This window comes from Homo sapiens, chromosome 13 (assembly GCF_000001405.40).
Source record: "Homo sapiens chromosome 13, GRCh38.p14 Primary Assembly".
Taxonomy (NCBI): Eukaryota; Metazoa; Chordata; class Mammalia; order Primates; family Hominidae; genus Homo; species Homo sapiens.
Window position 1 is genome coordinate 61,170,771 of NC_000013.11, and position 72,089 is coordinate 61,242,859.

General features: G+C 36.7%; 1 long non-coding RNA gene and 1 other non-coding gene across 3 annotated transcripts, besides 1 other annotated feature; one reads left to right on the plus strand and one right to left on the minus strand.

Moving 5' to 3' along the window:
• Positions 1-7,485: 7,485 nt before the first annotated feature.
• On the plus strand, positions 7,486-15,974 carry LOC102723910 (uncharacterized). Of its 2 annotated transcripts, none has more exons than XR_001749891.3 (3): positions 7,486-12,370; positions 15,009-15,115; positions 15,548-15,974. It is a non-coding gene; the product is annotated as an uncharacterized LOC102723910 (long non-coding RNA). The 2 variants fall into 2 exon arrangements; XR_942007.4 differs by having other exon boundaries at positions 8,044-9,245; positions 12,291-15,115.
• Positions 15,975-29,027: 13,053 nt separating this feature from the next.
• Positions 29,028-29,110, minus strand: MIR3169 (microRNA 3169). Its single transcript, NR_036128.1, has one exon. It is a non-coding gene; the product is annotated as a microRNA 3169 (primary transcript).
• Positions 31,228-31,764: an enhancer, noted in NCBI's record as "OCT4-NANOG hESC enhancer chr13:61776132-61776668 (GRCh37/hg19 assembly coordinates)". NCBI's record gives its function as "activates a minimal SCP1, AML or CMV promoter by ChIP-STARR-seq in naive H9 embryonic stem cells {active_cell/tissue: H9 hESC(naive)}" and the evidence as "EXISTENCE:reporter gene assay evidence [ECO:0000049][PMID:30033119]".

Below are 72,089 nucleotides of genomic sequence, written 5' to 3' on the forward strand. Positions count from 1 at the left end.
ACATGGATAATTTAATCACAGTGACTACTAAGCAAGCTAGTTAGCAATCAAGGCAACGCAAAAGCCTATATGGGGAAAAATAATTGCTTTTTGTATTCAACTTTTGTTGTTTGAAGTGTGAATGAGTCCTGGTGGGTGGATAAATGGCTGAATATTAATCATCCTTGCCTGCCTGGCAAGCTTCCTGGCTTTCTTGGCTGCCACTGGGACACTGGTTAGCTTGTTTTCTAGACTGGCAGCTGCCCATCCTGGAGAAGCACCCATGCATCTCTTTCCCTGCCTAGGGGAAAGTTCTACTTTTCCAAGTTCATCTCATACACTACAGCAGTGAAAGCAAAGCCCACTGACTGATGCCTTGTTTCCATCTCATTCATCAGGCTTCAGCCTGACATCCTGGGCTGCCTCAGTGTAGTTTATTATTTCCAGTCTTGGCCTGAGTTGCCTCAAGCTAAATCTAGCCAAAAGCTTAATAACACTTCCAGCTAGCTTCTTGTGATTCTATTGTTTATTTTATATATGGATTATGCCTATTGCTACAGCATAATGCCTTCTACATAGTAGGCACTCCTAATTTTGTTAAATTTTTAGTGAGTGGTAAGAGATTAGTATAGATATTTTAAGTTTTTTTATATAAAATAATATAAAGAATGAAAACAATTTTTCTTTCATGGCGTCCTGAGGAACAAAGTAAATTTGAGAGTGAGAAAGGATCTTTATTTAAACTTAACATTAATAAGAAAATTATGTTGGGAGTAGTGGCTCACACCTGTAATCCCATCACTTTGGGAGGCCAAGACAGGAGGATCGCTTGAGGCCAGGAGTTTAAAACCAGCCTGGGCGATATAGTGAGAACCTATCTCTAAAAAAATGAAAATAAAAGTAAATAGCCAGGCGTGCTGGTATGCTCCTGTACTCCTAGCTACTTGGGAGGCTGAGGTGGGACGATCACTTTAGCCCAGGAGTGTGAGGCTGCAGGGAGCTATGATTGCACCACTGCACTCCAGCTTGGGTGATAGAGCCAGACCCCATCTCTTAAAGAAAAGAAGAGAAATACTCCTTAAGAAAAATAAAAGTATACCTTGATTTGATAATATTTCTAAAGGTGGTAGGACTTATGAGTCTTTTTAATCATCACTTTTATTATCTGGTCTCACTTCAGCTTATGTTTTGCACTGTGGATTTTTCTAATGAAATAAACTGAAATAAATCAAGTCAATGTGAAGAAACTACATTTAGTTCAATAGCCACGGACACCATTTAGAAGTTTCTAAATTTAAACAGTAATACTGAAATCAAATTTATTTTACCAAAATGAGATAACTACTTGGGAGTATTTTCAAAATCCAAACAACTATGACAAAATAATTTAAGGTTTTTTTTTATTTAAAAGAGTAATGATTATTTATCAGAAGCAGTCAATAAAAAAAAACTTTGATTTTATTCCCCAATCAAACAGAGGAACAAAGGCGATATTAGGAGGAAAGGCATCCAGTCAAAGTGAAAACAATGCTCCTGCAACTCCAAGAGCAGAATATGGCTTTTTCAAGCACCAACCAAGAAAAAGTGCAAAAGAGTATGAATGATTAAGGATAATGTGAATATATTTCTTAACAATAGCAGCATTGGTTTCCTCATCACCAACAGAAAGTACTTATAGAGTACTTGTAGTTCCTATTAATTGAAAACATTGATTCTATATTTAATATACTATAAAAAAGAATATATGCATGCATAGAAACACACATGCATGCAAACATACATATTTGGTTGAAGAAGAAAACACAAATGTACATAAAAGATTATATTCAGTTAATCACCAAGGCAAAGTACTTAGTTAGATAACCTTTTATGAACTTCTAAAATTTCTTGGTTGCTTAGAGCTCTGGGTGTTGCTTGATAGACTCTCCATTTCGCTCATACAACAAACCTAAAGGGAAGGTCTTTCCTGATTTTTATCACCTTAAAGAGATATTATATGGCTCTGTTGATCCTGGAATACACTAGACCTAGAATTAAAAACCAATGTAATGCTGATATTTTCAGATTAAAATATTCTATTTCCAACCTACCATAGCCTAGGAAATTCAACTTCCTTGTTTTACAGAGTGTTAAGTCAAATTAACTTCTGGAGGACATAAACATTTATTAATGCAAATACTTTTTTTCCCAGAAATATCTGACAAATTATATATTTTTATTTTAGCTGGGAATATGGGTAATATATTAATTTTCTATTGCTGCTGTAACAAGTTACTACAAGCTTAGAGGCTTAACCCAAATTAAATTTCTTTTGGTTCTGAGCGTCAATTCTTACATGGGTTAATTGGGCTAAAACTACATGGCAGTCAGTTGGTGTTTCTTCTGGAGGATCTAGTAACTTGATAGTGAACAAATCTAGAAGATTCCCTATTGATTAAGTGATCAAATTATCATTAGTAATGAGGCATTTATTTATTATTTTCTAATATAATACTTTGAGAAAGGCACAACATCATTTTTGTGGTATTTTGATCAAAAAAGAATAACTTCAACATAATCGTGAGAAAACAGCAGACAAACTAATATTAAGAGGTATTCTATAAAACAGCTAACAAATGCTCTTCAAATGTGTTAAGTTCACAAAAAACAAAGTCTAAGGAATTGTTACAAGGTGGAGGATATTGAGTGACAGCTGAATGCAATGTAGGATCCTGATTGCATCCTGGACCAGAAAAAGCACAGTAGGGAAAAATCTAATGAAATAAAATAACATCTTCAGTTTAATTGATAGTATTGTATCAACACTAATTATTGATTCCATTATTTCTAATTATATGAAATGAAAACATTAAGGCAGCCTAGGTGAAGCTGGAAACTCTCTTGCACTATTTTTGCAACTTTTCTATAAGTTAAAAATTATTTCAAAATAAACTTTGTTATTTACAATTTAAATACCTACTTTAACACTCTCAAGACACCAAAGCTGCTTCTGTTAACAAGCTTCTCCAGATATATCTCATTTTCTATGGTTATTACATGGATGTGGTCAATGTCTTTTTGATGAATCTCACACCACAGTCTTTGCAAGCATACCTTGTTTCATCATATTTCATTTTACTGTGCTTGGCAAATATTGTGTTTTTCATAAATTGAAGGTCTGTGGCAACTCTGCATAGATCAAACTTATTGGCACCATCTTTCCAACAGCATATGCTTACTTTGCATTTCTATGTCATAGTTTGGTAATTCTCACACTATTTTATCTTTTTCACTATTATATTTGTTATGATAACCTGTGATCAGTGGTCTTTGATGTTACTATTGTGATTGTTTTGGGATGCCACAACCTGTGCCCACATAAGATGGTAAACTTAACCAATAAATGTGTTTGTTCTGACTGCTCCACCTACTGGCTTTTTCCCATCTCTCTTTCTCTTCTGGCCTTCCTATTCCCTGAGACACAACCTAAAATTAAGCCATTTAATAATCCTACAATGGACTCTAAGTGTTTAAGTGAAAGGAAGAGCCAGACATCTCTCATTTTAAGTCAAAAGCTAGAAATGACTAAGCTTAATGGGGAAGGCATGTTGAAAGGTGAGACGGGGGCAATGCTAGACCTCTTGAAACAAACAGCCAAGTTGTGTATGAAAGGGGAAAGTTCTTGAAGGACATTAAAATGCTACCCCAGTTTACACACAAATAATACGAAGTGAAACAGCCTTATTGCTGATAAGAAGAAAGCTTAGGTGGTCTGGATAAAAAATCAAACCAGCTGCAACATTCCCTTAAGCGAAAACCTAATCAAGAGAAAGACCCCAACTCTCTTTAGTTCCTTGAGGGCTAAGAGAAGTGAGGAAGGTGCAGAAGAAAAGTTTGAAGCAAGTAGAGGTCATTCATAGGGTTTAAGGAAAGAATCTGTCTCCATAACATAAAAGTGCAAGATGAAGCAGCAAGTGCTGATAGAGAAGCTCCAGCAAGTTATGCAGAAAGATATGCAGAATATTTAACTAAGATAATTGATGAAGGTGACTGCACTTAACAACAGATTTCAATGTAGATAAAACAGCCTTCTATTGAAAGATGAGGCCATCTAAAATGTTTATTGCTAAAGGGGAGAAGTCAATGACTGACTTCAAAGCTTCAAAGGACAGGTGGACTATCTTGTTAAAGGGTGACTTTAACTTGAAGTCAATGCTTATTAACCCTTCTGAAAATCTTAGGATCCTTAAGAATTATGCTAAATCTCCTCTGCCTGTTCTCTGCAAATGTAACAACAAAGCCTGGATGACAGCATATCTGTTTGCAGCCTGGTTACTGAATATTTTAAGCCCGTTGTTGAGGCCTACTGCACAGAAAAATTAAAAAGATTCCTTTTGAAATATTACTGCTCATTGACAACACACCTGGTCACCCAAGAACTCATGCCTGCTCACACCATATTCATTTTGCAGCTCATGGCTCAAGGAGTAATTTCCGCTTTCAAGTTGTATTACTTAAAAAGTATATTTTGTGAACCTATAGCTGTCACATACCGTGATTCTTATGATGGATATGGTAACCAAATTGGGAATTTTCTGGAAAGAATTCACCATTCTAGATGCCATTAAGAACATTCGTGATTCATGGGAGTAGGTTAAAATGCCAAAATTAACAGGAATTTGGAAGAAGTTTATTCCAACCTTCATGGATGATTCTGAGTTGTTCAAAAATTCAGTAGAGGAAGTAATTGCAGATGTGGTGGAAATGGTAAGACAGCTAGTATTAGAAATAGAGCTTAAAGATGTGACTGAATTGCTGCAACCTCATGATAAAACTTGAACTGATGAGGATTTGCGCCTTATGGATGAGCAAAGAAAGTGATCTCTTGAGCTGGATCTGCACTGGCAAAGATGCTGTGGACATTGTTGAAATGCCAACAAAGGATTTAGAATATTACATAAATTTAGTTGACAAAGCAGCTTCAGGGTTTGAGAGGATTGTCTCCAATACTGAAAGAAGTTCTGTGGGGGAAATGCCATCAAATAGTATGACATGTTACAGAGGAATCTTTTGTGAAAGGAAAGGTCAATTTATGCAGCAAACTTTATTGTTGCTTATTTTGAGAAATTGCCATATCCACCCCAATCTTCAGCAACTTGTCAGCAGCCATCAACACTGAGGAAAGATGCAAAATGTTTATGACTCACTGCAGGCTCAGATGATCATTAGCATTTTTTAGTAACAAAGTATTTTTAAATTAAGGTATGTATGTTCCTTTGTTTTAGAAAAATGCTGTCACACAGTTAGACTATAGTATAGTGTTCAAAGAACTTTGACATGCACTGGGAAACCAAAAAAATTGTGTAATTCACATTCATATGATATTCACTTTATTGCAGTCATCTAGAACAGACCCTTCAATTCCTCTGAGGTATGCCTATACTTACTGCCACTTTGTGACCTGATGAAAGGTCAACATGTTGGGAGCTATTTCATTTCTCCTTCATACTTGCTCAACTATTAAATTAACTTGCAAAATGACAACATGATTACTGCCTTGTAGTCTAAACCAACAGGTTACCCAAAAATGTGTTTCATGCTGAGAATAAAACATCACTAAAAATTAATGATTTTTTATATTACAACTTATAATAATTATATTAATAAACTGGTAACTATTAATACCAGCATTAATTTAAACACCCCACCAGATCAAGAGGTCTATTTAAACATCAGCTATCCTTTGGTTATTCAACGTTTTTACTTTTTATTTAATTCATTTATTTTTTATATTTTGTAGGGATGGAGTCTCACTATGCTGCTCAAGGTGGTCTCAAACTCCTCGGCTTAAGTGATCCCTCTGCCTCAGCTTCCTAAGTGCTGTCATTACAGTTGTAAGCCACCACACCTAGTCCTCAACTTTGTTTAGTCATAGCATTGCCTATATCTATTTTGAATATTACTCTTCTAGAATCTACCATATCTGTGACTCTTGGATATGGTAAAATAAACTATTGTGAATTAATCTCCTATACTGGAAATTTATGTGGCATAGTCATAAACTATTTTGTTTTCTTTGTTTTCCTGTCTATTTTGCTTAGCCTATTAAAGAAATAACTTGGTTTTCCTTATTTGGTATTCCTATCAGCTAATAGATATCTTGTATTTTTCCTCCTAACTTATTTGTTCTTCCTATTAGAAAAATGAAAAAATAATTAGGCTTCTTTTCTAATCATCAAGTTTTTGATATATAGTTCTTTTTGAAACTACAGCTTTGGTCACTAGGAATATTTATAGGCAATGTTTAGGTATGAAACTTTTTCCTGTTGCTTCTCTTAATAATAAGGTTAGCTGGCTTTTAGCTTATAGTCAAACCATATTCTGATTCAAGCTACTGTCAGTTGTAATTTAAACTCATTTAGGACATAGCTTTTAAACCACATTTAAGCTGAGAATAGCTAGTTTTAAAATAAAGTTCTAAAGTGATTTTCTTCAGCAGTCCCGAAAAATCATTGAAATTTCCTGGGCTTTTAACTCTATCCTTTAAAAGGTAGCTAGTAATACTTTCAGTTAATTACCTTAGTTCTGAGAAGAGCAAATAAATAGTCATTTGCAGGAAATGTGTGCAAGAATATTAGCACTGAATAGTGAGGAATAACCAGGCACCTCAGATTAGGTGCCTTGAAATTTAAGTCGCTTAAGATAAATTCATGGTTCTTCTACTATATCTCCTAACATGCCTAAAAATAAGGAAATTTTGGGGGATGAATTTAAATTCAGTGGCTTTTAAACATGTCCTCAAGAAGCAGAACAGGTCCAGCGTACAGTACTCTGCAAAGAGTCTTGAGATTATTCAACCAGTATGTCTAGGTGTCATATTTATTTTAATTTCCACATCATTTTACCTCTCGTAGGGTGCTAACTTGCTCTGTAATGTATTTTAGTGATTTGGATTCCTCTTTGTAGATTGCAAACTTTTTTTTGGAGGGAAATTGTCTTCATTTTTAAAACTAATTTAATGAATAGTACACTGCTCTAAATATAAGTGCTTAGTAAATATTGGTTAAAATAAATGAATATAACTTTTAACAATTTATGTTTTAGAAAAAATCATTTGCAAAAATCTAAAAGGAAAGTGTATATTGTTGGTGTACATCTGAAGAAGACAAGCCAGGAAGAGAAAACAATTTGTGTGAAGACTCTGTGAGGAGACTGTGCCAAGTGATATACTAGGCAGCGCTGTTTAGGGCAGTGGTTCTCAACTGGGAGCAATTTAGCTCCCCCAAGGGGGCATTTAGCAATGCCTGGGGTCATTTTTCCTTGTCATTACCTGGGAGACAGAGACACTGCTACTGGCATATAGAGTTGGCTCCTTGTATCTGTCAGTTCCACCTATGCAGATTCCACTGACTGTAAAAAAATACCATATATATATATATATATATATATATATATATAACAATAAAAAATAATACAGCAGCTAAAACTAATACAAATAAAATACAGTGTAAAACTATTACATAGAATTCACATTGTATTAGGTATTATAAGTAATCTAGAGATGATTTAAGGCTTACAGAAAGAAGTGCAGAGGTTGTATGTAAACACCATGCCATTTTATATAAGAAAATTGAGCATCTGTCAATTTTGGTATCCGTGAGGGTCCTGGAAGCAATCCCCTACGGATACAGAGGGACCAGTGTAATGGGTAGAGACCAGGCTGGCTGCTAAATATTCTAGAATGCACAAGACAAAGAATTATCTGGCTCAAAATATCAACAGTGACAAGGCTGAGAAACCCTCGTATAGATTAAACCAAGCTGGAGTCTGCATGCTAGCAAGGAGTGTCATGGTGTCTTCTCCCTTCTCCAAATAATGTAAAATAACTTTTATTATGTACCATGTTCTTTTCTTAAACTTTTTTTTTTTACTTATTCCCCTATTCCATACAATTATATTATAATAGAAATAAAAGATCTTTGCCTTTAAAGTTAGAGTAGAAGCAGGACCTGGCATAGGCTTCTACCAAAGGCTTTCTTTTTTTTGCAATCTGAATTTTTCCCTTTCTCTATGCATGATCTTCTGAGATAGTCTACACAGATGTCTTATGTGGCCTTATACCTTAGACAAATGAAAAATTCTTCCTTTTGGGAAGGCAAATTTGCTTCTATAACTTTTTCTCCTCTGCTTTTGTGAGTATGAGAGAGTTTCTCTACTACAAGACTGTAGGATAAAAGTTGGTATAACAAAAATAAAGATTGAAAAGATAAAATGACAACCAAAAAACAATGACAAAATTGGAATTCAGGAATAATCTTCACTTTGGCAATATGGCTAAATATAACTTGGGTTAGGGATCTCTTGGGTTAGGAATCTTTTTGTGTGATATATTATTTTGAATTTATAGAGCATTGGTTTTTAACAAGTTTTTATCATTTTTAACAGGTTTTTATCATTTAAAAGGTGACTAGGGCAATGGGATTACCTCTGATATCAGAGAGTTGGCAATCATGTAACCCTGAAAGTCATGGCACAATATGGCAGAACAAGCACGTCTGGGGCCTGGGAGTCCTGAGGTACTCTAGTAATTGTGGTTTTCCTCATACTCTCTGGATCTGGGGTGACCCAGAACACAGTCATAATTCTTGAACTGTTTGCAAGTGCAAACCTTGAGATCTTCCCAAGCCAGTCACCCAGTCGATAATCAGCTCAAGATCATCCCTATACCCCGAGTAGAATTAGTTGTCAATATTTAGGGCACAAAATTCATTTTGGTGAGATGCCCTAGGCCATTGACACTAGTCATATAATAATCTAATGTGTTTGCTGCAATGACACATTGCAGCCCTATGTCCTCTGAGTTCTGGCTCTAATGTGGTATTTCTTTACACTAGCTTTCTCAATAATATGAACAGCCTGCCTATGAACTGAAATGTGAAGTATGATACCCACTATTATATATCTTTCCTTACTGCAAGTCCAACTAATGGTTATTAATATGAACAACTTACCTCCTGCTTGCTTTCAGCTCCCGAATTTTTATTGTCTGTACTTTTCCTGTAGTGAAGTAGTTTCATAGCTCAGCAAAGCCTCAGAATTTTTTATGAACAGTCTCTAAAAGGCAGCTAGATCTAGCTCTAAGACATCAAGCAAATGACCCAGGACTTGTTATTTTTCTTGTTGGTTTCTGCGTAGCTAAGGCAAAGGCTTTTTCTTGGCCTCCACTCAGCAATATGCAAAAAGCTGAAGCTTTTAAAGTGGGAGAAGAAACAGAAGGAACAGAGGAGGTAAGCTTTTGTTTCACAAAGAAATTCCAGCAAGTTACCTAGGGATACATTATTAATCAACTTCACCTGTTGATAGTACAGGTTGGTTTATTGATATTCATTATGCTTGTTGGTAAAAATAAAGGGGGAGGGGGAAGGGGATTGAATAACGTCAGTTGTCTTACAGTCGTTCTCTGTTTCTACTTTTTGTTTGGAAACTTTAGTACAGTACATGGCTGTTTCAGTAATTGTGGTATGAAAAACATCTGTGGAGGACAGTTTAACGTGTTTGTCTCTGCAAAGCCCCATAGCAAATAACATGTACATCATCAACTCTCTAATAACTCTTACAGGAGGCCTCTAACTACTGAGCACACATCAGGGGAATGATGTATGATTTAATACCTTGAAATAGAAAAACAAAAAAAAGGAAGAAATTCGACCTGCTGGGAGTTTCTCATTAAATATCCAGAGCGCCAGTGACTGCTGTTTCCTAGTTTAGTCAGGAACGTCTTTGTTAAGCATGTGCTTTGAGTGTTTAACATTCTGTTCTGCCAGTGATACCTAAAAAACCCACACTGCAATCTAATTTCCCATATCTTGTCACTTATTTCCAAAATGTGGACAGAGACTCTTGGTGATCAGATCTACTCTTTATTACCAAAAGTCTCAATTATATTAAATTGCCTCTCTAAAGATTTTAGGATCTGGGACAGAACTAGGTACATAATTTGCCAGGCACAGTGACAAATGACAATAAGGAATCCTTATGCAAAGCTTTCAGACGTTTTGAGATGGCAACAGTAGAGCATTAAACCAAGTATGGAGTCCTCCATGACTGCACAGGTTGCAAACCTGCAAAGCATGTCTAGGAAGCTGGCATACCCACAACAGACAACACATATCCAGGAAGGCCACTTGGAAATCAGAAAAGTTATTCCACACAAGGAAAACCCCATAAATATAATATTATAGTATTCTTTATAGTTATCAAACTTCTGATGGTATTTCTCTTTGTGTATTCAAAAAATGCTTGAAAAGACCAATTTCTACCATTTTTTGTAATTCTATGAAGGCATACTTAAACTAAATTGTACATATTTAAAGCATAAAACTTAGCAGTTTTCAATATATGAACATGCCCCCCACCCCCACCGCCCACAAATAAGACATCACCATAACACATATTTCTGTTATCCCAAAAGGTTTCTTCATGTCCTTTTGTAGTCCATTCTCTAACCTCTCTCCACCTTGTCTCCAGGTAACAACTAATAGGCTTTCCTCGGTTTGAATTTTCTAAAAGCATAGAATATTTACATTTGCCTGGCTCTTCTCACTCAGCATGGCTTTGAAGTTCATTCATATTGCCACATTTATCAAAAGTTCATCTCTTTTTGTTGCTAATCAGCATTCCCTTGGATAAACTGTTTATCCATCACATGTTCATGGACAGTCAGGTTGTTTCCAGTGTTTGGTTGTTACATGTAAAGCTATTAGAAATACCCATTCTTGGCTGGGCACGGTGGCCTGTAATCCCAGCACTTTGGGAGGCCGAGGTGGGTGGATCACGAGGTCAGGAGATCGAAACCATCCTGGCTAACACGGTGAAACCCCGTCTCTACCAAATATACAAAAAATTAGCCAGGCGCGGTGGTGGACACCTGTAATCCCAGCTACTCGAGAGGCTGAGGCAGGAGAATGGCATGAACCTGGGAGGCGGAGCTTGCAGTGAGCCGAGATCGTGCCACTGCACTCCAGCCTAGGTGACGGAGACTCCGTCTCAAAAAAAAAAAAAAAAAAAAAAGAAATACCCATTCTTGTGTGAAGTACGTTTCTTTTTTATTTTCTTGGGTAAATACCTAGGAGTGGAATGGCTGGGTTATCTAGCAATTATATGTTTAAATTTTGAAAAAAGTCCCTAATTGTGTGTCAAATTGATTATTGCATTTTACATTCTTACCAGCACTGTCTGAGGGTGCTAGATAGTTCCATATACTCAGAAACACTTGTCTGGTCAGAAAAGACGAACTCATGCAATATTTAATTATCTTCTAGTATTATCTTGAATTTATTTGGAGAAAATTTTCACTTTTACTTCCAAAATATTATTATGAACATTTTCAGACACAAAAGTTGAAAAATTGTACCACGAACCCCCATATATATATATATGGGTCTAGTCATCACTAAATTTTAAAGGATAAAGGTTATACACACACACACACACACACACACACACACAAACACAGACATACAACAAAGAATAACATAGATCGCAGGTACAAATTGTCACTCCATAACAATTATTTTCTTCTAGGAATTTTCACTTACATCTGATTTTTTATTAGATTAATCAAATTAAATCTAGAAAGGAATTTATATATCATATAGTTCTCAACATCCTCATTTTCTTTATTATACACATAAGGAAACTGTGGCCAAATTAAAATGATTCGCTCAAGGCATCAGAAAAAAATTAAGAAGTGAACTAGATTTTGTGATTTCTAGATCAAATTTCTGTGCACAAATCTATATTTCCTCATATAATTAACAATGATTTATATTTTAAATGAACATTACACATTCTTACTACTGAATTGTAAAATTACTTTGAAGTTTTTTTACGTGCCTACAATTCTGTATTATATACAAAATCATGCACTTTTAATATTGGAAAGAACCTTACTATCATATAAATTCTAGTTCAACCCTCAGGTCCATTTAAAATCTGTCTCTAAAGTGAGTAAATCAGTGCTTTGAAATAACGTTTAATGTAATTCAGTTATTTGGATTTTATGTATTTGGAGGGAAACTTCGAGTTTGTAATTCTGTTTTTTGCTCTCCTTTTGTCTCCTTGTGCCCATTTTGGGGACACATCTTCATGTCACAAACTCCATCAGGGAAATTTTCAAGTGAAGAAACAGGAAGTGGAACTCAGAGAAGTCCAATTTTATTTGTTAATAAGTAGGAGGTTGAAAGCAATGGTTAAAATTGGATTTTTAAACTATCAGTAGATGTAATTTATTCCATCATGCTGGTTCCCTATTTGCCTTCTCTTTATTGCAGGTAATTGAGAATTAGTCACATTTGTTATTTTTAGCACTGCCTGATTTTGTCTGGAAATGGAAGTGAAACTATAAAAACAGGTAAAGAAAAACAATTTAAAGTCTTTAAAAATATTTTAAAAATCAGAATTCTTGGTTCAGTTAACTACAAAATACTCGGAGACTTGGAAAAAGATTGTTTTAAGATACAAATTAAGTGACATTTTTGGAGTTGATTATTCTGGTTCATTTAGATAACTAAAATTGGGCTGACTCACTGAAAAGAGCTACTTGCCACACATCCTCAATTAAGTGCATTGTTATTAAGAAGAGAGTTGGGGACACTCATTTCATTCATTTTACTACCAATGCTTGATTTTGAGGATGATACTTTTGAAGCTTTGGGATACTTATTTTTCCCCTTTAACCCTGAAATTTTACCCATTAACACAAACTGTGTTTTTCAGGATAAGCGCATTTAAAAATGTATTCAGTAGGCTTTTAAAGTTTAGGGTTTTTTTTTTTTTTTTTTTAAAGAGGGAGCTTTATATTCACAGATATCCTCAAAATGAAAAGTAGAGCTTCTAAAGCTATTTCTTTGTAAGGATTTAAATTCATTCACAGGCTGTTAATTTGAAGGGTATTTGAAGTTTAAATTATAATGCATCAGTCATCCTTGAAAACCCAGGCAATCAATATACACAAATACAGAATTCTGTAAACATTATTTTTGTCCACAGTTCATTTATACATGCTTATAGAAATTACTCATGCTAAACTGCAATTTATCAAATCGCTGACAACAAAACAAATCACCCTGTCATATTATACTTAAAATGTCAATGTTTAATACTAACTTCTTTCTACATAAAGATATGACATTTGATTGCAAGTACTTAGTGATACCAGGCATAGTGAGAAGGAAAAGTGTTTCATCTTAAGAATCACTATGCCAGTTAACAAATATACACATAATAAATTACTATTTCCTACATTAAAATGATCTTCCAACATGCTGAGAAATTTAACACATCTACCAAGTGGAAGTTGTTCATATATCACCATAGAGATCAGAATCATCGCCTTTAGGTACACATACTTAAAATAATCGCAAAGCCGTATGCTCCCATTATAGATCTCTTTCGCTTTTTACACAAATGCATTAACCATGGGGCAATCCTCTATCATTGAAAATAGGTAGGAAGCACTTCTGAATAAATTACTTAAGAATAATGTGTATTACACATAGGCATTCATAGGAATTTACAAATGATTTGGCAATGTATTTCAGGGAACTAAATGCTAAAATTTTGTCCATTCTGTTAAATTTTTATTTTAAGATTAGTTTTGTTTCTATTTTCCATTATCTTTTTATCATAAAGTTATTCAGATCCTTCAGAGCACAGAGAAAATTTTCATAATTGAAATGGAAAAGTTATTCCTTTGGATGCAAAACATGGAAAATAATCTGATTACATTAATAACTTAAAATGTTTAATAACTGATAATTGTAAAAAGGTAATGTTTATAATTAATGCGATATTCTTGGGGGTTATAAATGTCTTAGGAATAAAATTTGGAGCAGGTAGAGGTGTATTTTGCAAATGAATCACAATGGAGCAGAGAATCGATTTTAAATTTAAAGAGCCTTCATTTGCCTTTTAAAATATCAACAGAGAGTCAACTGCTTTACCTTATTCTTTCATTTGTATTCCTACCTAGTTCCACAGCCTCAGCTTTTTCTAGCACTTCAATGTGAGACTCCCTCATATTCCCAAATGAGTATAGAAGGATAGGGCATATTTAGAGAGGCATGGAGTTTTCATGAAGTAGGAGCTGTTTATAACTTTCTTCCTAAAAATAAAAAGTGGGTTCTCACTCATGAATATTAGACTCCCTTTTATAGAAAAAGTTTTGCAAACTTATTCAGGACAGATGTTCGGACAGATACCAGTTTGCCTCTGAAGAAAATAGGGCAGTTTAAAGTGGGTATGTTCTTCAAAATTGCAAGACAATCACGATCCTCTTATTTGCAATTCTTCCTAACCCCAATTCCCATAACTCCTGAACCTACAAATGTTTTCATTATTTCTTTGACCTCAATCATTTCTTTCTCTTTGATTTTTACATCCCCTCTGAACTGTCATTGGATAGTTGATTACCGTTTATTTTTACTTTGAAATTTTAAATTTTCCTCAGTGCTTCAACCATTTGAGTGCAAACATCCACTTTTCATTTGAAAAATCACAGGACTTATTGCTCTTTGAAGAATCACTAAGTCATAAAAAAAGCTTCATTTCTAGGATATATGTAAAATTATGACAATAGCTGACATGGTAATAAAAAGACCCTGTGGCATCTTCTGGTTTCTTCTTACTTTTCTCTTTCTTATGATTGATTCTAGGAAGAAACATTGTGCATTGAACTTCAAAGCTGAGATATGAGACTCTAGCTTACTTCTAAGAAATGCTTGATTTCATACAAAACAGTAGTTATTTCTTTTCCTGGAATCTTCGAGATTCTCTCCTCATTCAGGCTTGGTATACAATCACTTGTTCAGTGAGCCTTCTTCAACCCCAATCCAATCAACTCCCAGGCCCTGTCTTTCATTTTGTCCTTATCGCTATCATTACCTTTTATTACTCACTATTTGTTAATTTGTTTCTTTACCTTTTTTGTCCATTGGAACACAAGATTTATAACCAGAGGCATCATTTCTTTCTTGTTCGTTACTGCAAAGAACAAAACCCGCACAAAGAAGACTCTCAGGAAATGCTGGCTGAATGACAGAATGAACATTGATAAATGAAGACTTCTTCAAATAACTGATGCTAGACATCTCTAAATGTAAAACAATATTAATTAAAATATTATCTTAATTTCATTTAATTGAAAACATGGAATTACATATATGTTAAGTCATTTTAGAAAGAAATGTTAGAATGTTAAGTGTTAAAAATGTCAATTCTGACAAGAGTCTAGATATAGCTAATTTGTTCTAGAATATTCTTAGTAATTACGTAGTTGATTTTGAATTTTTATTTCTGAATGTCTTCGGTATACCTACATGCTGGTGAAAATGAAGACATTCCTTTTTGCTTTTATAGTATTTGTAATTTAAACATACATTAATTCTTTAATGACCTTGGAGATAACTTTTGCAATCATTGTGGCTAGTCATTGTGCCTGAAGGTTTTATTTTTCTCTTTCTGCTGCTGAAACTAGAATGCGCCCTTGATTTCACACTCTTGCTGAACTGATACTTTTGTTCCTTTCCAGATATCAGAAATAACATGTGACCATGACATCATTCATCATTTTTCCATCAAAACATTTGAAAATAACTTGGATTCATTTATTAGAGCTTTATTTTCCCACATCTTGCAGTACCCTAGAGTTCTACAGTAATTAACCTTATGCTGAATGGCAGAGGACATGCACTAAGCTCCTATTTAAAATCTATTCATGATGCATTTTAAATATTCAGTAGAGACTTCTTAAACATGCAGCCATAGTCTATTGAAAATGGATTTCCTAAAGCCAGGAGATTGGATATTAATATCTGGCATTCGTATAAAGACAGGTTTTTGTTAACCTATTATAAAAAGGACTGATGATGTGATTATATACTGTTTACTAGCTCACTTATATTTCTGTGCTAATAATTACTGTAACCCATTTGTTTAGTTTTTTTATTTTATTTTCATTAAGCATTGTTTTTAAAATTTTTTTATCTTAGCTTATGTTTGATTTATGTTTTTGATTGAATAAAGGTTGTTTGTTAATATAGAATCTGCTGTCATTTCGGTTTTATCTTTCCAAAGTAAAATTTATATAAAATGTATTAAAGAAATTCTGAAACTCCTGAAATGAGATATTTAAAGGCATTAGTACCTTTGCGCCTGTGGTATCATAGCCATTCTTATTTTAACATTTTGTGAAAATGTTGGCACCCAGGAGATATTTGGCAATGTCTGGAGACATTTTGGTTATCACGACTGTAGAGTGTGAACACATCTAGTGAGTAGAAGCCAGAGATGTATTAAATATCTTATAACACAGAACACCGCTCTACAACAAAGAATTATTCTGCCTAAAATGCAAATAGTGCTGAGATTAAGAAACACAAGTTTAGACAAATTAAATTTTAAAAACTTAGTGTACTCTTAAAAGCATAGATAAAAGAATGCTTACTTAATGTATTGAAAGTTTTTCAAAGAGTAAAGTATTTAAAAATGTCTTCTTGGCCAGGCACAGTGGCTCACGACTGTAATCCCAGCACTTTGGGAGGCTGAAGCAGGAGGATCATTTGAGGTCAGGAGTTTGAGACCAGCCTGGCCAACATGGTGAAACCCCATTTCTACTAAAAATACAAAAATTATTTGAGTGTGGTGGTGCATGCCTGTAATCTCGGCTATTTGGGAGGCCAAGGCAGGAGAATTGCTTGAGCCTGGGAGACAGAGGTTGCCATGAGCCAAAACTGAGCCACTTCACTCCAGCCTGGGTGACAGAGTGAGACTCTGTCCCACACTCTCCCCGCCACCGAAAAAAAAAAAGTCTGCTGCTCAGAGGAAACCATGAGCAGTAGGGTTAATAAGAAATGACGTCATGAGTAATTGGAGAAGAGATTGCATAGGCCTTTGTAAAACATTCTTAAAAAATGGCTCTTACATTGAATGAAGTGAGATATCATTATATACTATAGAGCAGAGGAAAAGCATAGTCTAGTTTATATTGTAACAGGATCCTTTGGCTACTGTGGTTGGCAGAATTCCAAAGATGTTTTCCGAGATTCTCTTCCCTTGGTTAGTCAATAAAACATGAATCTAGGTACTGCTGTGAAGGGACTTTGGAAAAGTAACAGGCCTTGAGATAATGAGATCATGGATTATCTAGATAGATCTACCTTAATCACTTCAGCCCTTAACAGTAGAGACATTTCTCCTCCTGGGGTCAGAGAGATGTGGCAGAAGAAGGAGGCAGAGGAAGGATAAAAAGGGTGAGAAAAATACTACCCTCCCTTGCTGGCTTTGATTATCAAAGAAGGAGGGATAAGCCAAGTAAGGTGGGAAACTTTTAGACATATCCAACTGAAAGCCAGCAAGAAGACTGGGAACCTCAGACTTCTACTGCATAGAACTGAATTCTGCCATCAACCTGGATGACCTCGGAAGCATATTTTCCCCTAGAGTCTCCAAAAGCAATACAATTCTGCTGACACCTTGATTTTGACCTAAACAGAGAACCAGCTGAGCCATATTGTCCTGGACTTTTGACTTATGAAAACTGTGAAATCATAAGTAGTTACTGTCTTAAGCCACAGATTTTATGATCGTGATTTCAGCTGCAATAGGAAACTGATACAGTTGCTGTGTTGAGAATTATAGACTCTGGAAAAGTAGGGATAGAAATAGGAAAAGTAGCCGGGAAGTTCATTAATAAACTGGACACAAGATGATGGCGGCCTTGAACAATGTGTTGGTGATGGAAATAATAAGCATTGAGTGATTTCTGGATATATTTTGAAGGTAGAGTCAATAGGATGTGCTAAGGGATTGGAGGGGTGATGGAAAGGAAACAGAGAATACCAAGGAAGTGCTGAAGGCTCTGTCTGAGCACTTGGAAGGACAGAGGTGCCATGATTAAACTGGGTAAGACTGAGCATATTTTGAGGGAAAGATGAAGATATTGGTTATGGACATGTTCAGTTCTTGTTAGTCATTCAGTTGGAGATATTGAGTAGGCAGTTGAAAAAACTGGGGTTCAGGAGGAAGTTCTTGACTGAAGACATGTTCTTGGCAGTATATAATTGGTATGTCAAGCCAACATATAACCTAGGAAGTAGCTATAAATAAATATAAAGAAATCTAAGGAATGAACTCCAAAATTTAGAGGTCAAGGGGGTGACAAGGAACCAGACGATACCACTGTGCTGAGACAAATAAGAGTATATAGCTCGTGAAGATAGTTTTGTGATAATTAGAGAAACATTTGTAACTAGTTTAAATTTTTGCTATAAAAATTTTTATATAGGTTTGAAACAAATATAAACACATTCAATAATATCTAGTGAGAGTCATCTATTTTCAGGTAGAAAAATAATGCAAAAATATGTCTTTTTAGGCCAGGCGCGGTGGCTCACGCCTGTAATCCCAGCACTTAGGGAGGCCGAAGCGGGCAGATCACGAGGTCAGGAGATGGAGACCATCCTGGCTAACACGGTGAAACCCCGTCTCTACTAAAAATACAAAAAATTAGCCAGGCGTGGTGGCGGGCGCCTGTAGTCCCAGCTACTTGGGAGACTGAGGCAGGAGAATGGCGTGAACCTGGGAGGCGGAGCTGGCAGTGAGCCGAGATTGTGCCACTGCACTCCAGCCTGGGCGACAGAGCGAGACTCTGTCTCAAAAAAAAAAAAAAAAAAAAAAAAAAAAAATATATATATATATATATATATATATATATATGCATACATATATATATATATGCATACATATATATGTATATATATATCTTTTTATAGCTTGAATTTCTGTATTTTCTTATTTCTTGTCATTTGAACTTGTAATCATTTGAAGTATTACTTAGATCACCAAAAATTTAAAAACAAACAGGTTCAAAAATCTAATGACTTTCAAACAATCATCTAATTAATTTCTTTTTTCTTCCAATTATCCAGTATGTTAAGTCCTGCTTTGTCTCCATTAATATGATATCCTGACATCCTGCCAAGTCAGAACAAAGCTACCAGATATTAGCAAAATAAGCCATTAGGTCTTGGGACAAATGCTAAACTTTTCTAAAAAAAAAAAAAAAAAAAAAAAAGAGTTATTCATTCTTTGCCTATTTCTGTTAACTTTTTTTTTTACCATGTTAAAAGTGATTATTGTTTTTCTTGGTGAAATGGGAATCAATTATTTAACACATGTTTCACCTTAACCCTTTCCACTGTCATGATCATGAGTTGTTTTATACTTTTCAGCTGATTTGGGGCATAATATTGAAATCTTTCTTAGCACAGTATTCTGGGCAGCTACCAAAGACAGCTATCATGATTCAGAATGAAACCACTTGCCATTTCTGTTGTTTTTGTCTCTCTTGAATCACCATCAAGGATGTGAAACATAAATACTTCTTCCCTATATATTGCCTAATAATTTGACAATACTGTCATGCCACTGCATTTATCATAGAAATTTGTATCTCTAAATGGTAGCAATCTTCAGTGATTATCAATACTTTTTTATCAATTATCAATAACTTTTTATACTACATACTTCATCCCCTTTCATGTTTCTCTAGTCAAAAATATGTATTTCTTTTTACCTTGTTTTTTTTTTGATACTTTAAGGAGAGTTATATGCCAAGTTTCACAGAGCATTATTAAATCACCCTTTTCATAGTTATGCAGGCATATATGTTCATTTTTGTTTATATTGCTGTGAAGGTGCAGAGCACTGGCTTTGAGGCTTCATGAAGATGAACACTCATGTGTTTTTATTCCTAAAATAAACATGCAAGTTAGAGTTAGTGAGATGAGCTCAAGACATATTTTTGGCGAATCATCAGGCTAAGAATGTTCAGGGAGGGTGGGTTCTCCAGTCTTATCAATCAAATCATAGAGGAAGTAATTGGTTTGGTAGCAATTATGCTTTGGTTGGGGTAAATTGTGAATAAGTGAGTCGTAGCCATGTTATTCTGAAACTATCACTTTTTGTGGTTGAAAAACTGCACTTACCAAGCCACATCTTCTGGATCTAATATTATCTACCTACCTGGTAGTTTCCTTACCTATGTCACTTAGCACCACTGTGCACATGTTCTATATTTAATGAGCAATGCTCAGTCACATTGCAACCGGGCAGTGATAACCACCGGTAGGCATGCACTTTTGGTTGTTTCCAAGACAAAGAAGGCACAGAGTCTGGAAGACCTGGCCAGGACCACCACAGTATTCTATTGGTAGTACAACAGTAACTCTCTCATTGTCCAGTGGTGACTAGCACACCTGTACACACACAGGCACACACACACGTACCTCTACTTATGTCCACACATGCCATTTGGTTTTCTCCCTGGCATCCCTTTGCCCTGGATTCTCTTGAAATATCCTGCCTTATTTCTCATATTGTATCATTCAAATAAAAAAAAAGCCACCAAAAAATCTCCACTCTATAGGAATAAGGGGCTATCAGGACTTTTTTTCCTTTGTGAATTTGAGTTAGACTAGTTATTCTCTAGAAGAACTGGTTGTCATACTCATCTTCTCAGCAAAGCCTTTTGTTCTCTCCCAGCCCATGACAGTCAGAGCATCTTCTGAGCTTTCACCACAGTCTGTTCATGCCTTTATGAAATTTTCAGTGATCTGTGTTGTTTTGGCTGTTTTGGCATGTAGAGATTAAGGTCTTGAATGAAGAGAAACATGAAATAATATCTAGCTAATGGTGCTTAATAAAAATTTCTGGAATGAATCAGGTGATTAATTAACATCTTTTTATTAGGATAATGGCAAAGAGTTAAAGACCCACTAATTTTATCTCAACTGAAACCCCAAATTCTTTGGAACATTGGTTGATTTCTGTTGGATCTGAGTCCAATGAACATATAAGGAACCTTTAAAGCTAATATAACCAATAACTTCCAGAAAACTAGCAGACTTGGGAAATAAAAGAAATTCTGTCTTTCATAGGAATTTTATGAAGGATATTTTGCAATAAAAATTATCCTTTTGGCTATTATAAAGACCAAGTAATCATTTATAAATCAAGGTAGGCAAAAGCTTATTTAATTTGGTATGCTTGGAAGTTAGCCAAATTAATTTATAAGTGTCACTCATCCTTTTGTTAATCCATTTTACTGACAAGTTTTGAAAAGAATGTAAAGACATATCATCACTGGGTCACCTGTGGGCCATACTTCGCACTAATTGGAAAGATGGCTCACCATGAGTGAGATATTAAAACATGAAAAAGAACCTCTTATTTCAAGATATTCTTACTTATTTATTCTTAGTCATGCCATGCTAACAGGTCATTATATATCCTTTAATACCACCATTTTTCTACTCAGTGTAGAAGGTAATAGCAATCAAAACATACACTGCAAAGTAAACAGCAATCCCAGTTTCATATGGGTTTCCTTTTATCATTTCAGAGGAAAGGAATGTAGATAACTACAGTGATAAGACCCAAAATGGGAGAGAGATTACTATACATAGAAAAGCCCATTGATTAGAAGTTGTGGACAGCTTTATGATGACTATTTTTTAGTTTGAGGATAATGAAAGTTTTCCTTGACCAACGACTGAATAATTTTAGAGTCTAGGCACAAGGCTTTAATAAACTTCATTAGTGGCTGTGGGATATATTTGACCATTGACTCTTCTAGTCATGATTCAGTTTACTGGTTTACTTGGCTGAAATTGAAGTGTGTCTGGAGAGAATCTCCCTGGTAGCAATGTTTTTGCAAAATATTCATTGCTTTAAACAAAACAACTATATGTTTCTGGGGTCCATTTGCAAAAAGAACTGTATAAGTACTCACAGTTGTCAAGACAGTTGCCTTGATTCATTCACTCATTCAAATATATTTATTGCATGCCCACTATGTGCTAGTTTTCTAAGCAGGGGGTCCACAGAATACACAGAAAACCGTATCCTCTTAGATTGTGCATACATTTAGACTGTAAATTATGGCAAAATTAATTAAAAGGGAAAGGTAAATTTGTGGAATGTCAAATGGCAATAAATACTACAGAGAAAAATAAAGCAGAGAATGAGACAAGGAGTATTAGAAAACATGCTTTTAAAATAAAATAGTCTGGAAATGTTTCACCGAAAAAGTTACATTTTAGTAAACAGTTTGCAATGGAGTGTGGCATGTTGACACTAGTTGAGCATGACAGAGTGCAAAGCCTTCATCTGGAGTATATGTGGTGGGTTGGGTGTGAATAAGGAGGGAGGGGAGGGGCTGGAGCAAAGTGAGCAGTGGTAGGATAGAAGGAAGTGAAGTCAAAGGGGAAATGAGGTCTCAGTCTTATCAAGCCTTGTAAATCAGGGTAATGACTGGACTTTACTCAGGGTAAGCTGGGAGGCTATATGGGAGTTTTGAGCCAGAGGAATGACATAACCTGTCTTTATTTTAACAGGATTGCAGGATGATGTTTTGAGACATAGACATAGATGGGGCTTCAATAGAAGCAGAAAGCCCTGTCTTGCATCCATCTGATCATTCACTCATTTGTACAACAAATACATATTCACATATACAGTGATTCTACCTAGAAAAAGGAGAGGACTTTTCTATAGCTTTTACAAAAATGACTTGAATTTCACAAGTGAACCAAGTCCTAGAAAAGATACTTTTTTCCCTATTACATGGAGAATTTCCTTTCCAAATGAAGGGTGACACATTAAGTTCTGGTGAATCTGATTGACTGATCTGAAGAAAACAAAACAAAATTCACAAACAACTAGTGCTTCAATTGGTGGTTTTATAAGAAGTGATTCTTTCTGAAGAAGAGGAGCACTGGAATTACTCACCATGTTTCATTTTTATAGATACACTTACAATAAGATTGACATGTAATTTTTATATATTTTCTTAGAATTTTGAACATATGGATAGCAATTGCTGCAATACCTGTCCAAAAGAACAGGTAATGAGTGGGTTCGGGAGGCAACAAATGGGTTAATTGGGCAGGTTAGCTGAAAATACTCCAAAGATGCTCCTATGACTTTCAAAGTTTGTCATCAATGAAAAATCTATTTATGCGCTTTATGGGGTACATATTTTCTGTTGCACAGACCCATTTCTGTGCCCTAATTAGTCTGCCTTTTAAAGACATTGGAATTGATTATGTGTTTTTACATGTCCCCACTGTTTTCACTGAGCATTAATCTTTTGCTTCGTCAAATAAAATATGTAAAAATCTTTGTACATAATTTTCACTTTTGTTAAAATTTTAAGGTTTCAAATGCCACATGTCACTTTGAAGATTCTGTTTTATGAGCTGCTCCATATTTTTGACAATTTCTCAACTCAATTTTACTAGTAACTACTACCTTCTCTCTAACATCCTGCTTTGTGAAGACATAAAGGCATTACTAAAAGCACTATTGGGAGCAATCTGCCAAAACCCTTACAGGAAAATCCCCTACAGAGTTTTGCTAATAGATATTTTTCATAGCTATATTTTATAATTACTAGATCCAAATAAGTTGTATTCTTTTTCCCAGAAATGGGCATTTATATATGAAGTACAGCGATTACATTAAAACTAGTTTGGCAAATATTAATGAAATAACTTACTGCCATAATCATGGGGACCTGGAACTTGTGGGGAAATTTACCTCATGATATCTATTGAGGTGAATTTCTGCAGTAGCAATATTTCTGATAATTTACACTGCTCTCAAAAAGCACTATTGAAAGGTGATGCAGTTTATGATTTTTTCCTCTAATGCTTATTGAAATATTCATTATTCACAGTGGGTGAACTCACTCTCAGTTTTTGCAATCTCTTCTCTTCTCCAATTCCTAATTTTCACCTCAGTCTTTTACATCTTAGGAAATGACACTGCCTTCTCCCTACTGCTGAAACAATAAATGTGCAAGTCATCTGTGTTTTCTTTATCTGTACTTCCTTCAAATCAATTCATCAGTAAAGTTTTCAAATTTTGTAATATAAATCTTTTTTCCTCCATTTTCAATACTATCACCATTTCTTGAATTCTATCCTCTCTTATTTGGACTAAATCATGAAAGTGTTAGCTCTGTCTAATTGGTATTACCAATCCTCTATCCACTCCTCAACCAAGATGAAACAAAAAATTTTTTTAACTCACAATTTTTTTTTTCGTACATATTGATTTGAGGGTAGGGAGATAACCTAAATAAGATAACTTTATGTCCTTCTTAAAACTATTTGGCATGTTCCCATTTGGGGCTTTTAAACTTTTTATTTAGGGCTTCTTTTCAGTGCTCTTAATATAAGACTTCCTGCGGTCATAAACCTCATGCACAGTAAGTACTAATTATAATTCATAATATTAACTTCAGACTCAAGGTTAAAAGGGCTCTAGTCAGCATGAGGCATAAAATGAGATGGTGCCCGGTGATCACACAGGTCTCTGGAAAGAAAGAAGTTCCATTTTGACATTCAGAAGTAGATTCACTTGTTTCCATAGCTTGATTTTTAGATGATGTTCTTCAGGCCCCTTCTTGCTACATTATTCAAGCACACAGGGTCGTTTAGTTAGTTAATTTCCTCAGTGGTGTGGAGGTGTTGATGGAAGAAAGCCGATTGGAGAAAGAATGCATTGTGAGTAAAAGTAAAGCCTACATAGGTACACAAGTCGGAGAGAACCTGTGCACTTGGGGCCCATAATCATCGTGTATGGCTGAGACAGTGGCTCTGTTCAGGGTGGGAGGAACTGAGTGTTACTGAGTCATAAAGGGAGGGCTTTCTCACCATAGGAAGGAGTTGGGATTTTGTCTTGAAGCCTGTCGGGAGGCACTGAAGAATTTTATTAGGTCTACTGTTGATTTTCAAAGTCTGGTGGGTTCAATTTTTCTTCAGCGTTTGAAAACAAAACTCTCCAAAGCCCTTCTTGAAAATACAAATCAAATCCAATAGCTTTAAATCAGTGGAGATGAAACATGCCTTCAAACTTGAGGAAACTTAATGAGAATGAAGTTTGGTCAGAACACCACTTCCCGAAATTGCCTCTCCCACAACTTCAAGGTAATCATGGAATTTCAGGCTGTGGTAAATATGAAGTAAAAATATTTAGTGATTTTTCATCTAATGTTTAGAAAGGAGAAGGATATGCTCAGAAACAGATAACTGTACTACCAATTAAAATTCTTCACCAACAATGCATTAATTTATAAATCTAATATGATGTGGAAAATAATGTATGGAAAAGGATATATTTTTAACAAACTTACAACATAGATTTCTCCTTATCTCTATGTAAGCATCTTCTAAATAGTAAAGACATTAGTGAAATTAGATATATTTAAAACTAGGCATTATTTTTAAAATGTAAGTGAAAGATTTATAATTAGAGCCATCTGTTGCATTTACTATATTTTGCACATATTTCAGGAGCACCAAAATAAAATAACAATCTCAAAACATTGTGAATGGCAGAAGCACATTAAATGAAGAATTAGAAAATGCACACCAAATATCAGACTCCTCTCTGAAATGATATATTCCTCAACTTTTAATATACAACCCAGAGCTTTTCTTTAAACTGTAGGAAGAAAATTTAAAAAGTAACTAATAGTCATCTTTAAAAGCTCTTTGAATTTTTCCTCACGTTTTAAAAGACATTTTGAAAATATATATTATGAATAATATAAAAATAGCTTTGAATATTTGAAATTATTACATTAAAACTTTTGATTAGAGAAAACCAAGAAGAATTAGGATACTGAGGAACCAGATGTGTTTGACCCCAAGGGGATACAAAGCAATTAAGCCCTACCTTTCTTTCCCTGAGAGCAAACACATCATCCTGGGTCTCTTCTGATCTGCATTTGTGAGTATCACATGTGAAATAGGATAAGTAGCTAACAATCATAGCCAGGATTATAAAAAACAACATAATTACAACTTTGCATTGACCAAGTAGCTGGAGTCAAGAAGAAATAAACAGAGGGAGAGAAATGGTATCTCAGCTGCGGGAGATCTTAAAGATTTACACACATGGGAAATACTGGGAAGCTACATATGGAAATGAGAGCAACCCATATTCATTCATTACAAAAAATATGCAAATTATTAGGCATAAGGTGAATGGAGTTTGTAGCCTGAGCTGGTATAGTTTACTGAAAAAAAAGACAGGCTCGGATTTTAATCCTAACTCAACTTTTAGTTATTTTCCATAGTGTAATTACGTAATTTTTAGGTTGCTCCCTATGTTTATCTGTAAGACTGGAATATTAGTACCTCCCTTGGTGGGAATGGTTGTAAAGCTTAAATGAGATAACATATCTATTAGTATAGTACTAGAAACATACTTGGTGCCAAACAATAAAGGGTAGTCATTTTATTTTTTATTGACTTTGTATAGTGTATCCATTTAAAACTCAATATTTGTGTGTGTGTGTGTGTATATCTATATATATCTATATCTATCTATCTATCTATATATATATCTCCTGAATTTCCATTGTTTCTAGGAGATCTTGAAAAGTGGAGTAGCAGGTCTGACGAGTGGTAACTTGCCATTCAGAATTATTTTATAAAACTTATCAGCAAAAGTACTAAATGTTATATTATTGTATTGCATTGTTCTAGAAACATACAAGTATCTGTTCAAAATTGAATTGGTTAGAAAACAAAACCAGTGTGTGTTAAAAGATCATTTAAAAATGCATGACTAAATTATCAATCCTCCATCAACCGACTTTATAAAAGAAAAAGCACATAAGTTATTTGAGCCATGGATTTTATCTGCACTATGTGAATGGTTTATATGAGGAATTTCCAACTCTTTTCTCTGGCCACATATAATTTTTTCCTTGCTTTATTTGATTCTTTTTATTTTTTATTATCCAAACTCTGGATTTATAAGTCTTTTTCCTTTAATATAAAACTCTCTTGTTCAAAAAAGTACTTTTAATTTTAAAATAAATATTTGCTAAATTTCCAGACTCTTTTTGATACTAAATGAAGTAAATATCTTAAAATATATAAAACTAAGGTCAATATATGACTAAGGTCAATGAAGGAAACACATTAGTAAAGTAGATACAAGTATATTAGTATTAAGACTGATGTAATCTATACTCACACAGCATATATTATGCATTATGAGGTTAATTTTATGCATTAAAAGGTTAATTTTTTAAAATGTTGTCTTTACTAGTCATGAGCACATGTATCACTGATGCCAATTTATGTCAACCTAAGGAAGGTCAATGGAAGAAGCACTGGATCCAAAGGCTAAACTGAATTATACTTTTGCTAGTAACTTTGGACGAATTATTTCTCACCCCATCTTCCAAATTAATGATCAAACAGTGTTAATAATACATATCCTTGTTATCGCTGCAATTTAATGGGACTCAAGTTAACAAATCTATGTGAATGAGTGTTGAAGAGTTGAAAGTGTAACTATTATTCACCTTGTTAAAAAAAAAACATGGGTTATAGAGCCAAATAAAACTAGCTTGGAATTTTCCTCATCTTCTTCATAGATCCAAATCCCTTGACAAGTTACTTAGCATCTCTGAACCTCAGTGCAATCAGCAAAGTTGAGGTAGTAATGCATAGCCTGGAGGTTGAATATAAAGTTACATTGAAACAAGACATCCCAAAATAACTAGTATACTGTCTGGCCCTTAAAAATTTACTGAATATATGATGATTTTCCTTTCTACTGTATCTTACATCATGAATTTATTTAACATAATTAGTGCTGGCAACCTTATGAAAGGAAAAGACAAATCACAGATTATATTTTCAATAGGTTTTTAAAAAATCAAAATATATAATAAACTCTACCAAAGCAATAAGCAAATTAAGAATAAACAATCCTGTAGAAAACAAGCAATTTAAGGAATCAGAAACTGAAATGGCCAATAAACACAGGGAATTATTTTCACAGTTTTCTCATCTGAACAGCTAATAAATAACACTGATATACCATTTCATATCCATAGTGGCAAACTTTTCCATTTGCATAATTACTTTTATTATAACTGAGGATAAACAGAAATTCTTATACATAATTTTTTATTGCCTAATAAAGTTGTATGTGTGTATCCCTGAATTCAGCAATTTCACCAGAAAGCATATATGTGAGAAACTCTAATAAATGGACCAAAAGAATTCCAAAACTGTACCAACCTATCTCAGTAGAAGAATGAATAAGCCTTGTTTTTATTATAAATTGAATATTAAAAAGCAATGAAAATTAATCAGATCTACATTTATCTTCATTTAAAACCTCAAAAACATAATGCTAAGTCTAAAAATTAAATCATAAAATTATATATACAGTAGTTTAAATTTACAAAGCAATTTCATATATATTAAATTATAATTTATTTTTAAAATGCAAAAGCATGATAGGAAAGATTTACACCAACCTGAGAATCATAGATCTTTCTGGGAAGACAGTCCAGGAAATAGCATGGGGTACATCTAAATTCTATCAATTATATTTTTATATATATACCAGGAAGAATGATTTCTTCTGCATCCTAGTGTGGGTATTGTCAATGTACATACCAATTCTTCTTAAGGCTGTTAAACCCACCATTCTCACTACCAAAATATTATTATTCATTTTGTTTTGAATAAGCTCAATAATCTATGTTGTGCTATTATTGTTATTATTGTTGTTGTTGTTTAATGAGCAAGCCAAGTTTATGAATATGTGAACAGTGAATAGATTCCATTTTGAGAGACATTGATTTATCACAATGAAATACAGACCAATTATAAGCTACAGTTTCTTCACGTGTGTTTTTAAAATATCTTATTTTACTCGAATAAAAATTCTTTTAGAAATTTAGTCGAATTTTTCTTGTGCCCTCTGATAAATTACCTCCTACTTAATGTTGTCTGTATTTTCAGTAAAAAGTTTACCAATATTTACGTGTATTTGCTAGGACATATCTGAGTTGAATTCCTCATTATGACTCTTACAGTTTATATGACCTAAAACAATTTCTGTTTCATCAGTTGTAAAATTGGTATGAAATATTACAAGGTTTTGTGAGGATTCATGTGGGATGACATATGTAAAAACACAGGACTATGCTTGGCACACAGTACCATAAGACTTTGTGCTATGTGCCAAGCACAGTCCTATGTTTTCACATATGTTAGTAGCATAAGTCACAGTACAAAGTATTATTAGCAACCTTATCAACACTGTCACTATTACCATCAGGCCATTCAAAGATTTAGAAATAATTAGGATTTTATCGTTGTTTGCTCTTTAAGTCAATACTTTGCATGGTTTTGAAAGTCCTCCTTAATTTCACCACACTTTCCCACATGTTAAGCTGATCTCTTTACGACATTGTATCTTAAATCAGCATGCTCTTACCAGACCTATGGCTTTTGATCTTTCATCAGCCTCACCTACAATGTCCTTTTCTTTCCATTTGTCTATTCTAATCCTTTCTATCTTCCAAAGCTTGCCTCAAATCTCATCTTGTCTACAGTTTCATTGAATTGATTTAAATCTTCTCAACCAATATTTATATTGTCTGTATCAGGTAATTTAGTGGTTAATTATGTTCTACCTTATATTCTTCACTGATGTTTTATATTCACATTGTCACCACAAAGTAAACTGTTTGAACCTATGGGCTGCATCTGTGATTTCTTTCATCACTCTGATAGAGCATTACAGAATCATGAGTGAGTAGCAGATATTTGATACATTTTGACTGTAATAAAAAATAACCCATTATATTTTTCCTAGCATCCAATTGTGTCTATCACTCATCAGTTCAAGGAAAGTCTCTCTGCCATAAATGGTGGTTTCCAATAAAATTTATTTCACTTAATTTAATTCATGTTGCACTCAGTTTATCTCTTGTCTAAGGTAAACTATCCAAGAAGAAAACCTTTAACAACTTTTCAATGTCATGATAAATACCTTTTGGATTTTTACAAAAAATTTTTACTAACATAATTAAGTGTGATCAAGTAGGATAACAGAATAAGAATGGTTATTCCTAAAGGTATGAAAAAGTGGGAGCATCAGCAAAATAGGGCTGCTATTTCTTATGGTTTTTTTTTTGGTTTAATTAGGCCCATTAATCTGAGAAATAACCTGAGACTATAAAAGAAATAAATAAAGAATCAAATACTTCTCCTAACAGGAGACCAAGTTAAAATAAGGTGCCTCAGTCACAGTAGAGCCCCAATTCTTAAAGGACAGTATCACTTCACACTGTAGAACTGAAATTATAATAAGCCACTGTGGGAATTAAACATCCTATAAGGCAATTTCATAAATATTATAACCAGATTATTCTGGTTAAAGCCTCCATCACTCATAGGATGATCATTTAGTTTAGAGCAAAACAAATGCATATCAGATTATAATTTATAACACTGCTTAAAATATGAAGTCTTATAGCTATTTTAAGTTTAAAACATGTTTTAATAATTACCCTTCTGAACTTCTAGGAGCTATCATATATTACTAAAACTTTTGCTCTGTTTGAGGTTTTAGAAAATTATAGCTAACTTATGAAAAATTAAAATATTCTTTTTATCAATGCTCAGTGATGGAATTTTAGGGATTGTTCTAAAAATATATTTAATTTGTAATAGATATATTTTTATACATTTCTCAATCTTCTTTATACATGCAAATATTTTTAGTCTTTTATAAGGTTCATCAGCAATTCCTCTAAAGCTTTGTCAGGAAGGTGATTCAGAATATCCCAGGCACTTTATTTCATTACAGTGTTGGAAACCAAATGATGAACTAACACAGACCCTGTATTCAAAAGAATAACTTTCCTGAAATGGCTTATAGAGTAGAGATAAATGATAAGCAAAACCTATTAAGGTGTTTCCAAGCATGTAGTCCATAAAACGCCACGTTCTAAAAATCATTGTTAATAATCATAATACACTTATGATCATTATAAACTTTTTTGTGATAATAAATTTTTGATCAATACACTCCTCTGTGTTCTAATTTTGAAGCTTAAAGTTTAGATAATATTTCTGCCTTCTAGGTTATAACAATCTGTATTCATTATTTGTTATCAACCAAAAAAATGGTTATCATTCATCAACCATTTTTAATGAATGAAATTAGACAGTAAAACACAAAAATAATTAACATGTCTCTGCCTTTAAGAGCTTCACAGCTCATCAGAGAGAAGAGAGAGTGAGAGAATTATAATTGTACCATTTGTATATTAAACCCCAAGTCCACCAGGAAGGAAAAACATAAACATAATTATAATTGTAGCATGTATATATTAAACCCTGATTCCATCAGGAAGGAAAAACATTATTTTGTGATGTTTTCTGTTTTCCTGGGGTTGTGATTAAATCCCAGGAGTGTGTGTATCCAAGGCTATGAGTGTGTTGGGGCAGGAGAAGATCTGTTTTCTGAAGGTATTCATTGAGACATATGAGCTGTCAGTAACCCCCTATTGCAGAGCCCAAGCATTCACCCAGCTGTTTCCCTGAGTCTCTAGCTCAGCAGGTAAAGTACAGACGCCTTTGTTCTCAGACTCCACATCTCTAACATGTCCCCAGGTATCCAACCAGTGGAGCATCACACAGCATGCCACAAATCCCATCTCCACCCTTACTCTCTTCTTACTCCTCATGGTTTTTCCTCAAAGACAAATTCCCTGCCCCAAAGTTGTTTGCCTCATATATAACTTGCATAATCTCCTTGATAGCTAGAAAATTTTGGAAATGTAAGTCCAGAGGCTAAAAAAGGATTTCTGTTTTCTGCCTTGTAATCCCTTGCTCTTCTTGAGAGAAGGAAACTCAAAGTACTATCTCCTTTCTGGAGGATGAGGGAGGGGTGGACTGCTCATAGAAAAAGGGAGATTTTTAAAAATATTATGACATGACAATTTAATAAGATCAGCAGAAGAAATAATGCTGGAGGACTATCAAAATGCAATACTAAAAAGACAAGAAGGTCTCACAAAAAGACTGTACGTTTCCTGGCATTTGAAGGAAAAGTATTTGTACCCACTGGAGAAATGGAAGAAAATATCGTTCAAGGGCAATGATGTATGAAGATCACAAAGGAGAAAGGCAGTGGCTTCCCTTTTCCTAAGTAAGAGGATGTAATGACAATCAATGGCATAAAATGGAATTCTGACATGTTGATTAAATGTGAAGAGGAGGGATCAGAGCAGGAGGAGGAAGCAGTGTCTAGCAGTGGGTGATATGGACTCAGTGGTGAATGTGAAGAAGGCAAAAATGGAATGGAGTAATGCTTATACAGAAAAATGTGGACTGACATCATGGATTACACGTAGAAATTCCTTCAAAAAAAAAAAAAAAATGACCAAGAGGATGTGGCACTAACCCTGAAGTCATGTGCCAAATGAGCAGAGCTTGTTGTGTAAGAGTGCCAGATATCCTGAAAATCTCTTAAAATTCTGAAAATCTCCTGAAAATCAAAGAATGTCTCACTTCCTCCATTCAATGAGGAAGCCCAAGAAATACATGAATGTGTGAGCCAGAGGATCAGTCACTTAATTAACCAAAGAAGAGTTTCTATAAAGCACAAATTATTTTAGAGAAATGCTGATAGAAAATTGAGCTCCACCACTTCTTTGAGTTTCATGATCTCTGAGCTTGCTGATACCTGAAATGGGCCTTGATAATTTCCACTTTTCCTTCTCTTTCATTTCTAAGAAATATGGGCTTGGTATAGTATTATTTTTCTTTAAAATATCCAAACACTGTTGTGGCATTTTAGGTTTCCTCAGATCCATAATATAAATTTTATTGATTTCTCATCAAACTGAAGGTTTAAACTTATCATCTTCTAAAATTTCCTGTAAAATTTTAATGGTTCATGGAGAAAATACATTTATAAACCAATGCCTTAATTGATGACTACCAGAAGAGAGATTCAGGGAATTAAGAATTCATTATAAGCCTGTCACTTTCATATTATTAGATCAGGTAGACATTACTATGAAATAATGTCAAAAAAAGGTGTACATTCTATAGAAGATAAAAATAGGTTGCATTCTACCTATTTGAAGATTCAGAACTGGAGGATTTGGTAGTGTTAAAATAATACGTTTTTCTGAATGACTTTTCTTTTTCACTTTATTTTACCACACAGATATTTTTTATTTTTAAAGCTTTCCAATTACTAAAGAGGATACTTTTATATTTCATATAAAGGTGCTATCATCTTTGAGATTGTCAGCTTTCATAATCAGTAATGCATGGATACTCTAAATCGTATTACATGAGTTTAGCATAATAATATGGAGGTACAATTTTTGCAATTGGTGATAGTAGAAAAAAAGACTACATGCTAACTAGTTGAAGTCCCTACACCAAAGTGATGGAAGGCACTACTTTATGGTATGCTTTGCTAGAGGAATCTTGGCTTTACCTCTTAATTTTGCCCAAAGTTTTTAATGTCCCAGTTCCTACATATGTGGAAATTAAATGACATAATGCATTCAAAAAGCTTACTCAGCATCTGTCAAATAGTTCCGGGATGATAACTCAAAGTGTGGGATTCAGAAAATCAATATTTTAAGTATTTTACAAATAAGAATAGTTAGCTTTCAAGTACAGTGATTCTTTGTTTTCATTTTTTCTAGATTTTTTGTTCTTTTGTTACAAACTTCATGGTATGGATAATGCTGATCAGGGACAACAAAGAAGGGAGTGAATGAAGAGTCTTTGGTTATTGTTTTGCAAAAGCCATCATTCATGCCTTTATTCCCCCTTCCACACATAAATTTCTGCGTGGTTTATTTTCATGGTGATATCATTTGATGTTGATCAATTTGGACAGATGAGCACTACAGATGTGGAAATACACATAAATTGTATTCAATTATATTCACATGTACTTCTGAAAAGCAACTCAAGATATTGACAATTTATTCCACACAAAAGATTGCCCTCTGTGCCTCTATTCTGTGATAGTCAGAAATTAAATTGGGATCATTTATATTGTAACAAGATCACGTTCCATCTACAATTATTACTTGGACTCTAAAATCTAAGAAATACATCATCATAGTTTTATTATATTACACTAGTGGTATCCATAATATGTAAACCTTGTATCCTCCCATTACACATCTGTACTCTCAAGCGAGATAGAGAAAGCAAACATAGCTTGTCCCATTCAATACAGTGAGGCAGGTGTCTCCATCCTCATGGAATAGGCCAGGAAGCCACTTGAGAGGTAAGATGCCCTGGTCAGGGCCACAAGGCAGCACATTCCACAGTAAGACTCAGAATTCTGAGAATCAGAATCTGGCAAAATCTGTTCTTCTGATTCAGTTTGCAATTATCTTGACACTATCCCCCTTGCTTTTATGCAAAAACAATTGAACATGTTTTAAATATGAATTGAAAGCCACATACAGACATTGACATTAAGTTTGACAGTGCTTTGGTTCCTGAAATTTCCATCCAAAACTTAGTCACACTCTTGAGTATTTCAGATCAGTGATTGCCAAGAAAATCCCATAGCTTTGATTGTTACCTTTAAGCATTGCACTTTTTTATCATGACTTTCAAAGTCTGGGAGGAACTCTTAAGAGAAAATTTATGTGAATAAAGAGTGCCTTTAGAAGCCAGGACAGGCAAAACCAAAGGGTATCAGTGAATTGGAGTAGGGAAGTAAGACAATGTAAGTCACTTCAATGAACTGCATAATTATTTCATTCAAGAAACTCTCTATTTGACTTTCAATTTTCTAATTATAGAGAACATGATGAAATAATCTCTAACTTTAAATATTATCTTCTAAAATAAAGGACCAATTTGATAATCTTGAAATTTGTGTTGTTGTTCATAAATGTGTTAGGTGCAAGGAATCTGTTGCTCTTTGGATCACAAGATTTCATTCATCTTTGCAATTAACTTAGTAATTATTAACCTTCCTTCCTGCCCCATGAATTAATGTAAAGATTGTCAGGCCTCTGAGCCTAAGCTAAGCCATCATATCCCCTGTGACCTGCACATACACATCCAGATGGCCGGTTCCTGCCTTAAGTGATGACATTCCACCACAAAAGAAGTGAAAATGGCCTGTTCCTGCCTTAACTGATGACATTATCTTGTGAAATTCCTTCTACTGGCTCGTCCTGGCTCAAAAGCTCCCCTACTGAGCACCTTGTGAGCCCCACTCCTGCCCACAAGAGAACAACCCCCCTTTTTCCTTTACCTACCCAAATTCTATAAAACGGCCCCACCCCTATCTCCCTTCACTGACTCTCTTTTCGGACTCAGCCCGCCTGCACCCAGATGAAATAAACAGCCTTGTTGCTCACACAAAGCCTATTTGGTGGTCTCTTTACAGGGACGCGCGTGAAATTTGGTGCCGTGACTCGGATCGGGGGACTTCCCTTGGGAGATCAATCCCCTGTCCTCCTGCTCTTTACTCCGTGAAAAAGATCCACTTACGACCACAGGTCCTCAGACCCACCAGCCCAAGGAACATCTCACCAATTTTAAATCAGGTAAGCAGCCTCTCCTTACTCTCTTCTCCAACCTCTCTCACTATCCCTCAACCACTTTCTCCTTTCAATCTTGGCGCCACACTTCAATCTCTCCCTTCTCTTAATTTCAATTCCTTTCATTTTCTGGTAGAGACAAAGGAGACACGTTTTATCTGTGGACCCAAAACTCCGGCGCCGGTCACGGACTAGGGAAGGCAGCCTTCCCTTGGTGTTTAATCATTGCCGAGCTAGGTCCCAATTCTTCCTCAGCCTCTGCTCCTCCACCCTATAATCCTTTTATCACCTCCCCTCCTCACACCGGGTCCGGCTTACAGTTTCGTTCCGTGACTAGCCCTCCCACACCTGCCCAGCAATTTACTCTTAAACAGGTGGCTGGAGCTAAAGGCATAGTCAAGGTTAACGCTCCTTTTCCTTATCCCAAATCAGATAGCGTTTAGGCTCTTTTTCATCAAATATAAAAACCCAGCCCAGTTCATGGCTCGTTTGGCAGCAACCCTGAGACGCTTTACAGCCCTAGACCCTAAAAGGTCAAAAGGCCGTCTTATTCTCAATATACATTTTATTACCCAATCCACTCCCGACATCAAATAAAACTCCAAAAATTAAATTCCGGCCCTCAAACCCCACAACAAGACTTAATTAACCTCACCTTCAAGGTGTCCAATAATAGAGTAGAGGCAGCCAAATAGCAACATATTTCTGAGTTGCAATTCCTTGCCTCCACTGTGAGACAAACCCCAGCCACATCTCCAGCACACAAGAACTTCCAAACGCCTAAACCTCAGTGGCCAGGCATTCCTCCAGAACCGCCTCCCACAGGAGCTTGCTACAAGTGCCAGAAATCCTGCCACCATGCCAAGGAATGCCCACAGCCCAGGATTCCTCCTAAGCCATGTCCCATCTGTGCAAGACCCCACTGGAAATCAGATAAAAATCAGACTGTTCAACTCACCTGGCAGCCACTCCTCCAGAGACCCTGGAACTCTGGCCCAAGGCTCTCTGACTGACTCCTTCCCAGATCTTCTCGGTTTAGCAGCTGAAGACTGACGCTGCCTGATCGCCTCAGAAGCCCCGTAGACCACCACGGACGCCGAGCTTTAAGTAACTCTCACAGTAGAAGGTAAGTCCCTCCCCTTCTTAATCAATACAGAGGCTACCCACTCCATATGACCTTCTTTTCAAGGGCCTGTTTCCCTTGCCTCCATAACTGTTGTGGGTATTGACGGCCAGGCTTCTAAACCTCTTAAACTCCCCAACTCTGGTGCCAACTTAGACAATACTCTTTTAAGCACTCCTTTTTAGTTATCCCCACCTGCCCAGTTCCCTTATTAGGCTGAGACACTTTAACTAAATTATCTGCTTCCCTGACTATTCCCGGACTACAGCTACATCTCATTGCCGCCCTTCTTCCCAATCCAAAGCCTCCTTTGCTTCCTCCTCTTGTATCCCCCCACCATAACCCACAAGTATAAGATACCTCTACTCCCTCCTTGGTGACCAATCATGCACCCCTTACCATCTCATTAAAACCTAATCACCCTTACCCCGCTCAACGCCAATATCCCATACCGCAGCACGCTTTAAAAAGATTAAAGCCTGTTATCGCTCGCCTACTACAGCTTGGCCTTTTAAAGCCTATAAACTCTCCTTACAATTCCCCCATTTTACCTGTCCTAGGACCAGACAAGCCTTACAGGTTAGTTCAAGATCTGAGCCTTATCAACCAAATTGTTTTGCCTATCCACCCCGTGGTGTCAAACCCATATACTCTCCTATCCTCAGTACCTCCCTCCACAACCCATTATTCTGTTCTAGATCTCAAACATGCTTTCTTTACTATCCCTTTGCACCCTTCATCCCAGCCTCTCTTTGCTTTCACTTAGACTGACCCTGACACCCAACAGGCTCAGCAAATTACCTAGGCTGTACTGCCACAAGGCTTCACGGACAGCCCCCATTACTTCAATCAAGCCCAAATTTCATCCTCATCTGTTACCTATCTCGGCATAATCCTCATAAAAACACACGTGCTCTCCCTGCTGATCGTGTCCGACTAATCCCCCAAACCTCAATCCCTTCTACAAAACAAGTCCTTTCCTTCCTAGGTATGGTCAGATACTTTCGACTTTAGATATCTAGTTTTGCCATCCTAATAAAACCATTATATAAACTCACAAAAGGAAACTTAGCTGACCCCATAGATCCTAAATCCTTTCCCCACTCCTCTTTCCGTTCCTTGAAGACAGCTTTAGAGACTGCCTCCACCATAGCGCTACCTGACTCATCCCAACCCTGTTCATTACCCACAGCCAAAGTGCAGGGCTGTGCAGTCAGAATTCTTACATAAGGACCAGGACCGCACCCTGTAGCCTTTTTATCCAAACAACTTGACCTTACTGTTTTGCCTAGCCCTCAAGTCTGCATGTGGCGGCTGCCGCTGCCCTAATACTTTTAGAGGCCCTTAAAATCACAAACTATGCTCAACTCACTCTCTACAATTCTCATAACTTCCAAAATCTATTTTCTTCCTCACACCTGACACATATACTGTCTGCTTCCTGGCTCCTTCAGCTGTATTCACTCTTTGTTGAGTCTCCCACAATTACCATTGTTCCTGGCCCAGACTTCAATCCGGCCTCCCACATTATTCCTGATACCACACCTGACCCCCATGACTGTATCTCTCTGATCCACCTGACATTCACTCCATTTCCCCATATTCTTTCATGTTCCTTACTCTGAACACACTTAGTTTATTGATGGCAGTTCCACCAGGCCTAATTGCCACTGACCAGCAAAGGCAGGCTATGCTATAGTATCTTCCACATCTATCATTGAGGCTACTGCTCTGCCCCACTTCACTACCTCTCAGCAAGCCGAACTCATTGCCTTAAGTCAAGCCCTCACTCTTGCAAAAAGACTAAACATTAATATTTATACTGACTCTAAATATGCCTTCCATATCCTGCACCACCATGCAAGAAGTTTCCTCACTACACAAAGGTCCTCTATCATTAATGCCTCTTTAATAAAAACTCTGCTCAAGGCCGCTTTACTTCTAAAGGAAGCTAGGGTCATTCACTGCAAGGGGCATCAAAAGGCATCAGATCCCATTGCTCTAGGCAACGCTTATGCTGATAAAGTGGCTAGACAAGCAGCTAGCTTTCCAACTTCTGTCTCTCACAGCAACGCTTATGCTGATGAGGTGGCTAGACAAGCACTTAGCTCTCCAACTTCTGTCCCTCACGGTCAGTTTTTCTCCTTCACATCAGTCACTCCCACCTACTCCCCCGCTGAAACTTCCACCTATCAATCTCTTCAAGGAAAATATCTCCTTCCAGCCTCACAGGCCCATTCTATTCTGTCGTCATTTCATAACCTCTTCCATATAGGTTACAAGCCGCTAGCCCGTCTCTTAGAACCTCTCATTTCCTTTCCATCATAGAAATCTATCCTCAAGGAGATCACTTCTCAGTGTTCCATCTGCTATTCTACTACCCCTCAAGGATTGTTCAGGCCCCCTCCCTTCCCTACACATCAAGCTCCAGGATTTGCCCCCACCTAGGACTAGCAAATTAGCTTTACGCAATATGCTCCAAGTCAGAAAACTAAAATACCTCTTAGTCTAAGTAGACACTTTCACTGGATAGGTCCAGACCTTTCCTACAGGGTCTAAGAAGGCCACCGTGGTCATTTCTTCCCTTCTGTCAGAAACAATTACTCAGTTTGGCCTTCCCACCTCTACGCAGTCCGATAGTAGACCAGCCTTTATTAGTCAAATCAGCCAAGCAGTTTTTCAGGCTCTTAGCATTCAGTGAAACCTTTATATCCCTTACGGTCCTCAGTCTTCAGGAAAGGTAGAACAGACTAATAGTCTTTTAAAAACACACCTCACCAAGCTCAGCCACCAACTTAAAAAGGACTGGACAATGCTTTTACCACTTTCCCTTCTCAAATTCAGGCCTGTCCTCAGAATGCTACAAAGTACAGCGCATTGAAGCTCCTGTATAGACGCTCCTTTTTATTAGGCCCCAGTCTCATTCCAGACACCAGACCAACTTGGACTGTGCCCCAAAAAACTTGTCATCCCTACTATCTTCTGTCTAGTCATACTCCTATTCACTGTTCTCAACTACTCATACATGCCCTGCTCTTGTTTACACTGCCGGTTTACACTGTTTCCCCAAGCCATCACAGCTGATATCTCCTGGTGCTATCCCCAAACTGCCACTCTTAACTCTTAAAGTAAATAAATAATCTTTGCTGGCAAGACTATGCTGAATCTCCTTAGGCACTCTCTAATTAAATGTCCTAGGTCCTCCCAATTCTTAGACCTTTAATACCTGTTTTTCTCCTTCTCTTATTCCATTTTTCAATTCATACAAAACCGTATCCAGGCCATCACTAATAATTCTAAATGACAAATGTTTCTTCTAACAACCCCACAATATCACCCCTTACCACAAAATCTTCCTTCAGCTTAATCTCTCCCACTCTAGGTTCCCACACAGCCCCTAATCCCGCTCGAAGTAACCCTGAGAAACATTGCCCATTATCTCTCCATACCACCCCCAAAAATTTTCACCGTCCCAACACTTTACCACTATTTCATTTTATTTTTCTTATTAATATAAGAAGACAGGAATGTCAGGCCTCTGAGCCCAAGCTAAGCCATCGTATCCCCTGTGACCTGCACGTACACATCCAGATGGCCGGTTCCTGCCTTAACTGATGACATGCCACCAAAAAAGAAGTGAAAATGGCCTGTTCCTGCCTTAACTGATGACATTGTCTTATGAAATTCCTTCTCCTGGCTCATCCTGGCTCAAAAGCTCCCCTACTGAGCACCTTGTGACCCCCCCACTCCTGCCTGCCAGAGAACAACCCCCCTTTATCCTTTACCTACCCAAATTCTATAAAACGGCCCCAACCCATCTCCCTTCGATGACTCTCTTTTGGAACTCAGCCTGCCTGCACCCAGGTGAAATAAACAGCCTTGTTGCTCACACAAAGCCTGTTTGGTGGTCTCTTCACAGGGACACGCATGAAAAAGATCATCTAAAAACAACACAGATTAAAGATAATTTAATTTTAAAAATTAGTAAACTGATATCACTAGACTTCTTACTCCTTCTCAAATTTTACATCAGAATATTCTCCAAGCATTTTATGTATCTAGAAATAAAATTATCCACTACAAAGTATAAGAATGACAGCATTTCAGACTTTGTAAATTAAATTGTGTGATTCATGTATTTTCTAAGAATCTGAATGACTTTCAAATGAGCCAGCTACTTTATGTTCTCTAATCCTTCTTAAAAATATAATGGAAGAAATATGCTGATTCTTCTCTTTACATGAATACTTCCACACAAGAGCCTTTTAAATATATGCTCCAATCATTTTATTTCTTTAATTGGATTACATTTCTCCTAGTTCCTTCAGAATCACAATTTGGTAAAAAGAATCCAAAATGACCTTTCTTTTCAGAGGTGGCATTAAAGTTTCAAGCCATGGAGCATCTCACAATCATTTTGGTAATAGGTTCACTGATGTAAAATAATTTATATGAATGAAGTGTTTGTTGATAAAAATGTGCTTATAGAATCTCTGAAGAGCAGCTGAAGAAAATTCACATGTGCTTCTTATCACTGAAATTTAATATTGTTTGGGGTTGATTATTTGCATTTGTCAATTTTCATTCTGCCCATAAATATTTAGATTATTCAGACATAAGAAATGGAAATGGTCGTGTGCTCTTAAAGGAGAAAGTAAGCTTCCATATAAATACATCAAATAAAATACATATCAGTGAAAGAGACAGAGACTAAACCTTTGTATCAAAAGTGTATTTTTAGGTAAAAATTATCATTTTGACCTGTATGTCATGAAGAGCAGGTCTCTTTTCAAAACTGGAAATTCACGTCATTTTGTCACCTACATGTGAGAGAGGCTTATGCATGGGAGATCTTCAGTAAGAGGATTTCTTCGCCACTTTCATCTCAACTGAAAAATGTCCTTTAATGTGACACATTATATTAATGTCACCTTTGAAAGCAAAACTTCAGAGCAGAGGAATTATCTACTTATTTCTTTGAATTTTAAGTAACCATAAACATAATTCTAAGAAACAGACTTTTGAAAATGTAAATATTAATAAGAAAAAAATCTAAATTCCAAAGCAGGATTATCACTTTACTTGTGTAAAAGGACAATTTATCAGAAAACATTTTGACATTGTAAAATGATATGCAAATGTAAGCATTATAATGGCTAAAAATTAATCTATGGAATTAATTCCATAAAAAAAATCTAAAAAAATCTATGGAATTTCCATAGATTTTCACATAAACAACTTTTTCCATGCTACTTTCTTTGTGTACATGCTTATGGATTAAACGATAGCCATTTCAAAGTAAAATTTTAACTCCTTGGTTATTTACAAATATTTCTTTTACTGTTCTATATAAGAGTCCTGAATATAAAACTCAAGGCTATGAACTGAATTGTGTTCCCACTGAATTCAAATATTGAAGCCCTAATTCTTACTGCGATGGTATTTGGAGATGGAGCCTTTGAGAAATAATTAGATGAGTTCATGAGCATGGACCCTCATGATGGAACTAGTCCCTACAGAAGAAGGAAGAGACACCATAGCTGTGTCTCTGTCATGTGAGGACATCATGGGAAGGCGGCTGTTGGCAATGCAGCAAGAGAGCCCTCACCAGAACCGAACCTTGTGGACAACCTGAGCTTGAACTTCCATCCTTCAGAATTATGAGAAAATCAATTTCTGTTGTTTAAGCCAGTCTATGATATTTTTGTTACGGCAGGTTAAACTTACTAATACACTCCTAGGTTTATTAACATGGATCCAAGTTCACTGTAACTTAACTTTAATGCTTTGAAAGCATTGAAAATAAACTTATTCCTTCAAAAACTCTATTAACCACCAAAAACATTAATATGCTTCAAATTCCCATGAAATAAATGTATTAAACTTCAGGAAAACATGAGGCTTATTAAGTTAGTGTGTAAAATTTAATTATTTTTATTATAGAGTATAAAACATACTGTATAAATTTTTTTTAAAAGATGATAACTTTACAGTCAAATGGTAGGTTCTGAGAGGAGTTTAAATAGTACTTTGTGTACTTAGGTAAATGGTCTCCTCTGGAAAAAACGATATCAGAGTTGAAAGAAAAAAGTACATATACTACAGAAAAAATTCTACAGACTAAACCATAAATTATTATTTTAAAAAATTACTACTAGAGGCATTAATTTTATACTCCTTATATTAACTCAGTCTTTATGTTTGAAATGAGTCACAATGCAGTGATAGAATGACTTTTACCTGCCATTCTATGCCAATTATTTGGAGTTGTTAGATGGGATAATGGATGCTTTTGTCTCTTTTGCTCTAATAATAGTAATTTCACAAACTGAATGCATGTTTTTAATCCATAATATTTGGCACATGATACCATTTATTCATCACATCAGTGTTGAAAGAAATACATTATCACAAATTTACAGATGAGAAAGATGCTTAATTCCAATTCATCTGCCTGATGCCCATGCTCCTCTCAGTATACCGCCTAAATATTTTTATTAAAGCTTCTATTTTCAAGTCTTCATAAAATTTGTAAGTGAAAATTTCTATAAAATCTTGATATATATGTAAAAATTCACATATATGATCATTATACTATGGGTTTTATAATTAGTGCATATAATTATACAAAGTGAAGGGAAAAAATCTAGAACAACAAGGAGGTGGTTACAGTTGCAACATCAATAAGAAACATTTTACCTGGTTTTTAATGACTATATGATATGAGTGGTAGGAACACTCACAGAGCATTTAGGAACATTTTTCACCCAGAGTTAGATTAGAATTTATAGTCTTCATTCAACTTGGTGTCATCACTGGTACACCACCTGAACATGTTTATATCCACGTAGAAAATTTTCTCATGGTCTTACACAGTTTACTCCTCTTTCTCCACTTTTTTTCCCTTAAATTAATCTTATCCTAACACACAGTTACTATTAACTAGTAAACAAGACAAATGTGCTCTGCACCATTATAGAGCATGAATAATTGAAAAAGTGAATGAATGGATGAATGAGCACTGTCAGCTATTCCAATCTAACCTAATATATTCTCTAAGATCTCTTTTCATGCATGCTTTTTCTCCCCTTTAAGCCATTCCTCTCACTGCAATCAGCCATCTTTTAAAAAAATGTTTTTTGCTTGCTCATGGGGTATTAAAGATGTTTCCTCATCCTAACATGTTCTTTCCCATCCTTTTATCTAGCTATTTATAAAATAAAACATCCGTTGCTTTCTTTTGGAAAGCATTAGTGAACGCTAATGAATTATTTTAGTATCCCCTAATCCCATGTTCATGTCATACTCTATACCTCTTTTACAGCACATTTGCACCAACTGTTAATTAAGCATGTGGTTACTGTTTTGATGTCTGTCTTACTCAATTGTAAACTTCACGAGGACAGGACCATCTGAGCTGATCTGTGCACAATCCAGCAAATATCTACAGACTGGATAAGGGATGCGTTGATTGAGTGCAGGAGAAAACTCTCATTACAAGTGAGATAGTACAACTGGAAAAATTGCAAACATTATCCTTAGATATAGGAAACTTTGGAGACAGGGTGACACCATCAGCTTTAGATAAACCATGGTTATGATAACAGTCAAATACAGGCATTTCTAAAGTCAATTAGAGGCTTTTCTTCATATCTGGTAAAAGATGTAATGGAATTCAAGTTGATCTATGTATATGTTAACTACTGTATTAAAAGCAAATGTCAATTGCAGCAGGCTATAGTTCATTTTGCCCATGGCATATGATGAAGTTCAATTATACAGCTGATCAATATTGAAATTGACTATTTGAGGATCTTGCAGATAACCAAATGTTATAGTAATACTCATTTTCATCTTTTTTTTTTTTTTCTGCTACTGACTCAGTGATTCCTCTAAGAATCACTGTTTGTGTCTTCTACGTCTGGTTTTTATCATGTCACTGATCATTGCGTTGGCTATATGTTAAATGCGTGCACATCTGTGTGTCTCAAATATCTATAAGTATTCCATATTGTCTGAAATTATGTCTCAGTATGTTATTGTAGTCTATGTCCTGTTAAGACTAATTGAATTTTTTTCACTCCATTATTTTTTATTACATTAATAAATCAATGCAGTCACACATGCTCAAACTGTGCATGAAAATGTCATTTTTCTCTTTCAGCTGTAAAACACACATTTACAGCTTAGGAAAATCATGGCATTTTGGCTTATTTCAATTATGCAGAGAGCATACAACTTTCAACAGGTTTTATCTAGATACTCTACTTTTATGTTTCCTGAAAATATATCCCACTAAAGTTAATTAGCTTATTTTAGTCTTTTATACTATTGGAAATAAGACATATCTTTAACACAAGCAAATCAGCATTACTAAAGCTTATGTTTGCAAAGAGAAGTGGAGTACTTTGTAAAATCCAAAACCAATCGCTTTCATGTCAAATTGAAATTACATAATACTCCAACTGTTATTTATGCTACTTAGGCACAGACTATATAAGCCTCAACAATGTGCATCTTATCAGAGTGTTACATAACTAATCACGTTTAAGAGTTTATCCAAAGACTTTCTAAATGTATTCTAAATATATTTTTCAATTGAAGTTGAGGTATTAACTCACAGTAATTTAAAAAAAGACAGCCGATGATTTCTTTGGAGAGCGGACTTGGCTGTGTTCAGTTACTATTCTGTTATTCTGAAAACAAAATGTCAAACACCAATTAATATCACAAATTATTTAAATATAGCCCCTAGATTAATGTATTGTTTGTAATATCCAGGGGAGAATATTACTGGGAGGACACTACTCCCAGTATTGCAAGGGGTGTACACCCCCCTGTGATATTGTTTATAATATGCAGGGGTGGAGAGTATGATATTACTCCCAATATCGCAGGGAGTGTTCACTCCCCTTGTGATATTGTTCATAATATCCGGGGGTGGGGGGATACAATGATATTACTTCCAATATCCCAGGGGATGTACACCCACCTGTGATATTGTTGCTAATATCCAGGTGGGAAGAGGATGATATTACCCCCAATATCAGAGGGGGTGTACACCCCCCTGTGACATTGTTCATAATATCCAAGGGGTAGAGGATGATATTACTGCCTATATCGCAGGGGGTGTGCACCCCCCTGTGATATTGTTTATAATATCTAGATGGGGAGAGGACGATATTACTCCCAATATCGCAGGTGGTGTACACCCCCGTGATATTATTTGCAATATCCAGGCGAGGGAGAGGATGATACTACTCCCAATATCGCTGGTGGTGTACACCCCCGTGATATTATTTGCAATATCCAGGCGGGGGAGAGGATGATACTACTCCCAATATCGAAAGTGGTGTACACACCTCTGTGATATTGTTTGTAATATCCAGGTGGGGAGAGAATGATATTACTTCCAATATCTCAGAAGGTGTACACATCCCTGTGACATTGTTCGTAATATCCCGGGAAGGTGAGGATGATATTACTCCAAATATCGCAGGCGGTATACACTCCTCTGTGACACTGTTTGTAATATCCAGGAAGGGAGAGGATTATATTACTTCCAACATCGCAGGGGGTGTACACCCCGGGGGGGAGAGGATGATACTACTCCCAATATCGCAGGACGTACACATTCCCCAGTGATATTGTTTTTAATATTCAGGGGAGGAGAAGATGATATTACTCTTAATATCGCAGGGGGTGCACCCCTGGTCACAATATCCAAGGTTGAAGAGGATGATATAAATGCCAACATTGCAGGGGGTGGACACATTCCTGTGAAATTGTTCGAAATATCTGTGAGGGGAGAGGATGAAATTACCCTCAATATCCCAGGTGGTGTCCACCTGCCTGTAATATTCTTCGACATATTCAAGGGTGAGACAATATTACTCCCAACATTGCATGGGGTGTACACCCTTCTGTGATATTGTTTGTAATATTCTGGGGGGAGACAATGGTATTACTTTTAATATCGAAGGAGTGTACACCCCTGAGATATTGTTCATAGTATCCAGGGGGGAGAGGATAATATTACTCCCAATATCGCAGGGGACGTACACCCCCCTGTGATATTGTTCGTAATAATCAGGGTGGAAGAAGATCAAATTACTCCCAAGATCACAGGAAGTGTACACCCCCCTGTGATATTGTACCTAATATCCAGACGGAGGGAGAATGATATTACTCCCAATATCGCAGGGGCTGTACACACCCTGTGATATTGTTCGTAATATCCACAGCGTTGGTGGGGAGGGGTGGATGATAATATTGCCAATATCGAAGTGTGTGTGCTCCCTCCTACAATATTGTTCGTAATATCCAGGGAGAAGGAAAATGATATTACTTTCAATATTCCTGGGAGTGTACACACTCCTGTAATACTGTTCGTAACATCCAGGGGAGAGAGGATGATATTAGTGCAAGTATTGCAGGGGTGTACACGCCCCGTGATATAGTCCGTAATATCCAGAGGGTGAGAAAACGATATTACTCCCAATATCACAGGGGTGTACACCCTTCTGTGATGTTTTTCCATAATATCCAGGGAAGGAGAAGATGATATTACTCCGAATATTGCAGAAGGTGTACATCCCCTTGTGATATTTTTCGCAATAGCCAAGGGGGAAGAGGATAACATCAATCACAATATTGTAAACACCCTGTGTGTACACCCCCGTCTTATTGTTTGTATTATCCACAGGGTGAGAGGATGATATTACTCCCAATATCACAGGGGGTGTACACCCTTGTGTGATACAGTTCCTGCCACACAGCAGCAAAAAGGATGATATTACTCCAAAGAGTACAGGTGGTGTGCACCCCCCACCCCGTGATATTGTTCCTAATATCCAACGCAGGTGTGGATGATATTACTTTTAATATCGCAGGGTGTGTACACCCCCACAGTGATATTGTGTCTAATATCCACGGGGGAAGGTTATATTACTTTCATTATTGCTGGAGGGGGTTACACTCTCCCTGTGATATTGTACCTAATATCGAGAAAGAGAGAGAATGATGTTACTCCCAATATCACAGCGGGTGTACACCTCCCCCCCGTGATAATGTTCCTAATATCCAGGGTGGAAAAGGATGATATTACTCCCAATATCACAGAATGTGTACACCCCCTTCTATGATCTTGTTCATAATATCCCGTTTGGGATAGGATGATATTAATCCCAATATCTCAGGGGTGTAAACCCCCGTGATATTGTTCCTAATATCCACAGTCAGAGAGGATGATATTACTCTCAATTTCACAGGGGGGGTACACATTTTCAGTGATATTGTTCCTAATATCCACAGAGGGAGAGGATGATATTACTTCAAATATCACAGAAATTGTACACTTCTTCTATGATATTGTTCCTAATATCCGTGGGGTAAGATGATAATATTACTCCAAATATCTAAGGGGGTGTACACCACACCTGTAATATTGTTCCTAATATCCAAGGAGGGAGAGGATGATATTACTCCCAATATCGCATGTGGTGTACAACCCCACTGTGGTATTGTTTCTAATATACGGGGTGGGGGGAGAGAGAAATTTATTACTCCCAATATTGCAGCGGGTGTACACCTCCCCTGTGATTTTGATTCTAATATCCAAAAAGGGACAGGAAAATATTACTACCAATATGGCAGGGGTTGTACACTCCCCCCGCCATAATATTGTTTTTAATATCCAGGGAGAGAGAATATTGCTCTTAATATCACAGGGGGTGTACACCTCTCTGTGATATTGTTCCTAATATTCAAAGGGGAGAGGACGATATTACTCCCAATATTGCAATAAAATTACATCCCCATATGATTTTGTTCCTAATATACAGAGGGGAGAGGATGATATTTTTTCCAATATGCAGGAGGTATACAATCTCCTGTGATACTGTTCTTAATATACAGGTGGGGAGAGGATATTACTTCCAATATCAAAAGGCATGTACACCCCCGTTGTGATACTGTTCCTAACATTCAGGAAGGGAGAGAATGATGTTAGTCCCAATATCGCAGGGCGTGTACAACCCCGCTGTGATATTGTTCCTAATATCCAGGTAAAGAGAGGATGATATTACTCCCAGTATCGCAGGGGTTGTACACTTCCCCTATGACATTGTTCCTAATATCCAATAGTGGAGAGAATGCTATCACTTCCAATATCACAGGGGGTGTACAGCCCTTGTATGATATTGTTCCTTATATTGGGAGGCAGAGGATGATATTACTCCCAATATCGCAGGGGGATACACCCCTCTTGTGATATTGCTTTTCATATCTACAGGAGGAGACGATAATGTTGCTGTCAATATCGCAAGGGTTGTGCACCCCCTTGTGATATTGCTCCTAATATCCAAGGGGGTAAAGAATGATATTACTCCCAATATAGCAGAAGTTGTACACTCCACCTGTGATATTTTTCCTAATATCGGGGTGGGGAGAGCATGATATTACTTCCAATATCGCAGGGGTTGTACGTCCTCCCCTCCCGTGATATTGTTCCTAATATCCAGGGGAGGAGGGGATAATATTACTCCCATATCACAGGGGTATACTTCCCCTTTGGGATATTGTTCTGAATATCCATGGGAAGAGAGAGTGATTTTACTCCCAATATCGAAGGGAATGTATATCCCTCCGTGATATTGTTTTTAATATCCAGTTGGGAAGAGGATGATATTACTCCCAATATCAAAGGGAATGTATATCCCTCCGTGATATTGTTTTTAATATCCAGTTGGGAAGAGGATGATATTACTCCCAATATCGCACGGGTTGTACATTGCCCTGTGATATTGTTGCTGCTAACAAAGTGGGAGAGGATGATATTACTCCCAATATAGCAGGAGGTGTACATTCCCCCTGTGATGTTGTTCCTGCTATCCAAAGCGGGAGAGGATGATATTACTCCCAATATCGCATGGGGTGTACACCCTCCCTGTGATATTGTTCCTAATACCCAGGTTGGGAGAGGATAATATTACGACAAATATCACAGGAGGTGTGCAACCCCCTTTGATATTGTTCCTAATATTTAGAGGGGGAGAGAATGAATATAGTCTCAATGTCGAATAAGATGTACATCCCCCCCAAAATTATATTGTTCCTAATAATTATGAGGAGAGAGGATGACATTTCTTTCAATATCACAGAGGGTGTAAACCGTGTATGTGATATTGCTTCTAATATCCAGGGGCAGGAGGATGATATTACTCCCAAAATAGCAGGAAATGTACACCCCACCCCCCGCGATATGGTTTCTAATATCCAGGAAGGCAAAGGATGATAATAGTCCCAATACTGCAAAGGGCGTATACTCCTTCTGTGATATTGTTTCTAATATCCAGTAAGGGAGAGGATGATATTTCTCCCAGTATCGCAGGGGTATACATTCCCACTGTTATATTGTTTTTAGTATACAGTGGGGGAGATGGTGATATTACTCCCAATATAGCAGAGGGTGTACACCTACCCTGTAATATTGTTCCCAGAATTTACGAAATAAGAGGATAATATTACTCCCAATATCACAGGGGCTGTATACCCTCCTGGTGATATTCTTCCTAATGTTTGAGGAGGGAGACGGCAATATTACTCCCAATATCGCAGGAAATGTACAACACCCTCCGTGATATTGTTCCTAAAATCCAGGTGGGGAGAGGATGATATTACTCCCAATATCAAAGCGCGTACACCCCCCTTTGATATTGTTCCTAATATCCATGGGAGGGGGGAGAAGTGTAATATTAATCCCAATATCACAACAAGTGTATACCTCCCTTGTGATATATTTCCTAATATTCAAAGATGGAGAGGATGATATTACTTTCAGTATTGCAGGGAGTGTACACCCCCCTGCGATATTGTGCCTAACATCCAGACGGGTGGAGAATGATATTACTCCCAATATCACAGGGCCTGTACACACCCTGTGATATTGTTCGTAATATCCACGGGGGGAGTGGATGATAATATTGCCAGTATCGAAGTGTGTGTACTCCCCTCTACGATATTGTTCGTAATATCCAGGGAGAAGGAAAATGATATTACTTTCAATATTCCTGGGAGTGTACACACTCCTGTAATATTGTTCGTAATAACCAGGGGAGAGAGGATAATATTACTGCAAGTATCGCAGGGGTGTACACGCCCCGTGATATAGTTTGTAATATCCAGAAGGGGAGAAAACGATATTACTCCCAATATCACAGGGGTGTACACCCTTCTGTGATATTTTTCCATAATATCCAGGGAAGGAAAAGATGATATTACTCTGAATATCGCAGAAGGTGTACATCCTCTTATGATATTTTTGCAATAGCCAGGGGTGAAGAGGATAACGTCAATCACAATATTGTAAACACCTTGGGTGTACACCCCCGTCTTATTGTTTGTATTATCCACGGGGTGAGAGGATGATATTACTCCCAATATCACAGGGGGTGTACACCCTTGTGTGATATAGTTCCTGCCATACAGGGGCAAAAAGGATGATATTACTCCAAAGAGCACAGGTGGTGTAGACTCTCCACCCCATGATATTGTTGCTAATATCCAATGCGGGTGAGGATGATATTACTTTTAATATCGCAGAGTGTGTGCACCCCCACAGTGATATTGTGTCTAATATCCACGGGGACAGATTATATTACTTTCAATGTTGCAGGGGGTGGACACTCTCCCTGTGATATTGTACCTAACATCAAGAGAGAGGATGATGTTACTCCCAATATCACAGCGGGTGTACACCTCACCCCTGTGATAATGTTCCTAATATCCACTGCGGTAAAGGATGATATTACTCCCAATATCACAGGATGTGTACACCCCCCCCCGCCCCCTGCCCATGATCTTGTTCGTAATATCCCGTTCGGGATAAAATGATATTAGTCCCAATATTGCAGGGATGTACACCCTCCTGTGATATTGTTCTTAATATCCATGGGCAGAGAGGATGATATTACTCCCAATGTCACAAAGGGTGTATACATTTTCGGTGATATTGTTCCTAACATTCACGGAGGGAGAGGACGGTATTACTACAAATATCGTAGAAGTTGTACACCTCTTCTGTGATATTGCTCCTAATATCCGTGGGGTAAGATGATAATATTACTCCAAATATCTAAGGGGTGTACACCGCCCCTGTGATATTGTTCCTAATATCGGGGGGGGGGAAGGATGATATTACTTCCAATATCGCATGTAGTGTACACCGCTGCTGTGGTATTGTTTCTAATATACAGGACAGGAGGGGAGAGAGAAATTTATTACTCCCAATATCGCAGCGGGTGTACACCTCCCCTGTGATTTTGATTCTAATATCCAAAAAGGGACAGGAAAATATTACTACCAACATGGCAGGGGGTGTACGCCCCATCCCCGTGATATTGTTTCTAATATCCAGGGAGAGAGAAAATAATATTGCTTTTAATATCGCAGGGGGTGTACACCCCTCTGTGATATTGTTCCTAATATTCAAGGGGGAGAGGATGATTTTACTCCCAATATCGCAAGGAAATTACATCCCCATATGATTTTGTTCCTAATATCCAGAAGGGAGAGGATGATATTTCTTCCAATATTGCAGGGGGTGTACAACCTTCCTGTGATATTGTTCCTAATATACAGGTGGGGAGAGGATAATATTGTTTGTAATATCCAAGTGGAAAGAGGATTAAATTACTCTCAATATCGAAGGAGGTGTACACCTCCCCTGTGATATAGTTTCTAATAACCATGAGAGGAGAGGATGATATATCTTCCAATATCACAGGAGGTGTACACCCCATTTCTGATTTTGTTAATAATTGCAAGGATGGGAGACGATTATATTACTTTAAATATCTCAGTGGGTGTACAACTGCTCTGTGATATTGCTCTTAATATCTAGGGGAAGAGAGGATGATATTAATTCCAATATCGAAGGGAGTGTACATCCCCCCGCCTTGTGACATTGTTGCTAGTACCATGGGAAGAAAAGGATGATATTACTCACAGTATCGCAGGGAGTGTTCACCCCCTTTGTAGATGTGGTTACTAACACTTAGGAGATGAGAGTGTGATATTCCCAATATCGCAGGTGCTGTACATCCCCTTAGTGATATTCTTCCTAATATCTAGCGGGGGAGAGGATGATATTACTCCCAATATCCTAGGGGGTGTACAACCCCCTGTTATATTGTTCCTAATATATAGTTTGTGAGGGGATGATATTACTTTCAAAATAGCAGGGGGTGTACATGCTACATGCTACATGCTACATGATATCACATCCCTGTGATATCATTCCCAATATCAAGAAGGGGATGGGATTATATTACTTCCAATATCTCAGAGGGTGTAAACCTTCCGTGTGATATTATTCCTAATATCCAGGTTGGAGGAGAAAAATATTACTGTGAATATTGCAGGGGGTGTACACCTCTTTGTGATTTTGTTCCTAATATCAACAGGGGGAGACGATGATAGTACTCACAATATCTTACGGGGTGTACACCCCGCCCCGTGATATTGTTCCTAATATTTAAGTTTGGAGAGGATGATATTACACCCAATATCGCAGGAGGTGTACACCTCTTTTGTGATATTGTTCCTAATATCCACGGGAGGAGAGGATACTATTACTCCGAATATCACAGTATGTGTACACCCCCCCGTGATAGTGTTCTTAATATTCAAAGGGGGAGAGTATATTACTCTCTATATCACAGGGGGTGTGTACACCCCCTGTGATATAGTTCCTAATATCCAGGGGAAGAGAGGGTGGTGATATTATTCCCAATATCGCAGGGGGTGTACACTGTGATACACCTGTGATATCGTTTCTAATATCCAGGTGGCAGAGGATGATATTACTCCCAATATCGCAAGGACATACACCCCACAGTGATATTATTCCTAATATCCAGGGGTAGGAGAGGACAATATTACTCCAAGTATCAGGAGATGTACACCCTTTCTGTGATATTTTTCTTTATATTCAAAAAGGAGAGGATGATATTACTCCCAATATTGAAAGGAGTGTACACTCCCCCTGTGATACTGGGATATTGTTTCCTGTCATATTGTTTCTAATATCAAAAAACAGAAAGGATGTTATTACTTTCAATACCGCAGGGGGTATAACACCCCCCCCCCCCGTGACATTGTTCTTAATAATCAAAGGGGGAGAGGATAATATTCCCAATATCGCAGGGGATGTACTTTTTTCCTGTAATATTGTTCCCAATTGTCCATCCTCTGGATATTAGGAGCCACATGGCAGGGGGGTGGCACCCTCCACCATATGGGGAGTAGTATCACCCCCCTCTTCCCCCCGGATATGAGGTGTTTCCACGTGTGTTTACAATATTAAGGGTAATGCCATCTCCCCCTTTGGAAATTACAAACAATATCACAGGAAGTGTACAGCACCTGCAATATTGGGAATAATATTATCCTCTCCCACTTCTGGGTATAAGGGAAAATATCACAAAAAAGGTGTACACCCCCTGCGATATTGGCAGTAATATCATTTTCTCTATTTTTGAATATTAGGAAAAAATATCACAGAGGTGGTGTATATCTCCTGCGATATTGGGAGTAATATCATCCTCTTCCCCCCGGATATTAGGAACAATATCACAGGGGGGTGTACACCTCTGCGATATTAGGAGTAATATCATTGTCTCCCCCTGGATATTAGGAACAATACCAAAGGGGGGCATATTCCCCCCTGCAATATTGTGAGCAATGTTGTCATCTCCCCCTCTGGATATTAGGAGAAACATCACAAAACGGGTGTATATCTCTTGCAATATTGGGAGTAATGTCATTTTCTACCCCACCTGGATATTAGGAAAAATATCACAAAAGGGGTGTACACCTTCTGCGATATTGGGAGTAATATCATCCTCTTTTTGAATATAAGGAAAAATATCACAGAAGGGGTGTACACCCCTTGTGATATTGAGAGTAATATCACCCTCTCCTTTCATGAATTTTAAATACAATATCAAAGGGGGTTATACACCATCTGCTATATCAGGAGTAATACTGCCATCTCCCTCACTGGATATTAAGAGAAATATCACAAAAGAAGTGTACACCTCCTGTGATATTGGGTGTAATACCGTATTCTCTCCCTCTGGATATTAGGAACAATATCACGGGGGGGTGTACACCCTTTTCGATATTGTGAGTAATATCATCCTCTCCTTTTTGAATATAAAGAAAAATGTCACAGAAAGGGAGTACACCTCCTGAGATACTTGGAGTAATATTATCCTCTCCTACCCCTGGATATTAGGAATAATATCACTGTGGGGTGTACTGTCTTGTGATATTGGGAGTAATATCATCCTCTGCCACCTGGATATTAGAAACAATATCACAGGGGAGGTGTACACCCCCTGCAACATTCGGAGTAATATTATTGTCTCTTTCCCTAAGTATTAGGAACAATATCACAAGGAGCGTATACACCCCCTGCAATATTGGAAGTAATATCATCCTCTCCTTTCGCGAATTTTAGGAACAATATTACAGGGGAGGTATACATTTCCTTCTATATTGGGAGTAATATCATCCTCTCCCCCACTGGATACTGAAAACCACATAGCAGTGGGGTGTACACCCTTGCAATACTGGGAGTAGTATTATCCTCTAACCCTTGGATATCATGAGGGAGTGTGTACATTAACTGCGATATTGGGAGTAATATCATCCTTCTTCCTTTGGATATTAGGAACAATATCGCAGGGAGGGTGTACACCCCTTGCTATACTGGAAGGAATATCATCCCCTCCCCTCACGGTTATTAGAAACAATATCACAGCGGGGGTGTACACCTCCTTCAATATTGAGAGTAATTTAATCCTCTCCCCACTTGGATATTACAAACAATATCACAAGGAACTGTACACACCCTGTGATAATGAAAGTAATATCATCCCCTCCATATTTGAATATTGGGAAAAATATCATAAGGGAGGTGAACACTTTCTGCGATATTGGAAGTAATATCACCCTGTCCCCCCTGGATATTAGGAGCACTATCACAAAGGAGGTGTACACCGCCTGCGATTTTTGGAGTAATATCATTCCCCCTTTGAATATTAGGAAAAATATCAAAAAGGGGGTGTACACCCCCTGCGATATTGGGATTAATGTCATCCTCTGCCCCCCTGGATATTAGGAACAATATAACAAAAATAGTACACCCTGTGATATTGGGAGTAATATCATCCTCTCCCCACCTGGATTTTAGGAACAATATCATGGCGGGGGGGATGTACATTCCCTGTGATATTGGGAGTAATATCGTCATCTCCTTCCCCAAATATTAGGAACAATATCAACAGGAGGATATATAGTCCTCGTGATATTGGGAATAATATCGTCCCCTTATTTTTTGAATTCTAGGAACAGTATCACAGGGGACGTGTACATCCTCTGCTATATTGGGAGTAATACCACCCTCTCCCCCACTGTATATTAAAAACAATATAACAGTGGGGTTGTACACCGCTGTGATACTGAGAGTAATATCATTCCCTCCCTTACTGGATATGAGAAACAATATCACAGAAGAGGTGTTCACCCCTTGGGATATTGGGAGAAATATCATCCTTTTCCTTCCTGGATATTAGAAACAACATCACGGGGAGTGAGGTGTATATTCCCTGTGATTTTGGGAGGAATATCATCCTCCTGCCCCTAGATGTTAGGAACAATATCACATACAGGGTTTACACCCTCTGCGATAGTGAAAGGAATATCATCCTCTCCCCTCATAATTATTAAGAACCATATCACAGGGGGGTGTACATCTTTTTTGACATTGAGACTATATTCATTCTCTCCCCTTCTAAATATTAGAAACAATATCAATGGGGGGTTGCACATCTCCTGCGATATTGGTCGTAATATGATCATCTCTCAACCTGGGTATTAGGAACAATATCACAGGGAAGGTGTATACGCCATGTGATATTGGGACTAATATCATCCTCTCCCGCTTTGGATAGCAGGAACAATATCACAGGGGTAGTGTACACCTCCTGCTATATTGGAAGTAATATCATCTTCTCCCTACTCGGATATCAAAAACAATATCACGGTAGGGTTGTACACCTTCTGCTGTACTGAAAGTAGTGTAATCCTCTCCTTCCTTTATTATTAGGAAGAATATCACAGGGGGGTGTACACCCCCTGCAATATTGGGAGTAATATCACCCTCTTCCCTCACTGGATATTAGAAAAAATATCACGAGGGGGTGTACACCCCCTGGATATTAACAGTAGTATCATCGTCTCCCCCCTTGAATATTAGGAACAATATTACAAGGGGGGTGTATGCTTTCTGTGATCTAGGGAGTAATATCATCCTCTCCACTGGATATTAGGAATAATATCACGAGTGGTTGTACACCTGCTGCGATATTTGGAGTAATATCATACTCTCCCCTTCTAGATATTAGGAACAATATCACAGGGGGGTGTATTTTCTGTTCGACATTGAAAGTAAAGTTATCCTCTCCCCTTCTGAATATTAGAAACAATATCACAGGTGTGTACACCGCTTTCGATATTGGGAATAATATCATCAACTCCCCACCTCGATTTTAGAAAAAATATCACCAGGGTGGTTACACACCCTGTGATACTGGGAGTAATATCATCCTTTCGCCCCCTGGATATTAGGAACAATATCATAGGGGGAGTGCACATTCCCTGCGCTATTGGGAGTAATATTATCCTCTCCCCCTCTGGAGATTAGGAACAATATCTCGCTGGAGATGTACACCTCCTGCGATATTGGGAGTAGTATCATCCTCTCCCTGTCTGGATATTAGGAATAGTATCTAAGGGGGGTTGCACACCTCTTGTGATACTGGGCGTAATATCATCCTCTCCCAACCTGGATATGAGGAACAATATCACGGGGAAGGTGTATACCCCATGAGATACTGGGAGTAATATCATCCTCTCCCTCTTTGGATAGCAGGAACAATATTACAGAGGGGTGTACACCTCCTGCGATATTGGGAGTAATGTCATCCTCTTCCCCACTGGATATTAAAAACAATATCACTGGGGGATACACATTCCCTTCGATATTGGGAGTAATATCACTCTCTTTTCCCATTGATATTCGGAACAATATCCCAAAGGGGGAGTACACTCCCTGCGATATTGGGAGTAATATCACCCTCTGCACCCCTGGATATAAGGAACAATATAACATAAGGGCTGTACACGCCTGCGATATTGGAAGTGATAGCACTCTCTCCCCCACTAGATATTAGCAACAATATCACAGGGGAAGTGTACAACCCTGTGATATTGAGAGTAATATTATCCTCTGTTTTCCTGGATATTAGGAACAATATCACCGGGGCGTTGTCCACCCCCTGCGATACTGGGGGTAACATCATCCTCTCCCTTCCTGAATATTAAGAACAATATCACAAGGGGGGTGTACATGCCCTTTGATATTGGGAGTAATATTATCCTCTCCCCACCTGTATATTAGGAACAATATCACAGGAGGTTGTACACCCCCTGGGTTATTGGGAGAAATATTATCCTCTCCCTTCTGGATATTAGGAACAAAATCACAGGGGGCTGTACATTCCTTGCAATATTGGGAGTAATAGCATCCTCTCCCCACTTAAATATTGGTAACAATATCACCGGGGGGTGTACAACCCCTGCTATATTGGGAGTAATATCATCATCTCCCCCCTTTTAATATTAGGAACAATATCACGGGAGGGGTGTACACCCCCTGCGATATTGGAATTAATATCATCCTCTTCTTCTTTGAATATCAGGAAAAATATCACAAAGGGGTTGTATATCCCCTGTGATATTGGGTTTAATATCATCCACTTCCCCCCTGGATATTAGAAACAATTTCACAGGGGGTTGTACACCCCTGTGATATTGGGAGTAATATAATCTTCTCCACACCTGGATATTAGAAACAATATCACAGGAGGGGTGTACACCCCCTCTGATATTGATAATAATATTGTTGTCTCCCTCCTTGGATATTAGGAACAACATCACAAGGAGGGTATACACCTCCTGAGCTATTGGGAATTATATTATCCTCTCTTTTCGTTAATATTAGGAAAAATTTCATGGGGTGGGGGTGTACACCCCCTGCTATATTGGGGGTAATATCATCCTCTCCTCTTCTGGATGCTAAAAACAATATAACAGTAGGGGTGTGCATGCCCGGCGATATTGGCAGTAATATCCTCTACTTCCCTGGATATTTAAAACAATATCACGGGAGATGTGTACATTTCCTGGGATATTATTTTCCTTCCCCTGGATATTAGGAAGACTATCACATGGAGGGTGTATACACCTTTTGTGATATTGGAAGGAATATCATCCACTCCCCTAATTTTTATTAGAAACAATATCACAAGGGGGGTGTACACATCCTGCAATATTGATAGTAATATCATCCTCTCCCCATGTGGATATTACATAAAATATTACAGGGATGTGTAAACCCCCTGCTATATTGAGAGTAGTATCATCATCTCCCACCATGAGTATTGGGAAAAATGTCACAGGGGGGTGTACACCCCTTTCGATATTGGGAATAATATCATCCACTCCCCCCATCAATATTGGAAAAAATATCACCGGGGGGGGGTGTTACACTCCCTGTGATACTGGGAGTAATATCATCCTTTCGCCCCCTGGATATTGGGAACAATATCACAGGGGGTGTGTACATTCCCTGCGCTATTGGGAGTAATATTATCCTCTCTTCCACCTCGATATTAGGAACAATATCTCACCGGGGGTGTACACCCCCTGCGATATTTGGAGTAGTATCATCCTCTCTCCTTCTGGATATTAGGAACAGTATCTAAGGGGGGTTGCACACCTCCTGTGATATTGGGGGTAATATCGTCCTCCCCTAACCTGGATATTAGGAACAATATTACAGTGAGTGTGTATACCCCATGTGATACTGGGAGTAATATCATCCTCTCCGGCTTTGAATAGCAGGAACAGTATCACAGGGGGGTGTACACCCCATGCGATATTGAGAGTAATATCATCCTCTTCCCAACTGGATATTAAAAACAATATCATGGGGGCATATACATTCCCTGTGATATTGGGAGTAATATCATCCTTTCTTCCCACGGATATTAGGAACAATATCCCAAAGGGGGAGCACACCCCCTGCGATATTGGGAGTAATATTATCCTCACCTCCCCCGGATATTAGGAACATTATCACAGCGGGGGTGTACACTTCCTGTGATATTAGGCATAGTATCATCTTCTTCCCACCTGAATATTAAAAACGATATCATAGGGAGAATGTACATGCTCTTCGATATTGAGAGTAATATAATCCTCTCCTTCCCTAATTATTAGGAACAATATCAAAGGTGGGCGTACACGCCCTGAAATATGGAGAGTAATATCATCCTCTACCTCCCTGGAAATTAGGAACAATATCACAAGGGCTGTATTTAGAGTAATATTATCATGTCTCCGCCCCTGGATATTCAGAACAATATCACAGGGAAGGAGTACACTTCCAGTGTTATTGGGAGAAATACCAAATTCTCCCCCATTAAATATTACAAAAATATAACAGGGGGTTTACATCTCCTGCTATATGTAGAGTAATACCATCCTCTCACTTTCTGGAAATTGGGAACAACATCACAGAAGAGATGTACACCCCCTTCTATACTGGGAGTAATATCCTCTCTCTCCCTGGATATTAAGAACAATATCACAGGGAGGATGTAAATCCCCTACGATATTAGGAGAAATATCATCATCTCCCCTCCAGATATTAGGAACTATATCACAAGGGGAGTTTATGCCCCGTGCAGTACTCGGAGTAATATAATCCTCTCCCTCTTGGATATTAGAAACAATATCACACAGGGGCGTACACCCCCTGCTATATTCAGAGCAATATTATGCTCTCTTTCCCTGGATATTAGAAACAATATCATAGGGGGGTGTACACCCCCTGCCATATTGTTAGTAATATCTTCCTCTCCCTTTTTGGATATTAGAATCAAAATCACCGGGGCCAGGGGGAGGTGTAAACCCGCTGCGGTATTGGGAGTAATAAATTCCTCTCTCCCACATATAACAGAAACTATACCACAGCCTTTCCTTTTGTCGCCTTTATGCTATCTGATTATTTTTATTTTTTGCTATGAATGGTGTTTTCATTTAATTTATCATTAGGGAGAAGGTAATTCAATTAAGTTGGGAATCCAGTCTGGTAAAATTTTGTAAAGAACAGGGAGATTAAGTATAAAGAACAATATTGCAATCTTTGAATTCTCTTTTACTTCATTATATTTTCCTCCTTTACATTTTCCTTATTTTATTTACACCTTTCCTTTTCTCATTCTTGGAGGCATTGGCCTGTACCCTCTTTAGGCTAAGTCAACATGAATCTGAATCCAGCCTTCTTCTCTTATTAGTTGTAAGGTTTTAAGAAAACTTGTTACATCTCTTCAGTTAGTACCAAAGTAATGAGGTAATAAAAGTCAAGCAGTTGCCAGTTTCTAGATCAATAAATTTATACATCATTCATTCACTTCTTGTTTTACTCTATCACATACAGTAGATCAAAATAGCCCTTTACCTTTGTCATAAACACCATTCTTACCATAATTCACAAATATAAATTTTAAACCAAAATAAACTATTTAAAGCCTTGCATGTATAATTAAATTGGAATAGAAACATTGTCTTCCACACATTTGGGAATTCCTTGTCCAAATAATTAATATGTCATTAACTTACTATGTATTATTTTTTGAATCATTAGGTTTACTTCTAAATTTCAAGCACAATGCATATATTTTCCCAGTGTGGGAGGCTGATGAGTTACACTTGCATTCAAAATGGCATTGAGCTCAGAGGTACTTTTTTTGAGAGCCATGGTTAGATTTAGCGTTTATTTTTAAGCTTTTAATTTTTATAAACACATAATAATTGTGCATATTTAAGGCATACATAAATCACACCTTACATAAGTGGGAAACACTTGAAAAAAACTTTCCTAAATGGACTTAGGTAGAAATAATAATAATTACGAAAAGCAAAATAAAACAAAGCCCACCTGACAAATTCTATATGATTCTTGAAAGGGAGCATGCTGTGTAAATTAAGAACATAAACTCTCGAACCAAGCTTTTTGGGACCAAATTCTGGCTTCATCAGTGCTAGCTGTGTATCCTTGGGTCTTAGAGCAGCCCCTGACACACTGCTCATAACATCATGAAATTTTGTTAGCTACAGCTGTTAAAAAATCAATCAATAGGTTCAACATGGCTGACTAGAGAAATTGTACATATAATACCTTCTCAGAGAAGAGTCAAAATAGCAAATAGATAATCACACTTAGAGTACAACATCGAAGACAGTCAACAATGGAATTCAGCAGAGAAGTGACAGGAAACACCTGAATCACAGAGGACAGAGAAATGAGGCAGCTAGCTCAGCCAGGATCTGCTGGGAGCCCAGAGAGGTTCTCCAGTGTGGGCAAAGAGTGAATGAGAGATTCCCAGAGATTCACATTCTCATCATGGACTCCTACAATCCTAGACACAGGAAAGCTCCTCGACCCTCACAGGCCCTTCGACTAACAGGGAGAAGCGTGAAGATTGCGTGGCAGCATTGCTCCAGAGAAGGAGTTCAGTCTCCAAGACTTAAGCAGCTATAGCATAGTGCCATTTTGAGAGCACAGCCACCATCAGACTGCATCCTCAGTGCCCAACAGCCCTTGTATTTTCACATCTGTGAAGTCCCACTGACATCTCCTGTGTCTACCTGGAGGACTGCAGAGGTGCAACACGAGATAGACCCAGCAGTGCAGTGGGGTCCCCAGCAATCTAACTCACCCAGAATCCTACACCCTAGGGAAGAGACAATGCAATGCACCCTAGAGACTGTTCCTGGGAAAAAGGGAGCTGAAGCATGTGCTCTCCAAAGCCTGAGAGTTTCCCACCTGCCTAAGGCCATTCTCACTGACAGTAACTCTGCTGCCCCAACAGCACCACAGATGCTGTGCACTAACACACACTCAGAGGACAGGCTTTCCTTGCATTCTAATGTTGCTGCTGGTGCTGAAGTGTATACTTCCCAGAGCCTGAAAGCTGTCCACCTTTCTGGGGCTGCTCCCACTGACAGCATCTCTGCCCTGCTCAGCAGCAGAGCTGCTGCACATTCACATGTGCCCCAATGTCAGGCATACCTGGTTTGCTGCTGCCACCTAACATCTTTGTCCCAGAAAAGTTTCCCAACAGTGTCTACTGACAAATGGCAACAAAGTCACTGAGGAAATCATAGGCACCATTGCCAATATTCATAGCTGAAGAAATCATACATTGGCTACTCTACTACACACACCCAGAATTAAAGTCAAAGCATCCTACCCAAACATCACTATAGGCATGTCTTCAGGAAAAACTCCTTCCTCTACCAAAGCTAATCCAAAAAATTGAAGCATGCAACTCTCATACCAGATGTACAGATATCAATGTATGGACACAAGAAACATGAAAAGCCAAGAAAATGCAACACCTTCAAAGGAATAAAATAATTCTCTAGCAATAGATTCCAATGAAACAGAAATTTATGAAATGCCAGAAAAATAATTCCATAAAGGATATTAAAGAAGCTCAGTGAGATACAAAACAACACAGATAAACAATATGAAACATTACAAAAGTAATTCAGCATATGAATGAGAAAGTCACCATAGAGATATATACTGTTTAAAAATATAAAAATAAAAAAAAACAGAGATCCTGGAAATGAATAATTTAATAAATGAAATTCAAAAAGTGGATTCAAGAGCTTCAATAATAGACTAGATCAAGTGGAGGAAAGAATTTCAGAACCTGAATCAGGCTTTTGAAATAACCTAGTCAGACAAAAAAATAAGAAAGAAAGAAAAAGAATAAATTAGAATAAACAAAGCCTATGTGACATATGGGGAATTATAAAATGACCAACTATTCTAATTTTTAGTGTCCCAGAAATTGAAGAGAAGGCCAAAGGCACAGAATACCTGTTTAATAAAATAATCACCAGAAACTTCCTGATTCTAGCAAGAGATTTAGACATCCAGATACAGGTAGCTTAGAAATCCCCAAATGATTCAATCCAAAAATGTCTTCCCCACAGCACATTATAGTCAAACTATCAAAAGTCAAAGACAAAGAATTCTAAAAACAGCAAGACAAAAGCATCTAGTCTCATATAAAGGAAGCACCATTGAGCTAACAGTAGATTTCTAAGCAGAAACCTTATAGGCCAGGAAAGATTGGAGTGATATATTTAAATTGCCGAAGGAAAAAAAATCTATCATCTGAGAACACTACACTCAGAAAAGTTACCCTTCATAAATAAAAAAGAAACAAAGTTTTTCCAAGACAAGCATAAGCTGAGACATACAAGACATACAAGAAATGTTTAAAGAAGTCCTAAACCTAGAAGTGAAAGGATGATATCTACCATTACCATTATGAAAACACACAAAAGTCTTAAACTCACTGGCAGAGAAAACACTCAAAGGAAGAAGAGAAAGGACTCAAATTTTATCACTACAGAAAACTACCAAGTTGCAATGATAAATAAAAGAGAGAAAGAAAGGAACAAATGATATACAAAGCAACTAGAAAACAGTTAACAAAATGACACGAGTAAGTCCTTATCTATACAATAATACCTGGGGACTTCATCACTTTACTCTCAGTATCAGACATCATCTAGACCGAAAAACCACAAAGAAACATTGGATTTGAATTGCACTTTACACCAAATGGACCTAATAAACATTTATAGAATATTTTATTCAACAGCTACAGAATATACATTTTTCTTATCGACAAGTGGTATATTCTCCAGAATAGACCACATGTTAGGCCATAAAACGAGTCTCAAGAAATTGAAAAGAAATCATATCAAGTATCTTCTCAGACAACAATGAAATAAGACTAAAAATCAGTAAGAGGAAAAACTTTAGAAACAGTAAAAATTTATAAAAATTAAACACATGCTTCAGAATGACTATTGGGTCAAGGAAATAAAAAAATTTAGTGAAACAAATAAAAATCAAACACAACATACCAATACAATGTACCAAAACCTATTGGATACAGCAAAAAACAAAGCAGTAACAACAAAAAAGTGCTAACAGGGAAGTTTATAGCAATAAATGCTTACATCAAAAAGGTAAAAAGGCCGGGCATGGTGACTCATGCCTGTTAATTCCAGCACTCTGGGAGGCCAAGGCGGGTGGATCACCTGAGGTCAGGTGTTTGAGACCAGCCTGGGCAACATTGAGAACCTGCCTCTACTAAAAACACAAAAATTAGCCGGGCATGGCAGTGTGTGCCTGTAATCCTAGCTACTTGGGAGGCTGAGGCAGGAGAATCGCTTGAATCCGGGAGGTGGAGCTTGCAGCGAGCCAAGGTCACACCACTGCACTCCAGCCTGGGTGACAGAGCAAGACTCCATCTCAAAACAAACAAACAAACAAACGTAAAAAGACTTCAAATAAATAATCTAATGACGTACTTCATGGAACCACAGAAGCAAGAACAAATGAAAATTATTAAAGGAAATAAGTATTAAACAACTGATCAGAACTAAACAAAATGGAGACTAAAAGAACAATACAAAAGATTAATAAATTGAAAGTTGTTCTCTCAAAAGAAATAAAATTGATAAACTGCTATCTAGACTAACAAAGAAAAAGAAAGAATACCCAAACAAAATCAAAAATGAAAAAGGAAACATTGCCACTGATACCACAGAAATACAAAACATCATCAGAGACTATTGTAAACAAGTATATTCCAATAAACTGGAAAACCTAGAGGCAATGAATAAATCCCTAGAAACATACAACCTCCCAAGATTGAATCAGGAAGTAATAGATACCCTGAACCAATCAATAATGAGTAACAGGATTAAACTGGTAATAAAAGTCTCCTCAAAACAACAACAAAAATCCCAGTACTGGATGATTTTACTGCTGAGTTCTACCAATGAATAAAGAAGAACAAATACCAATCCTCCTTAAAAACTATTCAAAAAAATTGAACAGGAGAAAATTCTGCCTAACTCATTCTACAAGGCTAGCATTACCCTGATACCAAAACCAGACAAGGCAACAACCAAAAAAGGAAACTACTGGCCTATATCCTTAATAAGTATAGATGCAAACATCCTCAACAAAATTCTAGGAAACGGAATCAAAAAGCACACCAAAAAGACAATATATCATAATTCGGTGGGATTTATCCCAGGGATGTAATGATGGTTCAACATGTGCAAATGCATAAACGTCACACATTACATCAGCAAAACAAAGGACAAAATCCATATGATAATCGCAATAGATGCAGAAGAAAAACTTAATAAAATTCAACATTTCTTCATGATAAAAACTCTCAACAAATGGAGTATAGAAGAAACACACCTCAACATAATAAAGTTCATACATGACATACCCACAGCTAACATCATATTGAAGGGAAAAAAGGGAAAAGTGTTTTTTCTAAGAACTGAAGCAAGACAAGGATGCTCACTTTAACCAATCACTCATATTTGAGAGCTACAAAAGTTGATCTCATGGAGGTAGAGAGTAGGATGACGGTTAACAGAGCCTGGGAAGTATGTGGGTGTGGGGGCAGGGTGAAAATAACTTGGTTAATGGGTACAAACCTGTAGTTAGAAAGAATAAGTTCTAATGTTTGCTAATAGAGTGATAATAGTTAATAATAACATTTCAAATTAGCTACAAATGAGGATTTGAAATGTTCTCAACACATAGAAATGAATGCTTGTAGTGATAAAAATCCTAAATATCCTGATTTGATAATTACACATTCTATGCATATAACAAAATGTCATCTGTACCCTTAAAAAAGTTCAAATATTACATATCAATAAAAAATTAATTGATAGTCAAAGATTTTCATAGATATGTACACATGAACTTCCACAAACGCCAAGGTTGAACGGCTCCCCAAGCAAAATCTACCAAATATTCAAATATTTTAAATCTAGCAAATATTTATATCTTTCCAATTTTATATAAATTTTCTCAGAGAGTGGGAAAAAGGCAGTAGTCTTTATCTAAATTTATAAGAGTAGAATAATCTTGATAGAGAAATCTGATAAGGAAAGTATGAGACAAGAATATTACAAGTCATTCTCACTTATTAACAAAGGTTATACCAAAATAGTAGATGAATGATTCTAGCATTTTATAAAAAGTATATTTCAGTATGACAGAGTTGGGTTTAATCTCAGGAATGCAACTTTACTTTCATATTAGAAAATAAATGAACCTATCACTCAAATTTAAAGATAAAATAAGCACAGAGAGCATAATATGTAGCAGAGAAGCAATGAAAGTTTTTTATTTAAATTTCAAAATAAGACAAGGATGCTCAGCATCACAAATTGAAATTATAATGCAGGTTCTAGATAGCAAGTGAAAGAAGGAAAGAGGAAAGAGCAGGAGAAAATGGAAAAGAGAAGAGAAGAAAGGAAAGAACTTCATGATCCACAGATGTTATAATTACGTACATAGAAAAATCCAAGACATTATCTAAAGACCAATTGTAAGTTATAATTAATGAGTTAATGAATGTATAAAATAAGTATTCAAAAATCAATTATAATTAAATATATCAGCAAAAAACAGAAGGAAAAATTAAATATCCTATAATCGAAAATATAAATTACCTAGGAATAAATCAAATAAAAGAAGGACAAGATATCATGGAGTGAATTACAAAACTTTAGAGATACATATTAAAAGTAAACATTAGTAAATTGAGAACTATTCTATAATCTGTTCGTGGATTAGAGGACTTAATATTATCTACATATAAATATTCCTCAAATGAAACTATAATACAATTCCAAACAAAATATTCAACATGGTTTTTGGAACTTGCCAAGCAGATTATAAAATTATTGGATAATATACAGGTCTAAGAATAACAAAGAAAATCTTGAAGAAAGAAGAATAACAAGGAAGAGTCTTTCTTTATCATATATGCAGATGTTATGAAGGAATAGTAATTGACAGTGTTTTATTAGTGTAGGATAGAAAAATTACACTCATAGAACAGAAAAGAATGCTCATAAACAAAGTGTATTTATGAACAATTGACATGTGACAGAGGTGGCCCTTTAGATCAAACAGGTATTTTGTATTTTTAAAATAAATATTGCTGAAACGGTTGTTTATCTAAAGTCAATCTAGTTCAATTAAAGACCCAAATGTGAAAAGAAAAACTACAAAGCTGACAGAAGATTATAATAGAAATTACTTCATAATCTTGTGGCAGGGAAAGAGAGAAAGATTTTTTAAGCCTGATGCAAAAGGCACTAATAAAGAAAAATATATCTAAGCCAAATTTGACAACACTTAAAATCCAGGTCTTCCATTATTCAAAAGATACCACAAAGAGAATGAAAAGACATATTTGCAAAATAAAAAAAATCAATGAAAGGCCTCTGCTTTTAGCAAAAATAAGAAAAAAAGAACATAAGTTAGGCTACAATGGTTTTCTTATATGGTTGAGGTCAGTGATTCCTGAATGAAGGGAAAAAATGCTGTGGGGCTTACAATTTCCTCGTTGTTTGCCCAGATTTTCTGGGATGCAGTGTAGAGATGGTGAATTCAAACAAAGTGTGGTGGATTCCTTGAGTTGAGAACATGAAGCTAGGTGTATGGGAGGCCAAATGCACTTGTATTTCATTACTGTACAACAAATTACCGCAAACTCAGTGGCTAAGATAATACCTATTTATTATATCACTGTTTCTGTGGGTCAGAAATTCGGGCATAGCTTATCTTGGTCCTTGCTCAAGGTCTTATACATGACAGCAATCAAGGTGTCAGCAGGGCTGCATTCTCATCCAGAGGCTCACCTAGAGAAAGATCTGCTTCTGGACTCATTCAGGTTTTTTGCATAATTCATCTCCCTGTGGAAAATTATCAGCTATTGGCTAGAGTCTATCCTCAGGTCCTAAAGTCAGCCCGAATTTCCTGGCAGGTGGCACTCTGTATAGGCAGTTAACAACACGGCTGTTAGCTTCCTCAAGGCCAGCAAGCAGGAGAATCTCTCCTGTCTGCCCAACTGGAGTTGTATATAACATAACTTAATCCAGGGAGTGAAATTCCGTTGTTTTTAGCATATTCTATTGGTTAGAAGCATGTCACAGGGTCTGCCAGTACCCTAGAGGAGGGGATTATACAAACATGTAACTCGTTAGGAATCACTTTGGAATGCGTCTGTCACAACAAGGTAGTTAGAATTTTCCAGAAAAAGTACAAGGAAGAGAAAGCTGTACAGAGAGAAGAGAGTTGTATAGAATGACAGCTCTGGGGGTCAAAAATGGGTTCTTTAGCTAGTTATTGGTCAGCACTTGCATGAGAAGATGCTACTTGGGACCAAGGGAAAAAGTACCTAAAAGGAAAAGACAGTCCAATCCCCAGAACTAAGACAGGATAAGCCATAGTATACCCATAAACCAGAAAAAACTCCTGATGAATGAAGTACTGGGGAGAGTGCTCAGAGGGCCCTGCCTCAGTAGAGAGAAAATTAGTCCTAACTTAAAGGCTGTTCTGATAGTCTTTAATAAATCTTAAAATAAAATATTTAAAAGATCAACTATCTTCAATAACTATCACAGAACAAAGCCCCAAAACATTTGAAGGAATTGCAAAGAAAAAAATCTAGCTCCTAACATGATAAAATTCACTGTCTGGCATCCAATAAAAAATTACCAAGAATTCAAAGAAACATGAAAATATAATACACAATGAGGAGAAAAATGAATCAATAGAAACAGACCCAGAAATATTCAATGCCCATTTCTAGTAAAAAGATTAAATACATTTTGGAATACTAAGTAGCAATGGTTTTTCAAAGTGCTGTCATGTATCCCTGACAGTCCTTGGGGCACTTTCAGAGGGTCTGTAGAGTCAAAATTATTTCGATAATAATAAGACACATTTTGCTTTTTACGTTGCATTAACATTTGCAATGATTATGCAAAGTGATAGCAAATGAAGCCTTCGTGTCCTAACACAAATCCCAGCAGTGGCATCAAACTGTACTACTGCTCATTGTGTTCTTCACTGCAGTCACAGGAGAAAAAAAAGTTTCAATTAAGAATCTCCTCAAATGAGCAGTAACAATATTAAATGTCATTGAATCTCACTCCATGAATACATGTTTTTAATATTCTGTGGAAAGAGAAGAGAGTTTATAAAGCATTTCTGCCAGATACTAAAATATGATGGTTTTTACCAGGGCACAACACCTTTTTTTTTTTTTTAACGTGCAAATGAATCAGCTGCTTTTTCCATTTCTACTTGAAAAAAATAACTGATAAGCAAATTATGGATATTCTAAGTATTTCATACTTGTCTTAAAAATAACAAAATAACCCCATCACTTCAAGAAAAACAACTTCCCCTATTTATTGCTAATGATAAAATTTGAACCCATAATGTTATAATTTCAAGGAACTTTTACCCACCAGTTGGAGTTTGACTGCTTTCTATTATTTAAAGGCTTTTTCTGATGAGATTCCTGATGATACTGACAAATCAATTTTTTGATATTATTTAATGAAATGTATTGACATTTAAAAGATCTTCATAATTCTGATAACTTGATTTTCCAAATGACCAATGAATAATGTTTCAGAATGATAGATAGGTAAAGATTGATTCAAAGTTGCAGATAGACAAGTGGATTTTAAACTAACAGAATATAAAGTTCACTGATATAGTTTCAAGTTTACATTGCAACTTAACTTTGAAAAACAACCATGTTTTGAGTTTTGTGCAGTGTCAAAAATAAGGTATACACTTTATTAAGATTCTGATGTCTTCTACTTAAGTATCTGTGTGATGCTGGTTTTTATTTATATTTTTTGTATACTTCTTTGTACCTATTGCAACAGATTAAATGGAGAAGAAAATATTAGAATCCAGCTATCTCTTTTTGTCAGATATTAAAGAGATGAAAATATATGAAACAATGCTACTCTTGTCACTGAATTTTTCAAATGGCAATAATTTTTTAAAAAATTATGTGATTTGCATTGCCATGTAATAAGATTTTTGTAATAAGCTTACATAAATTATTATAATAAACATAAAATTTACAAAATATTTTTTATTTCTAATTTAATAAATGTTTATAGATACAACACATAAACCAATACTTTTTGTGGTTCTCAATAATTTTTAGAGTGTGAAAAGAACATGCAGTTAACAAGTCTGATTACTCCTGTTATACAGTAGTAAAAATAAATGAGCTACAAGCTACACACAACAATCCACATGCATCTCATAATCACTATGATTAAGAAGTAAGTTGCTTATAAATACAAACCATATATTTCCCTTATCTATCAGAGATATGGCCTATGCAGTTTAGAAGTCATGTATAATTGGTACAATAAAAAATAATTCTAAGGATATTATATTCACAAAATCAGGGTATTGGTTATCTCCAAGAAGAGAAGGAGTAGGTAATTAGGGAGGAATACACATGGAAATCAGGCAGTGTTCCATCACTTTATCACTTTGTAATTATGCCTAAAATTGCTCACATATATCTTTTGCACTGTTCTAGAGGTATATTTCACAATTAAAAAGGGTAACAAATAAATCAGTTATGGAAAATATTTAAATTGAAAGAAAATAAACATAGTACAGCAAATGTCAGGTAGATAAAAAAAAAATTACCCATAAGGAAAAACAATCTTTTTTAACCTAACAAAAAAAGCATAAATTTTACATTTGAATGATAAACTTATAATTCAGTACTGCACAAATCTAAATTTTATTTTCTTCTTCATCTAGTTTATTGCACAGCATATCATTTTATTTACATTCTCCTATATTCTCAACATCCTGGATCCTTCAATATTTCATTTCCTCTGTATGACAATACTTTAGTCCTGAACAATCCCCAACTGTCCAAGTTCTTACAAGTTCTTATGCCTTCACTTAGTGTATTAGTCCATTTTCACGCTGCTGATAAAGACATACCTGAAACTGGGAGCAAAAAGAGATTTAATTGGACTTACAATTCCACAGGGCTGGGAAGGCCTCAGAATCATGGCAGAAGACAAAAGGCAGTTCTTACACGGCGGTGGCAAGAGAAACATGAGGAAGAAGCAAAAGCGGAAACCCCTGATAAACCTGTCAGATCTTTTGAGACTTATTCACCATAATGAGAATAGCACAGGAAGGACCAGACCCCATGATTCAATTACCTCCGGCTAGGTCCCTCCCACAATACGTGGAAATTCTGAGAGTACAATTCAACATGAGATTTGGGTGGAGACATAGACAAACCATATCACTTAGACAATCAAGAAATTCTGGAGAAATTACCACTGATGCTAATGATATCTTGACTCCTATAATATTTACCAACTTCA